General features: G+C 40.2%; 1 protein-coding gene across 1 annotated transcript; it reads left to right on the top strand.

Moving 5' to 3' along the window:
- The first annotated feature begins 37312 nt into the window (after nt 1-37312).
- Nucleotides 37313-57105, top strand: LOC149244853 (uncharacterized). Its single transcript, XM_089436182.1, has 2 exons — nt 37313-37541; nt 56534-57105. The coding sequence occupies exons 1-2, from the start codon at nt 37313-37315 to the stop codon at nt 57103-57105; spliced, it is 801 nt and encodes a 266-aa protein (XP_089292308.1).
- Nucleotides 57106-72089: the final 14984 nt, after the last annotated feature.

The raw sequence follows: 72089 nt of genomic DNA, 5'->3' as shown, positions 1-72089 counted from the left end.
CATTGGTGTAACCATCACAACTCCACACCATCATTAGGGCTAGGGTTTTAGTTCTAGGGTTAAAGTAACCATGAAACTCTCCTAGGGTTTTCAAACAGGTATGAAGAGGTTGAAGCAATGCACTTTGAGGTTGGATCAAGAGCAAAAGGTGTGATAAAGATATTCACAGCACCACAAGTTTGAAAACTTCAGGTTTGTGAAGGCTCATGTAGCGACATGCAACATAGATGAAATTTCTAGGCTAGGTCAAAGGTGAGTGTGTGCCAAGTGAGAAAGAAAGTGTATGATGCAATGCAACAGACTGGGCTAATGACCCAATGTAATTTTATGTGCAAAAGAGATCAAATAATTGCAAATAAAGGACCAATGAAATGCATATGCAAAGATTTCATGAATGCCATGCAACAATAAACAAATGCAAGGACATGAGTGCAGAAATAAACAAGAAGGGAACTAACTACCTATAGTAAAGAAAATGAAGCATGGAAAATTTAAATCACAAAGCAAATTCCAACTAACCAACTAATAAGCAAAACTAAAACCTAACTAGTCTAAATCGTAAATCCTAATTTAACCAAAGGATAGGTTGGGTTATGTGAAATCAAACTTCCAATGTATCCACGACAGCAGTTCCCAACTTACAAAAACATATATGACAACAATTATAATTTGTGGAAAGAGTTGTGCAAAAAATAACATGTTTACCTATAAAGCATGCACAACAAAAAGAACATCTTGTCCACTTACAGTGAAACATGTCAGAGAAGACCTTTCAAGGCAAACTGCAACCCAATGTTATAGGCATATTTGGGCACTACAACCCAAATCACATATGTCCATAAACCAAGGGCTTCTAAACCCATAAAAGTGTTGTTTCATACCCTAAAGGAACAAATTCAGCTGATTACATCATCTCCCAGAAGTTCTCCATGAAAAACTACTCAGAAATGGTCAAAACTAGACGTACTCGATACTAAGCAAAAGACTAAATGATCGTGGGTGATACACTTTACCGTCGCGGTATCGATACAGTTCTGCAAAGGTGCCTCACCCATGAGGAGACCGAAAAAGTCCTGAATGATTGTCATTTAGGCGCATGTGGGGGGCATCAATCTGGTTATGCTATGGCAAAAAATTATATGAGTAGGTTACTTCTGGCCAACAATGTTCAAAGATTGCATAACCGCAGTCAGAAGTTGCCATGCTTGTCAAATCTTTGACCACAAAACCAGAAACCACCCGCACCTTTGCAACCAGTAGTTGCTGTTGGTCCATTCGCCAAATGGGGCATAGATTTCATGACATGTAACCCCACCTCGGCCGGGGGGCATGGGTATATCATAGTCGCAGTTGACTATTTTACGAAATGGGATGAGGCGATGCCTACATTAAACAACATCGGCAAAATGACTGCTCTTTTCTTTTTCATTCATGTAGTCTCTAGGTTCGGTGTTCCACAGGCTATAGTCACAGATCATGGATCGCATTTTCGCAATCACATGATGGTCGAATTAGCTGCCAAACTAGGATTGTCCCATGACAGTTCTACTCCATATTATCCGCAAGCTAACGGACAAGTTGAGGCCATCAACAAAGTCCTAAAGTGCATGCTGCAAAGGATGATTGGAGTCCAAAAATGGAGTTGGCACCTAATCCTGTACTCAGCCTTGTGGGTGTACAGAACCTCGGTAAGAAATGCGACCGAGTTTACACCCTTTCAGCTGGCGTATGGCCTAGAAGCTATCTTACCAATTCAATGTGAGATTTCATATCTCAAGTTCGCAATCAACCTTCTCCCCGGAACTTCAGAGGAAGAGGCTCGTTTCCTGGAACTAATCCAATTGGATGAAACCCGTCATGACGCCGCCTTGGCTAAGGAAGCCCATAAGAAATGAGTTAAGGCGCAGTTTGACACAAATGTCAAACCCCATGTCTTCTCAGAAGGTGACTTGGTCTTGCTTTATGATCAGGAATCCGATAAATTGGGAGTAGGTAAGTTCCAATCTTTGTGGATGGGTCCCTACATTGTTAAATGAGTGTTAGCAAAAGGAACCTATGAGCTAGTAGATTACGATGGAATTCCACTGGCTCAACCCCGAAACGAGTTGTACCTTAAGTGTTACTATGCTTGACTAAGTATAGTAACCTCTTTATATGCTTTTGTTACATTTTTATTTTCGTCAAGAGTGATCATTTTGGTTAGGTAATCCATTCTTTCATTTGTTGCATATGTCAAACCTATTGGAATTATTCGTTGGATATGCCAACGAAGCTAGTCGTAGTACGCGGAACCTATCTTCTGCGGCTTGGGCCATTTTTGATCCAAGCGACGAGTTAGTGAGTTTTAGAGGAGTATGTATTGGTAAATCAACGAACAACATCGCTGAGTATAGCGCATTGATAGAACTTCTCTCTGATGCCATCGCATGTGGCATACGCCGACTTTTTGTCAGGCTAGACTCACAACTTGTCATCCTACAACTTACTGGCATATATTCTGTTCGGAATCCAGCTATCTATCGTATGTTCCTAAGGGTCAAGATTTTTGAAAGGCATTTTGATTCTATTCGATATTAACACATTTCTAGAAACTTAAACACATTAACTGATTCATTAGCAAATTATGTGTTAGATAGGCATTTGCAACATTTATAAAAGAAAGCATTTCAATCAACATTTGCATTAGGATCATACAACTTAACCAAAATAAAGCTCCAAAAATAAAAAATATATGTAACTGTTTATAGTTTGTCAAAATGTTATGTGTCCAAGACAAAATCGGTCACATGACCCAAAAACTCAAAAATGCAGAAAAGCACCCTAGACTAATGGTGCTGGTGATAAAAAGTCACCGCTTGTGTGATCATACGTAAGAGCCTAGTCCATCGACTTGGCACGCCAATAGTATGGTGCTGTAATCTCAGAGGTAACTCGTCGGTCCTCACATCCTGGATACCAAGGGTGAGACCCTTGATCTGATCCTGCAATACTGCAAGGGTCTCGGCTACATCCAGATTGTGAAGGACAACCCCCCCTACAACCTCTCCTACTAGAACGACAGCTGCTACCGTCGGGCACACTTCCGGTCGCACTGGTCCAATATCTGCACGAATATATGATTTTGATTAGTCTTGATAACATTTAAAAGACATAAGAACATTATAAAAACAATAAACAGAGATATGGTGAAATCTTTTACCTATAACACCCCACTGCTTGCCAGTCGGCAACACCAAATCTGGGTCACCCCGAAAATCCATCCCAGCATATGGATACTCAGCAAAGACCATCTCCTGATGGTCGAACCACTCAAATAAGGCATCAGAGAATGAAATTTGCGACTGACCAGCATGTTTGGCCATAAGATCGACCCATCTCTACATCCGTGGTTTCGTCGGTACTGGCGGTCCGAGTGAAATGTACTGTGGTTGCATCAATGGGATCTTCTCCAAGGCGAAAGCGGTCAGAATAGAACCATAACCAAAGTTCTTAGATCTTCCGTTCTTCACCTTGGTGAGCTGTTCTTTTATAACCGAAAGTACTGCATCACACCAGTTAAATACCTTTGGTTCAAGGCATTCCAGAGCATACTTCATATAGGACCTGTTGGCCAAATGAAGAGCCACACTACCATCCAATCTAGAAAAAGTAAATAAGATAGTCCTCAAGGACCGGTCAGTGACATCTCGAATACTGATCTTGCCGTCCCTTCTCGACTGAGATCCATCTCTATAGAATCGGCGAATATAATCCCTCACGGATTCACCTCCATAGGTAGATCCTGATAGTGAGAGAGGGGCACCGCCCCTCGATAAACCGGTCAAGAAGTAGATATCCTCAACTATCAAAGGGATGGATTTACCTTGAATCTGGAACAATTGGTTGGTAGGATCCCATGCATCGAGAAAATATTGCAACAAATTGATTTGTTGCCTCATATTGGATATGCAGAAGAATTTGAGGAAACCACAGTTCCGCAAAGCAGTCACTGTACTCGGATCATGTAAAGCAACCATTTCCTCTTCTTCATGTTCGCGTTCATGCCATGTAACAACCATCTTGATCCAATGAATCTTTGAAAAACAAACAAGAGAAGAATTAGGATCCTGATTCAGGCAAAAACAGGCAAAATTTCCATGAAAAAATAGTGCATAAACTTTCCTTTTTGCGCCCATCGCACCCCAGCTGTGTACTGGGTGAGATCTATCCTGACTGGCCAATGGCCAGCTTAGTATGCATCACACCTTTCGATGTACATTAGGTGCGATGGGGAGAGAATGAATTGTTTAAACCCCAGAGGCCCAGAAGAACATGAAAACATGCTCAAAATCAGAAAAGGAAAGAATGCAAGTGAAGAGCTCAGGGTTAGCTCCTACCTGGTCCAGACGGCACTGAAAATAGTCCACAGTATCTCCCAGAATTAGCTGGTGAAAATCAAGGGGGAAAACACCTCCAGAGCTCCAAAAATCCCAAATTTGAATGAAATGGTAAAAATGAGAGGTAAAAACTATTTTTATGTTACTATTCCCGTAGTTCAAGTAAAATATTGTTGTTTAACTCATTTTTTAAGCATGTATTTACATTTTTAATTGATTTGATGGAGTAATTGAACAGGCAGCACGACTGTCAAAAGAACATAGTTTTAATGGTGAAATCAACATCTCTGACTAATATCACTAGTAGTTTTACGCAAAGTTCAATCTCGTTAAAAAATAAACCTAGCCACAAGCAGTTTTATGCGAAGTTCAAGCTCACTAAAAAAAAAACCTAGCCATGAGCAGTTTTACGTGAAGTTCAAGCTCATTAAAAAATAAACCTAGCAATGAGCAAGTGTTCCCATAGAGTTCAAGCTCATTAAAAAATGAACCCCACCTTCGGTAAATAACCATTGCGATTACATAATTATCAGCTTTTGAACCTTGGTCATGTTCTTACCATCACTTCCACTCTTTTTTAGCCGATCATATGCCTCCATTTGATTGTTTACCCCTTTTGAGGAACAACTGCGACAAGTGATTCTATTAGCCACCTTCTTTACACTGCCGTGATTGAAAAGTTCCAAACCTTAACTGGAACCAGTTGCTATCCAAAAACATCACTCGTTCCTAAAAAAACGAGTCTCCTTTAAGCTCTTTTCATCTGACTCGTAAAATATGAAAATATTGCCGAGCAATTGGCTTCTCCAGCTCGTTAAAGAAACCAGAAGTGCCATCCCTCCTCTAGATTTTAATCTTTTTGGACCCGAGGGATTATTACACAAAAAGATCGAGCGCTTGTCTTGTTTGGCTCGTTAAAACTATCGAAAAGTCATCCCTTTCGTATTATTTTATACTTTTTCAGACTTAAGGGATTACATTACGAAAAAGGACCACCAGATTTGCCTTTATGTCCCTTTTAGACTCTCTAAAATTAAAAAGGACCGAGTTATCGTTGTCGTTAAACTCGTTAAAACAATAGCGACAAACTTGTCCATGCAGACAAGAGCAAGTTTCACTGTCGCCAGGCTCGTTAAATCAATAGCGACAAACTTGTCCATGCAGACAAGAGCGAGTTTCACTGTCGCTAGGATCGTTAAAACATAGTGACAGGTTTGCCTGAAGGGAAAATTATAGAAAATGCATATGTTATCCTCCTCAAGCTTGACAAAAATAAAGAGGTACTGGTCAGCAATGACTGGGGAAAAAGGGAAGAAAACTTGAATAACTTCATTGGTAGCAGGTCGCTCTTGAACATGACACTTTCACTCTGTCACCATGATTGAGTCGGGATGGGTTATTTCGTTCACCGGTCATATCACCATTGGTCCACTGTACCATCCACCTTGGGGTTAACACTACCAATCCAGTTCAGTGTCACCGGTATGTTCAAGAAAAGTCGCTCAGAAAATTCACCAACCTAGCTAACGTTTCATCCGTTGTAATACCTTCACTCTCCATTTTTCATGACCGCCACCCTGAACCTTGTATCATTAGATCGTTTTCACCTCCACAAAATCATTTGCTCCGTTCCATGTCGTAGATGTGGGATTCATTAAGGCCCTCCTACGACAGGTCACTTCTTGTCGACATCAACTCATTATCCAAGAAGTTGACTTAGGGAAAACCCTTTCAGTACTTTGAAGATTGCATGCCTCAATGGCAAGTTTCTCACTTTTGGTGACAGGTTTGCATCAATGGCCTTCGACCGAAAGATTTTACGTGGTGTTTGACATCAACTCATGTATTCACACCACGTGAATTGTACTTCAGTACCTTGAGGGTCATCATCATTATCAATGATTCCTCTCGTGCCTGTTAACAACTTACATCATTGGCTGGTAATCAGGCGATGTCTTTCCTTGTTCGACATCAGAACATCTTTTCACATGGATCGACTTCACTTCGGGTGAAGATTGAACGAGTTTGAAGACCCCGGATCTAGTTTCATCCATCCGGGCTGCGATATATTCAAGAAAATAAAGACATTAAATGTACATCATAGCTGCATAGATAATCATCCAAACTAAAGGATGATGGCTCTACTAGAATCATCAGTCTGCCACACAGGCGATTGTCTGTCTTATGTACATGAATATGAATTTATAAAGCTGAGAATGGGAATGCTCGCCTCAGCTAGATCATGAAAATATTGTGAAGATAATGTATTGTATTGTATCTTGTTACAGGTCACCTTCTAGTTCGAAAAACCTCAGATCCTCATTATAAAGCATTTCACTCGACATCAAAAGATTTACGACCTCATGCTTTAGGGGGAAACTGTTATAGAACATATGTCCATAAAACAAGGGCTTCTAAACCCCTAAAAGTGTTGTTTCATACCCTAAAGGATCAAGGTGAGTTGATTACATCATCTCCTAAAAGTTCTCCATGAAAAACTACTCAAAACTGGTCAAAACTGGACCATACGGACTGCTCCATGCATAGGGTGCGATGCATCTCACCCATTACACACAGGGGGTGCGATGCATACTGGAAAGCCCTTCTGTAGGGTGTGATGAGAGAGAGCAGATAAATGGCAGAAGCAGTTTGCTAGGTGGAAACCCAGAGAATCTTCTAGAAACTGCTCATATGACACTTGCCTCTTTGAATTCGCCCAAGGATGAGTAAGAGATCTGAAATCTCCAAGTGGAACCAAGAACTATCAGTGAAATGACACTAATCAAAATCCAGAAGCTGACTCACTCTCCTGTAAACATCTATATATGGATCCCTCATCCAAGAGATCCAAAGGGCTGGAATTTTGTAATTTGAAAGGAAGTGCAGTTGGTTTCTCTTTGAAGACATCGTTGGGTGATCTTGCTTTTGTATGAGGTGAAGAGGGCTTTCATGTTGGGAGGATGATGCTGGATCAGACAACTTGGTTGTAATCCTCTCTTCTACTACTTCTATCAATAAAGCTATTTGAGTTTTCCTCCATATGCTTGTATATCTCTGAATCTTGTATTTGTATATGCATTTGTATGGTTAATGTACATCTGATCCTACATTGTTTATGGTTGTAGATCTCTATGCTTTGATGGTATTTTGCTGCCTAGACTCTACAGGTGTTCTTTGAAGTGGGACAAGTGAGAAAGGAGTGGCGAAAGCTCTATCAAGGGAGAGAGGAAACGAGCAAGGAGACTAACGAAAGACTAAGGTTGGTACTCTCTGCTTCTCTCTCATCTATATCTCATAAAGGAAAACACAAGTGACTTTAGTTTGTTTGTTTCTAAGATAGCTACCCGTCTTAGTGGGAATAACAGCTCTGAATGGACATTAGTTTTCCCGATAACACCCAATCCTAGTAGACCGAATCACAATTGTGAAATTTATAGTCATCTAGCCATAACATACATCTGTTTATGCTTAACCCTAAATCCAATGCAAGTAAGGCAAGATGTTGCCAACTAGTAAAGGAATCTACCAGATTAATCCGATCAACAACCCTATCATGATGTAGAGGATGATCAACTTGATAACCTTGAAAAGAGGGGCCTCTGTCGGGTGTAACTGAGATCCCTGAGGATTCAAACACAAAAACCCTAATTTCAGAAACCCTAGTTTGAAATTGTTCATAGACTTCGTCAAGGACGTGAGGACCTGACATAACCATCAGCGGAAGCTGAAGTGCCTCATTGTCCTGGCCAATCTCTGAACCTTCAAATGACATGCCATCAAACAATGGTAGCTTCGTAAGGTTTGTAGGTGAGTGCATATGGTTATCATTGGTTGTGACTAGACAATCAATAATCAAAATATTGGGGATTGGATCTGATGTTTGAATATTGATAGATGGGCAGCTCGACAGATCAGATTCTTTAAATTTTCGAAGAATGAAATGAATCAACTGAAAGAGTCTCAAGCAGGAGGGGGGGGGGGTTAGAAGATGGGTGCTTTCCCATATAGGAGATTGTAAGAGATCATTTGATTGTGTACATTGACAGACTGTAGTGGTTAGGGAAAAATAAAAAATATTTGAGACAATGGCAAGGGCACTCCCTTCAGCAAACAAATTAGGGTATAGAGGTTGAAACACATTAGCTGAAAGGTGATGGAAAGATTTTCTCATAGAGAAATCTCTCGAATTAGAGGATTTCCAAGATGGGCTCGCATCCGGCAAGATGATGTTGAGAGGAGCGTGATGTGTAGAAACTCTAATTTGACTTGGTTCAAGGATCTCATCAGGATCGTGAGAACCTGACATAACCATCAGCGGAAGTTGAAGTGCCTCAACTCCCTGATGATTCCCAAAAAATTTGAAAGGTGGACCATCAAATTCTGGTGGCTTCATAGGATCAAAAGATGGATACATAGGATAATCACAAGAGATGTGAGTGAATGTATGTTCAGTATAATGAGAATCACTGCAACCACCAGTTCGATTGAGTTCAGTATCTAACACATAAGGCTCTTCTTGGATTGAGAGTGAAGAGGGATTAATGAGAGAACCCACCTAAGATGCGAGGCCCTCTTCTTCACTTGTTAAATACTGTAGGTTAAAAAGATCAGGCATAAGAGATTCAAGGCCCACCTCCCTTAACTGGGAAACATCGCCCCCATGTACATGATTGCAGTCTACACAAGCAAGGGAGAGATGTGCATGATCTGAAGGGACCACCGGTGTAGTAGACCCATGGACTAAATCATGGTAGAATGGATGCACAGGGTCATATGAAGAGGCACCAATCAGACCCAGGCTTGCGTCCTGCCCATTTATGTTCGCCAAAGGGGGATATAGTTTTGTAGGCTTTATGTGGTTTGTGGATTTGATAAGACAATCAACTTTACTTGAGACAATACCAAATCCATCATCGGAAAGCGAATGAGATCCTGAAATATAGTGAGACGTATGTTGAATGGACTCGATCGGGGTTCCATCAGCAGGAAGAGATGTTATGTAATTTTCAGATTCAAGATCAAAAGGATGTGCGAGGGATTTAGAGCTGAGACCATCAGATACATTTCCCAGAAATCACTGTTCATCGTTTGAATCACTTACGACCAAAATATTATTATGTAACAAGTCAAGAGGAGGATGAGAAACCCCACAATCAATAATCTCTTCCTCCGAGGCTTGAGGTTGTTCCAGATTTAGAGAGATAAGCAAAACAAGATTACTGGTAGAATATGGACACTTTGTAATCTGCAAATTATGATGTTACTCAAGAAAAACAAGACTTGTTTCTAATTGAAAATGTTGTAAAGAAATGAGAATAATCGTTGAAAATTTATATTCAAATACATCCACTTGACATCACTTTCAGGAAATTCAAAACAAAGATGCACAAATCTAAAAGCAAAATACTCTAAAGATTCTTCAGGTTTTCATCCCAAGCTCATTTATCCTCTTTAACACATCTTGAAAATCATACATGTCAAATTCCTGTTGGAGATTACCGATGAGTTGCTCGAATGAATAGATGGACGCCACTCACAACGTGTAGCACCATTGCTTGGCGCGACCTTCAAGGGTGAGGGAAAAGAACACACAAGAAAACTGTTGAGATTTTCTGTTTTATTAAATTTGGGAAAAATCTCGTGTATGTGACAACAATAGGATTAGTTGCTATATTAGCTCCAATATTTTTTGAGGAGGAGTTAATGCATCCTATATTTGTTGTGAGGGAATTTATGATTCAGTTTTATGCTCCAGCTATATAGAAATGTAATCCCGTAGAGGATTGTAAGAGTGTGTAGAGAAAGTAGAGAAAATAGGGGAGAGCTGAGAGTATGTGTGAATTATTAGATTTTTTGTAATCTCCTTTGAATAATAAGTTTTCTGATGCCTCTGTTCTGGTGGACGTAGCCCAGATTGGTTGGGTGAACCACGTTAAATCTCCGTGTTATGGTTTTGTGTGGTTTTTTGTATGTGCTGTGTATGTTTATTTTATTTCAGCTGTGCTTTGTTTAGTCTAGCAAGTGGTATCAGAGCGGTGCAGCGGAGCGTGGAGGGCCCATAACCTAAAAGTCTCTGGTTGTGGAGTTGGTGCGTGTGACAGATCGGCTGAAGGTGGATTTTCGACGATCGGCAGAGACAGTCGCGCTAATTTCTGGTAGTGAACGGGTTGGCGCATTTTATTTTGGAACAGGCGCGCCAATTGGCATGGATTCGAGTCTAATACTCGGGCCAGAGCTCCAATATTCTGATTGGCGCGGAATCGATGGGATTAGGCGCGCCAATTTTGCCACACTTAGACAGATTTTGCTCTGGCACGGTTGATCGGCTGTCAGAGGAGCGCCAGGCAGTGGATTGTGTTTTACGCGCGGTTTTTTCGCTGTCAAGGAGCGCCCGACAGTTTTTCCCTCTGGTGAACCTGCAATTTTTTGTTTTTCTTTTCAAATTGCGTTTACACGGTACGACAGAGGCATTTTTTATTTGGAATTGGAGATTTTTTGATTCAACATGGAAAAAACTCAAAGCGCTCGTTTTGAGATCGAGAAGTTCAATGGCAAAAATAAATTCGAGATCTGGAAAGTGAAGATGCATGATCTGCTTGTGCAACAAGGCGTGGCAAAGGCGCTGTTGGGAAGATCCAAACAACCTTACCCCATGATAGATGATGAATGGAATGAATTGGATGGAAGAGCTTTGAGCGGTATTCGACTTTGTTTGGCGGATGATGTTTTGTTTAACATCGTGTCAGAGAAAACTGCTGCTGGTTTGTGGACAAAGCTGGAGAAGCTGTACATGACAAAATCCTTGACCAATAGGATTCTTCTGAAGTGACAATTGTACAGTCTGTGTATGAAGGAAGGTACAACTATTACCGATCATTTGAATGTCTTTAATACTCTCATGGTGCAATTAGAAAGTATAGAAGTAAAATTTGAATCAGAAGATAAAGCTATAACTTTATTGTGTTCATTGCCCGAATCATGGGATCATTTTGTTACTTCTATCAGTCTAAGTATATCAGAAACCCTTGAATTTGATGATATTGTTGGAGCTTTGTTGTCCAAAGAGACAAGGAAGAGGTCAAATGCCGACACCTCTACATCAGAAGCAATGATGGCTAGAGGTCGTTCGAGAGAAAGACGCTCTGGTAAGCACAACGACTCACGATCAAAATCGAAAGGGAAGAAGAGTAAGGTAAAGTGCTGGTTTTGTGGCAAATCAGGACATTTGAAGAAGGACTGTTGGAAGAGACAACAAGCATCCAAAGAAGACTCTTTGACAGCGAAGCAAGAAGCAAACACGACAGATACAGGTTCGGCATCTGGTTCAGGTATGAGTGATGAAGTGTTATCAGTTAATTTGTCAAATCATGATCAACATTGGCTGTTAGATTCTTGTGCATCAAACCACATGTGTATTCATAGAGAATGGTTTAAGACGTATAGATCAATTAATGATGGAGTCGTGTACATGGGTAATGATGTCACATGTAATATTGTGGGAATAGGGAGTATATAGCTGCAAATGTTTGATGGGACAACCAAAATGTTAACTGATGTAAGACATGTACCAGATTTAAGGAAAAATCTAATTTCACTAGGAGAACTTGACACAAATGGATATAAAACTATAATTCAAGGTGGAGTAATGAAAATTTACAAAGGTATTTTACTAGTAATGAAAGCTAAGAAGGTAGGAAATCTATTTCAGTTAGAAGGAAGAACAGGGTCAGATCATGTGTCTACGGTGTCTGAACATGACAGTAGTTCCATTTGCTTATGGCATCAAAGGTTGGGCCATATGAGTGAAAGAGGGTTAAAATTTTGGCTGATCGCAAGTTACTTCCTAATCTAAAGTCTAGAAAGTTAGATTTCTATAAACATTGTCTGTTTGGAAAACAAAGTAAGAAAAAGTTTAAAACAGGCAAACATACTAGTAAAGGAATACTTGATTATATCCATTCAGATGTTTGGTGTCCAACCCCTACAACTTCATATGGTGGCTCGTCATATTTTTTATCGTTTATTGATGATTTTTCTAGGAAAGTGTGGGTCTACATATTGAAAAGGAAGTCTGATGTTTTTACAATTTTCAAGCAGTTTAGAGCATTGGTAGAAAACATCACTGGTAGAACTATCAAATGTTTAAGAACTGACAATGGTGGAAGTATTTCAAGGATGTAGGGATCGAGAGACATAAGACCACTGTTTATACTCCTCAGCAAAATGGAGTTTCTGAACGCATGAATAGGACTCTTTTAGAGAGAGCAAGGAGTATGTTGAGTAACGAAGTTTGCAGAAGGAATTGTGGATAGAAGCGGTGGCTACAACTTGTTATGTGATAAATCGATCACCATCCACGGCGATAGGTTGCAAGATTCCTCAAGAGGTATGGAAAGGTCACCCTTGTGATTATTCTAAACTCAGAGTGTTTGGTTGTGATGCATATGCTCTAGTGCCTAAACATCAACGAACTAAATTAGATCCAAAGTCAAAATGGTATATCTTTGTTGGATATGGTGATGGAACAAAGGGATATAGATTGTGGGATCCTACTACCCGCAAGATCATCATCAACAGAGATGTAAAGTTTAATGAATCCTCTCTTGTACAATTAGATGTAGATAATAGATTGAAACATGATGATGTATCTGATTTTCAGCACATTCAGTTTGAAAGCACTTCTAATGATAGTCATGATGACCATAGTTCAGATACTAGTCATGAACAGGTTTCAGAATCAGATCATGAACAGGGTTCAGATGTAGATCATGAACAGGTCTCAGATGTTGATCATGAAGAAGTTCCTACAGATGGTAGTCAGCCAATTGTGGAAGCACCAGAAACATCCTTAAGGAGGTCTACAAGAATCAAACGCCCTCCTAAAAGGTATGATGATTATGTTACTTCAGTTGCATTTACCGCTAATGACGATGAACCTCTGTGCTATCAGGAAGCTGTAGAAGGTTCGAAAAGTGACAAGTGGAAAGCAGCCATGAAAGACGAAATGATGGCCTTAGGTAAGAATGGCACATGGGATCTGGTTGAACTTCTGAAAAACAGGAAAACTGTGGGATGTAAATGGGTTTTCAAGTTGAAACGGGGTGTGAATGATACTGAGGACAGGTACAAAGCGAGGCTGGTCACAAAAGGTTTTTCTCAGAAAGCAGGCATTGACTTTCATGAGATTTTTTCACCAGTTGTTAAAATAGTTTCAATTAGAATTGTGTTAGCATTAGTCGGTTTACTTGATTTAGAATTACAGCAACTAGATGTTTAAACTGAATTTTTACATGGAGATTTAGATGAGGAGATTTACATGGAACAACAGGAAGGGTTTGTTCAAGATCGAAACAAGAAATTTGTTTGCAGGCTCAAGAAATCATTATATGGTCTGAAGCAGTCGCCTCGACAATGGTACAAGAAGTTTGATTCTTTCATGTTGAGTCAAAATTATATAAGAAGTGAATATGATCATTATGTTTACTTTAAGAAATTAAGTAATGGCATGTTCATTATCTTAGTGTTGTATGTTGACGATATGCTTTTAGCAAGCAAAAGCATAATAGAGATCAACAGGTTAAAGGCTCAGATGGCTAGGACATTTGATATGAAAGATCTAGGAGCAGCAAGATAGATTTTGGGCATGGAGATTTTTAGAGACAGGAGCAATGGTAAGCTGTGGCTATCACAACAGAAGTATATTGAGAAAATACTCTTGAGGTTTGGTATGAACAATGTGAAGCCTGTTTCAGTCCCTTTAGCTTCCCATTTTAAGCTTTCTTCAAGTTTATGTCCTAGTACAAATGAAGAAAAGGAATATATGTCTCGAATTCCGTATGCCAATGTAGTAGGATGTTTGATGTATGCGATGGTTTGTACTCGACCAGATATTTCACATGCAGTTGGGGTTGTTAGCAGGTATATGGCAAATCCAGATAAAGAACACTGGTCAGCAGTGAAATGGGTGCTTCGGTATTTGAGAGGAACAAGTGATTATTGTATCACTTATAATAAAAGTAGTGAATTTGTTTGTGGATATGTTGATTCTGATTTTGCAGGTGATTTGGATAAGAGAAGGTCAACTTCAGGGTATGTCTTTACTCTTGCAGGTGGACCTATTAGCTGGATGTCAAAGCTACAGAATATTGTTGCTTTATCCACTACTGAAGCAGAATACATAGCTGCTTCACATGCTTGCAAAGAAGCAGTTTGGTTGAAAGGTTTGATTGGTGAATTTGGGAGGTTACAGGACAACATCAAGTTATTTTGTGATAGTCAAAGTGCAATTCACTTGGCTAATAATCCAACCTATCATAGTAAATCAAAGCATATACCAATCAAGTACCATTTTGTAAGACAGGTTATCACTGAAAGGGGTGTTTCTCTTGAAAAGGTGCATACGAAGGAAAACTGTGCAGACATGTTCACGAAACCAGTTTTGTTAGAGAAGATGTGTTGGTGTCTGGCTTCTCTTGGCTTGCAGAAAAGATAAAAATAATAAATGAACAAGGCATCAGGCTAATTGTTGTCAAGGTGGAGATTGTTGAGATTTTCTGTTTTATTAAATTTGGGAAAAATCTCATGTATGTGACAACAATAGGATTAGTTGCTATATTAGCTCCAATATTTTTTGAGGAGGAGTTAATGCATCCTATATTTGTTGTGAGGGAATTTATGATTCAGTTTTATGCTCCAGCTATATAGAAATGTAATCCCGTAGAGGATTGTAAGAGTGTGTAGAGAAAGTAGAGAAAATAGGGGAGAGCTGAGAGTATGTGTGAATTATTAGATTTGTTGTAATCTCCTTTGAATAATAAGTTTTCCGATGCCTCTGTTCTGGTGGACATAGCTCAGATTGGTTGGGTGAACCACGTTAAATCTCTGTGTTATGGTTTTGTGTGGTTTTTTGTATGCGTTGTGTATGTTTATTTTATTTCAGCTGCGCTTTGTTTAGTCTAACAAAAACTATTCATCATCGATCCCAAAAGATTCACAAAATTCGAGGAAATCAGAAATGTGCTTAATTATGGGTGTTCCACCCTCACCGTCAAACTTTAACTGGGACAAGTTATGGAGCTGCTCCTGGGGGATGGAAAATCGAAAAATAGAGCAAGATTTTGGTTGGAGCCATTTACAGATATGAGACTAAATTTCAGGCTCCAAGGGCTCAACTTGTCATCTGGCCCTCCTTCTAGTGCCAATTTTTTTGATGGGTCAAAATGTTCTGCCAACAACTAAGGGGTCTCCTCGATGTGAAGTCCCAATTAGACCTCACACCATTTGGGATAGGAGTCCCATCCGTTATGTGGGCCCGACTGCCACCATGAATATTTTCTGCTCTTGGCTGTTGGTTATCAAATGAGAGGGTATCAGAGTGGGGCAAGAATGAAATTCTAGGGCAGAAAAACAAAATCAGCCCAAGATTGACAGATTGCAGAAAGAGGTGCGAGCAAGTCTTAACAACAATAAGAAGAGATATACGATGAGAGGGATTAATGAGCTAAAACCTCTTCAGACATGATAAATAGAACATGCCAGAAGTCATTTGCAAAGTAGTTCACAATAGGTCACTGACATGGCAAGGAACAAGTAAAGGTAGATTTAGAAGTGAAACATAAATGAAAGCACTATGTATCAATACATAACATTTGCGTGTATGAAAGCTCACATTCAAATATAGTGACATACTAGACAACTAATACAACCACCATGAGTAAGCATGGGAATCAGTGCCAAAGATAAACGAAATCTTATTAATATTGCTACAACTTCAAATACATAACAAGCAATTGGTCAAAACCCAATAGTGGAACATGGGTTGTTCATCCTGTTTCCCTATGCCTAAACCCTAGCCCCACTTCAAGTCCACTCTACTAGCTAGTCCCCTTTGAATGAGGCCTAAGGGAACATTTATAGAGATGAGGTGATTTTTCACTTGCCGTGACCCTTGATCTTCCCTCATGACCTTTCAGATATCCTCATGACTCTTGAGATTATCCACTTCTTTCTTAGGCCAAGAATGATTTTTTACATGCCCACATCAGTCCCAACATAGTGGCTGATATAATGGTTTTTTTGCCTTTACTTTTACTTTGACTTGAGAAACTTTTTCTCTGTTTCTAGTTTTTGCTTGATATGTGTGGGATTGGGTAGTTTTTTAGATCCTGAATTGTTTTTTGTTTTTCACGCTTTTGAAAGAGGATCGCACGTTCTGTTTGTAACACAGTGCGGACATCCCCGCACTGTTGCTTTACTACACAGAGCGGTATCGCCCTTGGGTATACCAGACGGCTGCAGACCCTGTCAAATTTTTGAAAAACCTAAAATCTTTTCATCCAGTTAAGCTTACGATTTGTTTATGTTTTTTAGCCTCTAACTAGATCTGCATGTGTCTTGTTAGAAACTTCTTGTAGGTGAGTTCCATTGGCATTTTGGTTTTAGGTGATTTTCTAGAAGTTTTGCGTGCTTGGTTTGATTTTCGTTTGGTCTTTGTAGTAACTCAGAGATTAGAAGCCTACGAAATCTCAGATTACCCTGGTCTTTGTGGTCTTCTTGATGAGTCTGACCGATTTGTGAAATCTGCCTTTGGTGAGAAATAGATCTCATTTTCTCTTTGCAAAGCTTTGAAAGAACTTGTTTTGAAAGTTTGAATTTCATTTTTAAAAAGAAAACATAAGCTCAGTGTTTTTTGATTAATTTGTTATTCTAAACGAATTAGTCCTTAGTTTGCTGAACAACTAAGTAAAACGTCCTCGAAAAGAAATTTTGTAAGCTTTTACTTTAGTTAGGTTTTTAGAAGTTGTACATCTCAAGATTAGATTTTTCATAGTTTTGGGTGTTTTCTAGAAATTTTAGAATCTCTTTTGAAAGAATTTGTTTTTTGTAGTTTTTGAGTGTTGAAAAGAAAGAGATATTTTTCGTGAGCATAATTAGTAGTCTCGTTTTTGAGTTTATTGAAAAAGACAAAAAAGTTTTTCTTTTCATTTGTTTGTTAAGGAAAGATTTGTTTTTCAAGCATTTGCATTCTCAACTCTTTCTTTAGCTAGAAATTCATTGAAGAAAAAGGATTGTTTATCATCTTAGGTGCATTTTTAGTGTTTTGGAGTCGAGTCTTCACACCATAAAGTTTCATCTCCACACCTTTTGACTTAAGAAACAACCATAAAAATAACGCTTAAAGTAAAATTTATCTAGCAATATTTTTATTTCTAGGGCTCTTTATCACCAACATAGCTTAGGCTAGTATCTTGGAGTAGGGAGTAATTAACTCTCCAAGATAGTTAAAACAAACAAGTAGCTATATCTTGCGGTAGGAGATAAATTCCAATTGTTACATCTATACTCTGGGAAGCTCCTCTTAAAGGAGTCAAGCACGAGATCATATCTGAACCAGTGGGGTAATCAATCCTTCCTCATTGGGACGATAGAAGATATACACGTATTAAAAACGGTAAACCTCAGATTGACCATTGTTGAGGAGCCTGGGGTCACTTGTTGGTAAACCTTGGATTATGTCAAGGAACCTTCAAGGGGATATGTCGAGACAATCATCCATGTTTTTCCAATCACCGGAAACATTTTCGTATGGTGGTCCTTCTGTTCCTTCTGGGTACCAATCACTTACTAGTACTTTTTCAGGAGCATCTACTTAACCCATTGAACATGGGTTATCAACTGGTAATAATGCAACTAAACAATTGAGTGTAGAAGACATTCTTATGATGTCAGGTACCATTCCAAATCTGCAACCTCAAGTTAGTCAGTTACCGCCTGGGGGGCAACCTCAAGGATAGTACATACCTTCGGGACAGTACATTCCTCAAGGTCAACCCCAGACTCAGTACGTACCTCAAGGTCAACCCCAGTATCAATATATGCCTCAAGGTCAACCCCAGTTTTAGTACATGCCTCAAGGTTATCAACCTCAAGGTCAGTACCCAACTCAAGGTTTCCAACCACCTTCAGGTCAATCATTTGTCCAAGGAGCTGGAAATGTACCTTTGAATTATCAACCCTACCCTTAACCCGGTTATGGTCCTCAATATGCTCAACCTTCTATGGGTCCATACCCCGAAATGAACATGGTGTGGGATCCATCTCAATCTCAACAGATCTTGCAACCTAATGTGCAGTTGTCATCTCAATCTGGACAACCTTTGGTTTCTGGTTCAACCCAGCAACCTGTCCAGCCTACTATTCAAACCTCTGCACCTGGTGTAGCTCATTAGTCTGGGCCTAGTTTGCCTCGAACTCCGCCTCAAACGACTGTTGCAACTACTGCAGCATCTGTTCAATCTACCCCACCTACTTCTGGAGTATCGACAGCTCCGGTTTCTACTGTTCCTACATCAACTCCTCAAGCATCTTTACCTCAGTCTGGACCTACAATTCAGACTTCGGTTCAGATGCCTGCAGGACAACCTGGTCCATTTATGGTTGTCACAAGTCAACCTCAATTCAGTTATCAACCATACCAGGGACAATACCAATTCGGTCCTGAAGTGCAGAACCCAGTCTATCAGTATCAACCGTACCCTGGATATACTTATCAGCAACCTCAACAACCCCAGTACGGTCTGGTTAATCTTGGTTTTCTAGGAGGAAATAATATCCCAAATGCAATTCCAATTCCAAGTTATCCTGGATATCCTCCTCCTGGGGCTGGTCTTATGACCCAGGGTTTTCGAGACCCTAATCGTCAGTTACTGTTCATTGCAACTTTGGACTTGCCTGATTTGTCGCGCCTTACGAACGATCCGATTAATTATCTTCCGTTTTGGCCGCCAATGCCGAATAAGTTGCCCAGTGATATCCCAAAGTTTGAAGGTAAATCAAGAGAGGATCCGTCAAACCATGTGATGAATTATCACCTCTGGTGTGCATCTAACTCCATTATAGATGATTCAATTCGTTTACATCTTTTTCAACGCACTCTGATTGGTCTTGCGGCCAAGTGGTACATTGAGTTACCGCGAGCCTCTTTTTATAATTTTAGTTAGTTAGCCACTTCATTCTTAACTCATTTTCAGTTTCCTGTCAGATATGACAATGGCACGAATTATTAACTTCATTAAAATAGTCAACATCCACTTATATTTCAGATCACATTCATGAATGGAGATGTTGACGACGTTTAGTGAAAGTTTTTATTCTGGATCAAATCTTAGCAGAATGGTTTGTTAAATCATTATTACCTAAAATCACTGAGGATGTAGCTAAGGCAGGAGTTGTTACTGAAGAGCAAGTGATTGCTCAAGCTCAACACCTTGACCTCGTTTATACACAGTCGGGTACTTTACACGAGAAAATCCCTGACCTTCCTAAACAAAATCAAATAACTGCAACTCCTTCAGGGTCTCATGCCGCTGACGGTATGATTGGTTCAGTTAACACCAAAAGTAAGAAGAAATCTTCAAAGAATTCTTCTCCTATCATAACTTTACCAGATTCCCCGACAGGAGACTCTTCCGCTGAAATTCTTGCCGATATTCATGTTGTAGAATCATCTACGGCCAAATCAAAATCCGACAGTAAAAAGAAGGGGAAGAAGAAAAATAAGCAAAATTCGAAAGAGAAATAAGATAAAATGGAATCTACTGACGAGAAACGTAAACCTCGTTATCCTTGTCTCATTTGTGACGAAGAGCATTTTACAAGAGACTGCCCTCATCGCGCTGAGGTTGCGAAAATCGTCAAAGGTTCTCAAACACCTGCTGTCTTGAAGGATCCTTTTCCTAGTCAAGATAGTAAGATGATAGGTTCTTCCTCAAATGCCTCGGAAGAACCCATAATGATGATGTCCCATGTTAGGATTGCGACACGATCGCAAGATTATGGAAGTAAAAGTCTTGTTGATGGTAAGGAAGTAGAATCTTCTAATTCAAACCCATCAACTTCAACTCCTGGTTTTGATCCACTACAGATCGAGAAACCTAACCCAGACTTAGTAATCAAACCGCCTGCTAAAGGTATACTTCGAAAGTCAGCTTTCAATCCGCATGCGAGAGCTGCTCAGAATTATAACATTGTTGAAGATTTAGCTATTTCCCCTTCAGCAATGTCGGCTTTGGAGGTGCTGCAATCATGTCCAGCACAACATAAATTGCTATTGTCGGCTATAGGAGCTGTTGATATTCAAGACTCGAACCTTATAATATTTGATTTAGAAAATAGAATACCTCGCTTACCTCTTCAAATGGCTTTCCAGATTCCAGTGTTAGTCAAAAACAGACCTTGCTTTAGGACTGTGATTGATGAGGGAGCTACAATGTGTATTATGTCGATCCAGTGTTGGAGATCGCTTGGTTCTCCTACACTTAATCAATCCTCGACGATTCTAAAGGCTTTTGATGGCCGTGGGTTCCATCCTTTTGGCATTTTACAGGATTTACCTATAGGGGTTGAAGGCAAAACTGTTAATCTAGATGTGGAAGTGGTTGATGCCCCTCTAAATTACAACCTTCTCTTGGGTCGTAGTTGGTCTTATGCTATGGCTGCTGTTGTTTCATCGGTCTTTCGGCTTATAAATTTTCCTCATAATGGAAAGATCGTAACTATAGACTAGCTAACTTACTATTCATCTGACCCAGCCTCTTCTGAAAGTATCCAGCATGTCGGCAAAACAACTATCCCTTACAAGGATGTTGGAGTAGGATTAGTTAAAGATTCTGGTTTACTAGGAAATTTTTCCTTTCCTCCTCCTAAAGTATCACCTTCTACTGCAACCATTCATATGATTTCGTTAGACACTATTGTTTATGATGATCCTTGGATCGTACCTTCCGAATCTGAGATGGATTCATTTGGTGATGCTATGCCTTTGAGTCCCTATGAAATTACGTATCAGGCTGTACAGTCATTTTCCGACCCTTCTTCAACCGAAATTGATCTAATGAATGTGGTCCATGAAGAATCACTTTCAACATCAAACTCAGATTCAACAAATTTTTCCGAACTTGTTCATACTGATGAGCAGATTCGTGAAATTTTGTCTGTTGATGATTTACCATGGGAAGATCTTCATCATAGATCTTCGTTCTTACCTGAGATTGATCATTTTGAAAATGATTTTTCATCTATTTTTACTACTGATTATGTCAAAGAACCACAAAATCCATTGCAAAATCCTGATTATGAGTTAATTTTGGGAAATATTTCTCGAACGGTTCCTATTGACATTTCAGTTAAACCTGGAATTGTTGAAAACATTCATATAGGTGCCTCCTGTATGGAAAATGAACTTCAAACTTATAAGGCCCTATTTCAAGAATTCCGTGACGTGTTTGCTTGGTCATATGAAGAAATGCCAGGAATTGATCCAGCTATTATTGTTCATGAAATCAAAACTTACTCGGATGCTAACCCGTCCAGCAACGTTTGCGTTAGATCCACTCGCGAAAAGCTACTGCTATTAAAGCAAAAGTTGAAAAATTACTTAAAGCAGGTTTCATTTATCCAATTCCCTTAACGGATTGGCTATCGAATATTGTTCCTGTTAACAAAAAGCAAGGAACGATAAGAATATGTATCGATTACAGGGATAATAATCGAGCCTGTCCCAAAGACAATTACCCAACTCCCTATATCGATCAAATCATTGACGATTTTGCTGGCAGTGAAATTTTCTCCTTTATGGATGGTTTTTCAGGTTACAATCAAATTAACGTTCTACCTGCCGATCAACCAAAAACGACTTTCATTTGTCCATGGGGGACATTTGCTTATTGCAAATTACCTTTTGGACTGATGAACGTCGGAGCAACTTTTCAAAGAGCCATGTCTTACACGTTTCATGACATCAAGCACATTGTGCAACCTTATCTCGATGATTTACCTGCTCATTCATTACATAGAGCCGATCATCTCACTCGTTTACAAGCGATCTTTATGAGATGTAGGCATTATCGAATTAGGTTGAATCCACACAAATGTGTTTTCTGTATAGAAACGGGTATTTTACTGGGATTTGTTGTTTCGAAAGCCGACATTCGTGTCGGTCCCTTGAAGGTTGAAGCTATTGTCAAATTGCCTCCTCCTTCGACTCTTCGCCAACTCCAAAGTTTGCAAGGGAAATCAAACTTTTTACGCCAATTCATTCCTAACTACGCCGAGATAACAAAGGGTTTTACCAGGTTGTTGAAATAGAATACTCCATTCTTTTGGGATGAGATAGCTAACAAATCTTTTGATGCACTTAAAAACGCGTTGACCTATGCACTGTTATTGCATCCTCCCAACTACAACTAGGATTACTTCTTGTATCTCGCCGCCTCTCATTCCACCATCGGAATAGTGTTAGTTCAGGAAGATGAATTCGGTAGTGAACATGTGATTTACTACCTTAGTCAAACTTTGAATCCGACTGAGATAAAATATTCACATGTGGCGAAATTGGCCTTGGCAGCTATTCAAGCTATCCAAATATTTCGTCATTACATCTTACTACGCAAAACTACTGTAATTTCCGATTGTAACCCTATGATCTATATTTTGACCAAACAATTGCTAGGGGGCAAATATTCCAAATGGATTGTTATCCTGCAGGAATTTGACTTGGAATTTGAAAAATCTAAGTCAAAGAAATCTTTAGTTTTTGCGGAGTTGATGTGTGACTTCCTGCGTGCTGATACAGAAACTGTGGCGGAAGAGCCCATTGCGGACGAATCCTTGTTTCTGATCAGCACTCTTGATCCATGGTATGGAGATATCATTGTTTATCTCCAAACCCAATCTTTTCGGCTTGATATTTCACGATCTCAGCGACGAAAAATATGTTTCCAATCCCAACAATACAAGATCATTGGAGATACACTCTATCGTCGTGGGGCGGGCTTTGTTTTCCGACGTTGTTTAACGCATGAAGAAGCTGAAAAGGTTTTCAATGACTGTCACTCTGGAGCGTGTGGCGGTCATATGTCTATGTATGCCACAACCCAAAAGATATTGCGCGCTGGCTATTTCTGGCCGTCTTTGTTTAAATATTGTATTTACGCGGTCCGAAAATGCCACAATTGTCAAATTTTTGATCGAAAGATGCGTGCTCCACCTGCTCCTCTCCACCCTATAATTGCCATCGGTCCTTTTGTGAAGTGGGGTATCGACTTTATTACATGTAACCCTCACTCGGCTGGGGGGCATGCGTATATCATCCTTGCGGTAGATTATTTTACCAAGTGGGCCGAGGCGATGCCTACATTTTCGGCAGACGGCAAAACTGTTGCGATTTTCATTTTCAATCATATAATTACTAGGTTCGGTGTTCCACAAACGATTATCACTGATCATGGACGTCATTTTCGAAACATCATGATGACTGAACTAACAGATCAGCTTGGCCTGCGTCACGATAGTTCTACTCCATATTGCCCACAGGCAAATGGTTTGGTTGAAGCCATCAACAAAGTTCTAGTCATTATGATCCAATGAATCATTGGGATTCATAGGTCAAATTGGCATAACATATTATTTTCAGCGCTTTGGGCGTATCGAACCTTAGTAAAAACATCAACTGGTTTCACTCCTTTCCAACTGGTTTACAGTTTGGAAGCTGTGTTACCCATTGAATGCAAAATCCCGTCATTGAAAATAGCCATAGAATTACTCCCAGCCACTTCCGAAGAGGAGAAACGTTTGTTGTACTTAGCTCAGCTAGATGAGAATCGACGTGATGCTGCACTAGCAATCGAAACTCATGCCAAACGAATTAAAGCTCAGTATGATCGAAATGTTACACCTCGTAATTTTTCGGAAGGAGACCTAGTCTTACTATACGATCAAGCAAATGATAAGCTAGGGGCTGGAAAATTCGTACCTATGTGGCATGGTCCTTATGTTGTTAAGCGAAAGCTGGCGAAAGGGGCCTATGAATTGGTAGATTTTGATGGTGTCTCTTTAGGTAAACCCAGAAATGGTCTTTATCTGAAGAGATATTATGCTTAAATCTGGGTGTGGAGATTTTAGTTAGATTAGTTTCTTTCTACCTGGTGTGTTTTATATTAGAAAAGTGTGCTTAGTTTAGAGAGTGTTTTTGTCATTATTACTGCTTATCTTGATTTGACTCTTGATATTGTAGATGTCGATGTCTCTTCAAAGATACATTGGTTTCGCTGATGGTGCTTGTCGTAATACACATAACATTTCTTCCGCAACTTGGGTTATCTATTCACCTTCTGATGAGTTGGTATCTATGCATGGGGTAAGCCTCGGTCAAACAACAAACAACATTGCAGAGTATAGTGCAGTGATTGAGTTATTATCTGAATCTATTTCATTTGGGATTCGGAGTTTGATTGTGAGGTTAGATTCTGAACTCGTTGTATTGCAGCTTAATAGAGTTTATGCCATTAGAAATCCAGTGTTGTTAAGATTATTTTTGAGAGTTCGTCTCTTGGAACGTGAATTTGATTATATTGAATATCAGCATATTCCAAGATATTTAAATACATTAGCAGATGCAATTGCTTCTCGAATGTTAAGTAGACATTTGCAATAATCAACCAGTAAATTTAAAAACATTCCATAACATGTTTTACAAGATAGCCAGTAATAGTGATATAGCATAGCATAGAAGTGTGTCAAATATACATCGTCTTCGATCATAGGTTGAAAAACACCTTATGATCGACAAAAATGATAGTACAAAAAGCAAAAATGTCGTATGAGTCTACAAAAGGCGATCATCCTATCACTGGTGATGATCACGATAAGAAACCACTGCTCGGGCCACCCTACAAAGGAACCTCCTGAAAGGTCCTCGGACCCCAATCACATAGCGCTGTAACCTAAGAGGAATGTCATCTATGCTAGTCTCCGGAATATCTACTGTCAAGCGCTCTAGATGGTTTTCCAATTCGGTCAGGGTCTCTATAGATTCGTCCCGTGGGGCTGGTACTGCTGCAGCTGGGTGTTTCCTCTCATAGGGCCAGAGAGTGGCTGGTCACCGTGGACCCACATCTGCATTTGAAACTTTTTACTATCAGTTTTGGGACGATTTAAAAAAAAAAATAATAAAAAATTAAAACTTAGAAAATGTTGAGAATGATTTTATCTGAGTCATCCCACTGCTCTCCTAGTGGAAGAGCCATGTCTGGGTCACCACGATAATCCATCCCAGCATAAGGAAAATCCTGAATCGTGAAAACTTGGTTCTCCAACCAATGAAAATACTCAGGAAGAAATCAAACAACCTCTGAACCCTCCTCAGGATGATGGGCCATAACTGCAACCCAACGCATCAGCTTGGGCTCTCAAGGAAGTCCATCTCCAACGGAAAGATGCTGTGGGACCAATATCGGGACCCTCTCTAGACCAAAGCTCACAACTAAGAAACCATATCCAAATTTTTTTAGTTTTTCGTTCTTTGTTCTAGTTAGTTGGCCTTTTACATTAGCCAACACAACGTCGCACCCGTTGAAGATGCTGCCTCGATAGCAGTTTTCTGCCATTCGCATTTGGGATCTAATGGCTACATGCAGTGCTACACTTCCGCAGAGTCTGGTGACAGTAAATGCAATCACTTTGAGTTCAGGACGGGAGATGGTTTTGATATCAATCCCTTTGTCCTTTGTTTGGTCGTTACAAAACTCTAGCTGGAGACTATCAATAGACTGGCCACCTGGCCTAGTCCTGAATAGAGTCAATTGTTCACCTCTCTTGGGCAAACTAGTCAAGAAGTAAATGTCCTCTGGCTCCATTTCGAGCTGGTGGCCACCAATAATGAAACACTGGTCCTGTATATTCCATCTGTCCACCAGCCACTACAAAAAGTCTACTTGGGCCCTCATGCCAGGTATGGCCCAGAATTTAAATAACCCGCATGCCTTCAATGCATCTATTGAAGGTTGATGATTAATTGCGGCAAGGTACACATCTTCATGCTCCCGTTCTCGCCAACTGAGCATTGTGTATATCCTACATTGAAAGAAAAGGTCGATTAGAACATTTTAATTCAAAGTTTTTGGTTGGAAATTGAAAAATTTGAAGTTGTAAAACCTATGTCGCGGGGTCCGCACTCTCGAGTTAGTGACAGTGCATAGGTCCGCATTCTGCCAAAACAGAAGGTGCGGGCCCCTGGCTCTTTCCTTTCTAGGAAAAAATCTGCGTCCGTAGGCTTCGCATGCTGTGCCTGCGGACCTCCGCGAGCGGTCTTTAAAACTAAATTTTGCATAAAAATCAAAATAGAAACATAAAAACAAAATTCAAACAGTTGAAATGAAAGATTAAAGTGATGTGGATTACCTGGAGGTGATGGTTTTCGATTCCAACGGATTGATTTTCCGCAATATTCACGGGAAGTTTCTTACCCAAAAGCTCTCTTTTCTCACTCTGAAGTCAAATGGTAAAAATGAATTTACAAAAGCCCTTTTTATAAACTTTTTTGAATAAATGAATTTTTAATTTTTTAATTTTTTACTTTAAAAAGGCAACTTTTTGATGCATTTTTATTTATTTTAAACAGGTATGAGTAATGTTTGAGTTTTTGTGCAGAATATCGGATTTTTCAGGCAAAATTGATCTTTTTCAACAAAAAATATTAGAGTCATCTTTAAGCTCTTTTCTGACTCCTAAAATATGAAAAGATTGCCGAGTTTTTCTTTTTAAGCTCGTTAAAACGGAATTAAAAAGACGGTCCACTTACAGCTCTTTTCTGACCGTATAAACATGAAAAGATTGCCGATTTTTGTCGTTTCAAATTCGATATTGGTTATAAAACGACGTGTCGTTGATCGCTTTTTTACTTTTTCAGATCATAGAGACTAATTATGAAAATACTCCTTGATCGTAATGGTCAAGCGGTTCTCTCAAGTATTATTTTATACTTTTTCGGGCTTGGGAGACACAAATTTACGAAAAAGGACAACCATGGAGTTTTCTTAAGTTTTTCTTCTGACTCCCTAAAATTGAAAAACACCCAGTTTCTCCTATACAGGACACGTTAAAATTTAACAGTAAAGGACCTGTTCAATTACAAATAGGAACGGACCACTCCTTCTTAGGGTTCAAATTTAAACTAAGTTGGACTCATCCGAAGGATGAGCTTATAACAAAGCAAATGTTATCCTCCTCAAGCTTGTCAAAAATAAAGAGGTACTTCCCAGAAATGGTGGGGGAAAAGAGAGAAAAATGAACCTGTTTGTTATACTTTGTGTCTCAGAAAAGCATTCAACCACTCTTGAACACGACACTTTTTGTTCACTTGGGTTGAAAAATCCTTTGCCTAACAGTTAATCAAACCATATTGAAGGTCTTCAGCTGGTTTCTGGGTATTAGCTTTGGGTCAATTATCACCAAACCATCTACAGTGTCGTTATGTGTTCAAGAGGTCAGTACAAATAAACCATTCATCTGCAAAATATTTGTCATCCTTCTTGACCATCCCTGAGTCAGTCCTTGCAAACATATTTCTTCAAACTTGATCTATGATTTCGTGTTGTGGGCTTGCCTACGACGGATCGCTTTCTATTGACTTTAGCTCATTATCTAGAAAGATGATCTAGAAATCGTCAGTGCCTTGGAATATGCATGCCTCAATGGCAAATTTCTCGCCTTCGACGACAGGTTGCATCATTGACCTTCGATCAAAGGATTCCGTGACATGTTCGACATCAACTCATCTATTCACATTTCAGGGATTGTACTGAGTACTTTGAGAGCCATTGACATTACTGGTGGTTTCTCTCACACTTCTTAACAGTTTACATCATTGACTGGTAATCAAGTGGTTTCTACCATGTTCGACTTCGACACATTCATTCACATGGATAGAATAGTACTATTTCGGGAAGTAGAAATCAAGACCCTAGATCTAGTTTCCACCATCCAGGCTGCGAGGAATTTTGTTATTCATTATATAGTGGACTATTCATAAACAGATGACTGCACCCATACTATGTCTACATATGTCTATACTTGTGATGTATTACAAGATCATTCCTATATCAGAGTAGTTTAGTTAGTTTTCTAGTCAGCTTTGATCTGAGTATGGGAATGCCTACCTTAGCGATGATATGATCACATATATATTTTGTATTGAATGTTTTTATAGGTTCCAACCAGGCTCTCCACAGGATGATCCTCGAAATGATAAAGTACTCCACTCTTCTTAGATGACAAATACTATCTATTACAGACTTCGCACTTTAGGGGGCAATCTGTTGCACAAAATATTGTCACCATGACATTCTGCAGTCAGTGTGAGTCTATCACCACTCATACTTTCCTCCTATGCAAGTCTTAAACCTCAGCTCTTCATGTCAAGCCTTGAAAAATGAGAGAAAGTCCTTGAAATCTCTAAAACTCTGGTTCCACACTTTCTCTTAGCATTACCTGCGGTCCCGCACCCCCTGGTCATGTTCCTTGCGGACCTGCCCGCTCTGTTTTTGTGTAAAGGGTGCAGACCCCTGTAAAAGTAAAAAAGGCACAAGTAAGTTCTTAAAAACTCACTTTGGGTTATTTCTGGAAGCTTCTAGAGGGAATCTTGAGGTGGCAAGTTCGCTCCTTTGATGTTCATGCATCCCATAACTAAAGGAGCTAACCCCTTGATGTGAGGAGTTTATCCCTTTGAAGGAGGACTCTATCCCATCATAGGTGGACCTGGTAACTTCCTTCCTCTGCACTATAAAATGAGGCATTGGGCTAGTTACTAGGGAGGTTGAAAGCTGAATATTTTTGAGGGTAAATGCTGTTGTAATTTAGACTTCCTAATTGAGCTTGAGAGGAGAGATTACATACCTTTTGACCTCATTGGGAAGAGTGTGAAGATTGTCAAAGTAGAGGAGATTCTTGCTTGGACCCTGGGAGGAGCTTGTACAACATCAAGGCACCAAGGTTGTAAAGTTCTTCTTTGTTTAAAGTTAATACAATCAAGTTTATTTTTCTCAATAAGCTGTCTCTTATGGTTTATTTCATGGATTCCTTGATCACCATGATGAATATGATTTATTATATTGGCTATGCAGGTGTTATTTGATGTGTGCTTGTTTGTGTTTGTAGGTTCTTTAAAAGGAAACTCATTTGGACGGTCGAAGCATGGCTCCCACAAAATAGCGTTGGACTTAAGGTAGGGTCTAAGACACCTCTTGGTTTTTATTTATAAATCACAATATTTAGAGAAAGGTAGATTTGCTTGTTCTGCTTGTCGCTAGATATCAGTTGATACTAGGGAGATCGGTCTTGTCCGCAAGAATGATTTATCCGGTCGACAATCTCTAAGCATTGTCTCCTGTGGCCTCACGGCCGATCCAGTTAACTTGAAGTTCCAGTCTTGTGTCCATTTGCTTGAAACTTGTCTTTCACGTAGTGCCGCATAGCTTACAGTCAAAACTGCCAATTAAAATCGATGCTATGAATTCAGAATATACAACATGCCTATTTTGTAGACATCCAAATAGGCACAGTGCTTCCCTTCCAGTCATACAACGTACCTGTTCAGAATAATGATGACCCATAATGCTGTGGCTGCGGTCCTTAACGCATCCTGGAACGGGTCGTAGTTTATATGTTTAGAATGTAGCGGTAGGGAACTTCTAAGTCGCATAATTCAGCATGGCTTCAAAAGTGGCCTGCTTAATCTCGTGCCGATAATGTTAGGTACCATTTGGGTGTGAATGTTCCCATGCGGCCTTCTCAAAGGGATACCATCAATGGTGCAGGCCTTATGACTACCAGAAAACAATGTCTAGTGCTATTCACTCATGTTATATCGCGGGGCCTTCTGATGTCTGCATCCTAGGTGTGAAAACCTCAATGCTCTGAGCACAATATCATTTCTAGTGCAAGTCATGAGTGCAATTCAGCACCTTGTTGCGTACCCTGTCAAGGTTGCTGCTTATTTTATGACTATTGAAATGAATTTCCCCAGCGATGCCCACGATAGTGCTTGGTCAAGAAATGGCTACGGGGGATGCTAACTCCGATATTATATACGTGTTATTTCCACTTGGGAAACCAACCACTGTCTTTACAATATGTTGATCACCGAGACTTCAAATTTTTAGGACTCTTTCATTATCATAATTTTATGGGTCGATGTAATGCAATAGAGAAAGTTCACAAAGCTAGAGAGATCCCTTCTTGGCATCGATTGGATTGTATCATGTGATGCATCCCAATTCGAACCGACTGCCTAGTTTGAAGTGATGAACACAACTTTAGCATTGTTAACACAACTCTTTAAATCTTTCGAATTGTGACCTCATTGTTACTTCATAAATATCAATGATCCCCTTCTAGCATGATTGTCCTATCCAATACCTGGAGGAGCCTATTCAAATGTGACTTAAATGAATAAACATGGCTCATTGACCATGAAATAACAGGCATTGCATCGTTTGATGTGAAACCCAGCCACCTTCCCTTAGTCTCCATAGGATCACGATATTTGGGTTTTCCATATCGCTTTGGTGTTGTGAACACACACAGGCTCGAATGATGTATAAACAACGCCACTGTTTGCGCGAGGGATTCATGAACTTGTACTATGTGGGCTTTACATGATTCATCATGTTTTAAATCTTCGTGTGTCCTCATGTCATTCCTTCATGGTGCCACTTACACCTTATGCGTGATTAGAGTGTGGGTTGGTCCATTACGATGACACCATATGTGTTTTGAGAGGGCTTCGATAAAGTTGAGGCCTACATTTTAAGACAGACATAAAGAATGAAAGGTGTTGTCTCTATTTCCCTGTACATCACAATAATACACGTGTTAATTGCCTGATATATATAATAATAATGCTACATCCTAGGGTGCATTAATGCATGCTCAATGCTCTTTTGAAAATGTCATGTTTTGGACTCTGGTCCTTTTATACAAGCTTGTTTAATACCAAACACAGCCATTAACCTAACATCCAGGGTGGTAATAACATCTCAAGGAGTCACTGTAACAATGCAAAGCCAGTGAGACGCGATACTTATGGGAGTGCACGCATGGGGCCATAAGGGCGAGGCTGAAAAATGAAGGTGACTCTCATTTTGACTAGTTAGGGATTCAAAAATGTGCACGGTGAGGACAACAACTCATCAACCCTAATGAATTTGGAAGGGATGAGGTTGACGACGAGGTGAAATCATTGAGGAAAGTGTTCCTATAAACCCTAATGCACATGCTGAGGTGAAGGATCCGCTAAGAACCTGGGGAAAATGCTTTGCAATGACTCTCACCATGATGCTATGCGATGCTGATGAGGATGCACCCTTAGAGGCATGCGAATTAGGTAATAACAAGGAGGGGATCACTCTTTTGAGGAATTAAGGTTTCTCCCAAACCCTAATATTTTCAGTCGTGAGAAAATCTAAATTAAATGCATGCTTGTCTAAATATAGGGCATCTACTAATTGCGATGCATGTCATGAGTTTCAAAATCATTGGAGACTCTTAATCACATCAATGGAGATATGGACCTTCAAAACCCTAATGTGATCCTAAAGCATATGTTTGAGATAAAACATGATGCGAGAATGAAATGCATGAAACATGAGTGGTTGCATCAAAGGGGCTGGATCGGCAAGGTTGCGGGGAGAGCAACCGGTTGGGGATTTTATCAAAACCCTAGTAGCTTGGGGCGAGTGGTGGGGCACCCAAAATTTTGAATATGCCCAAAAATTTGGGTGGTGTTGTAGCGGCTACAACAGAAAGCTAACCAACTATCTAAGGAAGCTCTACAGTGTCACGCAAGTAGTCTTGATATCTATGAATTTGTGGATGGCCATGAGATAGTGGCCATGGATTTTCAACTCTAGAGGCTTAGACCTATATGGTTTATTTTGTTTTTTTTTTTCATATTGATTTTCAATTTAACCGTGAAATCCATTATCTTTGGACAAACTTTATGAACATACTTGATCAAGTCCTCAGAGTGTATATTTTTTTCTAAAACTATAAAGCTCTCTCTCTCTCTCTCTCTTAATGGTAATTAAAGGAAGCATCACTTATAAATTTCACTCTCACACACATAGATATATATGGTTGCATGTTAGAAAGTTTATGGCATTCTCCATTGGTTATCAAATTGTTACAAAAGGACATATAACTCAAAAATTTCACCTTACAACCACTTTTTGATGATATCTTGTTATGATCCTTGCGCCATAAAAATGATAAAAAACCAATAATTACATTCATCTTTGAGGGGGAAACCTCCTTTTACAATGAATACAATGTACAAGACAATATTTGAGGATCCTAAGACTAGGTATCCTTAGTGTGCATATAGGAGATAAAGGGTACAATTATAACAAAATGGGACAATGAAGGGTTCTAGCTTACATAATAATATAAAAATAGAAATGTAATCACTCAATATCTAGGGATTATTAGGGGGTTTTTGAGTTAACATGGGGCTTAAATGGGCCTTAAAATGCCCCTCTATTTCAAAGAAGTGTTTCCAAAAATAATTAACTATCTATGGGTGTTTCTACATGAACAACTCATCTTCCCGCATTACTTCTTCTAGTGGTAGGTTCTTCCATTTGATGAGATACTCAATAATTTCTCAATTTCTCAGCTACTTAGTCCTTGTGTTCTAAAATTGTTGTCGTTTCTAGTATTATTTTCCCTTCTTCATTAATCTTTGGTAGAACAGTTTGGACTGGGATCTTGTCACGATTACCTTCTTTAAGCAAGAAACATGGAAGATTGGATGCACATGTGAAGATGAACACAACTCCAATTTGTAAGTCATACTTCCAATCCTTTGCAATAACTTATGCAGGTCGTAATAACTTAGTGCTAATTTATTTTCCTTTTTTTGTTACTTGAAGGACATCTATTTATATGGTTGTAGTCTCACAAATACCTAATATCCTACTTCATATTTCCTTTTGTTGCAATGTTGTTTTTTTTGTTGTTCCATCTTATTTTGTGAAATAACTAAGTTGTCCTTCAATGGTTTTTGGTGTTATATGTAGTCCTCTATTGCTTGAGCCTTTATAGTCCCTTTCAAGGGTGATGTGATGGATGGAGGATGATATCCATAAAGTTCCAATTCCATAAATAGTGACATTTTTTATGAGCTATGGAAGGATGTGTCGTACCACCATTCTGCCAAGGGAAACCATTTGACCCATTGTGTTCATTTATCAAATGCAAAACAACGTAGATATCCTTCTAAAAATGTATTCACAATATTAGTTTTCCCATCAAATTGAGGATGGTAAGATGAGCTGTGAGCCAATTAAGTACCCAAATAAGAAAATAATTCAGTCCAAAAAATTACAATGAAAATTGAATCTTTGTCACTTATAATAATATTTGGCATTCCATGTAGGTTTTTTATTATTTCCATGAATGCTTCTACTACAGTAATTACTTTAAAAGGATGAGAATGGTAACAAAAATGGGAACACTTTATTAATTGATCCACCACTATCATAATGACACTCTTTCCTTCATATTTGGGTAAACCTGTAATAAAATCTATTGAAAATCGCTCCCAGTGTTGGCTTGGTATGGTTAATGGCTAAAGGTGCCATGGGGTCTTAACAATCTCTTCATTGCTTTGTTGGCATACCACACGTTCCGCTACAAACTCTTGCACATCTTCTTTAAGACCTTCCCAGAAAAATCTTTCTTGATCCTATGGTATGTCTTTAAGAACCTTGGATGTCCTCCTAAGGAGAAGTATGCAATTCCAAAAGGACCTTCTCTATTTGAGTTGAGAATTCTTACATAAATATAAGTGATCTTGAAACCATAGCAAATTATTTTTCCACATAAAAGTTTATACTGCATTGGGATCCTCTTATATGTGTATAATTATCTTGCATCTCTTCCCATCTTGTTTCCCTTCTATCCTTGCTTGTTCCACCTAGTCAGATTGTGGAATGGAAATATCATATAGTAAACCATGTATGTCTTCCTCTTTCCTTGAGAGTGCATCTAGCACAATATTTTGTTTTCCCTTTTTGTAGATAATTTCAAAGTCATAACCCAACATCTTTTTGGCCCATTTTTTTGTGCTTTTGAAGATAGTTTTTCTCCAAAAAGTACTTGAAACTATCATCATCTTTTTACTTTTAAGTGTCTTCCTATTAGGCATGAACGTCATTTCTTAATTACATGTAGTATGACCAACATTTCTTTTTCGTAAAAGGGTCTGAGTAAGTTCTCTCCTTTAAGTTCGCTACTTTCAAAGGTAAGGGGTTGTCGTTATTGCATCAAAACTGCACCAATGTCATGGCCCGAGGTATCACACTCCATAATGGAGATTTTTATGAATTAAGGTGTCACCAAGATGGGAGTTGTACACATAGCCTCTTTAAATCCTTAAAAAGATTTAGTTGCTTATTTAGTCTAAGAAAATGCTTCCTTATTTAATAATTTTGTTAGAGGTGTTGATATTTGGCCATAATTTTTACAAACTTACGATAATATCTTGTTAATCATCATCCTCTAAGGTTATTCAAGGTGTTGGGGATTGGCCATCTGCTCATAGCTTTGATTTTATTAATATCCACTTTGACACCATCATGTGATACAATATGACCCAAACATTCCGCTTCATGAACCCCAAAGGCATACTTGAAAGGCTTTGCATATAGTTATTGCTCTTCCAATTGTGTCAAGACCTCATCAACATGTTGTACATGGTCTTCCCAAGAGTTTTTTAAATTCATATGTCATCAAAAAATACTAACACAAATTTTCTAAGGAAGGCTTGAAAATAGAATTCATCAAGCTTTGAAATGTTGAAGGTATAGTTGCAAATCCAAAGGGCATAACCACAAACTCATAATGACCTTCATGTCTTCTAAAGGTTGTTTTGGGATTGTCTTATTTGCCTTATTCCGATTTGATGATATCTAGAACAAAAAACCCAACTTAGTAAATAAAATTTCTCTATGCAATTCATCAAATAATTCATCAATAACATGAATATGAAACTTATCTTTTATTGTCATTTTGTTGAGTTGTTTGTAATCTTGACACATATGCCATGCACCATGTTTTTTGATAAGCATCACCATTGGTGAAGAGAAAGCACTTTGTCCAGGTTAAATGATGCCTACCTCTAATATTTCTTGAACCATATGCTCAATCCCACTCTTTTGTGCATGTGGATACCTATGAGGCCTAATGTTATATGTTACATTTTTAGGTTGCAATGAATAGATTGGTCATGATCTCGGGTGAGTGGAAGACCCTTAGGTATTTCTTCAAATACCTTATAATTATTGTTGATAACTTTTTGGAGATCACTAGAGCCAAAGATGTAGATGTTTGAACATCTAATGAACACAATTGTGCAACTACACCTTGGTGCCATTTTTTTTTCATGATATTAAAGCTTATCACTTTACTGGGTTTCCCTTGGATACCTCTAAGATCAATTTCCTTTCCTTCTGAGAAAAATCTTACAAAACGGTCTTGAAAATTAAGGGTGAGTGTTCCTAATGATTATAACCATTGGACCCCTAATACAATATCAGAACTACCCATTTGGATTACAATAATGGGACTAACCAATAAATAATCCCAATATTCAGCTTAATACTATGGCACTGCCTTATTTTTTTCTTCATGATGGGATAATATATCATAATGACCTGAACTCATGTAAGACAATGTGCAATATTCATCATATGGGACTTCCCCAACAATGTGAACCCATTGGGGTTGCTGTGAAACAATGGCGATCAGGGCCGAGTGACGCTGCTAGGGTTCTTGTGTAATCTTGCTGTCCTTCCCCTCGTGCTCACTGCTATCCTGAATTTGCGTCTCTGCTGACGCCGTTTTCATGAATCCGCCCTCCGTAGGGGCGGGTATGACCCTCTCTCCCCCCATCGATCCCTTTTCTGACAAGTCGGTAGGCGCAGGAACTCAGGCCAGTCCCGGTTCTTCCCTGCTGGCAGAGCATGACACTGATCCTGCCATTAACAGTGATGGTGACTTTGCTGCAAGACCAACGACTGCCAAAGACAAAGGCCCTGACCAGAATGCCTCGACGTCAAGGCCCAAAGCATTCTCTGCAACATGCATCCACAGATCTACAAAAAGAATCAAAATAGATCTCCCCAGTCAGCGTATCAATAGCTAAATCCAATATATGAGGGATCATGCACTCATAGGCAAGTTTCTTGGATTCTAGCCAACTGAAAAGGCCTTGCAAGGATGGATTGCCTCCAAGTGGAAGCCTAAAGGTCAAATTACCCTGCAGCTTGGACCTAAAGGCTTCTTCACCGCTACTTTCAACTGTCTGGAGGATAAAACTCGTATCTTCGAGGGTGGTCTGTACTTCTTCAACTCTGCAGGCCTGTACCTTCGTGATTGGATAGAAAGGTTCAATCCAGATAAAGAAGACTTCAATGGGCTCCAGTATGGATCCGAATGTACTCTCTTCCCCTGGAATACTGGAACGAGGAAACCCTAAAGGACATAGGTAATAGCCTGCGGGTCTTCATCAAGGTCGCTGAGGAAACAAAATGCTGAAGATATACCTCATATGCCAGGATCCGTGTACACATGCATCTAGCCAAAGCTCTCATGGAATCGGTAAGCTTATTTCATGATGATTTTGAATGGGTCCAAACAATAGACTATGAGCATGTTCCTTTTCGTTGCAAAAAATGCCATGAACATGGCCATCTTTTCAAGGATTTCCCACTGAATATGCAGTCCAAAACCACTGTCACTGAGACAAGAAAAGATGCTGAGGGTTTTACAAAAGTTTCAAGTAGAAGGAAGCATGCCAAGGAATCCCCAGTCAACCCTGATAATCTCAAGAAACCCGTAACTTGGAACAATTTTGAAATTTTGACTTCTCAAAATAACATGGAGGATAACCTTTCAATCCCCCCCCCTCAGATCCATCTCCTTCTTCTCCCCCTCCTCCTCCAAAATCATCCAATCTGGTCTCGGCCTCCGATCCCATCAGCATCCCCGTCTCCACCTCCTCTAAAAACAAAGATAAAGATACAACCCTACTATCTTCCAACATGGAGATAGATGCAGCTCTAGCTCTAAGTATTCATCAACAGTCAAATGAGGAAGAGCAGAATACACCGATACACATGGAGGAGGAACCAGAAAGTGTAGATCTGGAAGGTCTAGATATTCTCACGTTGGAAGCAGCGTGTAAACAGAAAGAATTTAGTGCTATAACCCCTCGGGAAATTGAAAGACTTGAAGTAGTTTTAGCCAGAGCACAGCACAACAAATATCTTGGTATTTAGGCAGGCAGTCCTTGGGATGGGAAAAAAATATTGAAAGAGACGAAGAAACGCGGACGCAAAACGGATCTGCAGAGGACCATTATTATTGGAGAAATGCTGGTGGAATCTGGAAGATTTCCCAAGCTGACTAAGTTTTACAAAACTCTTCCCCACTGTTCCCCATGAAGCTAATCTCATGGAATCTGAGAGGGCTTAATAGCCCTGCAAAACACAGAATGTTAAAAAATATGATCCAACAAGATAAGCCTTCATTAATTTACCTACAAGAAACAAAATGCAATAGTATTGTTCTGGAAAAAATTCTAAATAAAGCCTGGTTGGGATGCCGTTCAGTCTCGGTGGATGCTTTTGGAGCTTCCGAAGGGCTCGCAGTCATATGGAACCCTCAAGTGCTCTCCCTTCATGATTTCCATGCCTCACACTTCTTTATTTAGACAACCTTCCATCTAATCGGGACCAATATCCATGGACATCTGTCTAATGTGTATTTTCCACAAGAATTACAAACAAAATTAGATTTTGTTGATACTCTTTCAGCGCTCAACTCTGACAGGAGCTTTCCCATTTGGATTTGTGGTGGTGAATTCAACATCATCACTGCTTTGGAGAAAAAGTCAGGTGGACGTTCGAGGTTGGATGGAGATAGTATCGGCTTCAAAGACTTCATCCACAAAAATCAGTTAATGGACCTATAGATTTCCAATGGTACATATACATGGACCAATAAAAGAAGGGGATCACAACAGATAGCCTCTAGGCTGGATCGATTCCTCATGTCAGATAATGCCATTCATCTGGGGGGGGACTTTCATGCCTCCATCATGCCTCAAGTGGGCTCTGATCACTGGCCCATAATGTTACAATGGTCGCGACCGGGTGCTAGGTGTAATAGACCCTTTCACTTCGAATATTTTTGGTTCTCACATCCTAACTTCAAAGATGTTGTTATCGATGCATGGAAATCTTTCAGTCCACCAGAAGGAGCCAAGATGTTTCAGTTTCAACAAAAGTTAAAACATCTCAAACAAGCTGTAGAAATTTTGAATAATGAAACACTTATTCACAGAGATTATCCTGATTATACACTATTGCAGAATACATGCATAATACATAACCTCCTCTATGTTGATCATCAATTTAGCAGCATTAAAAACAATGAAACATCAATCGCATGCACACATTAACACAGTATGTAACCCGAGGAAAGCATACAGCTGAAAACCCCACACTATCTGTATATTATAATGATTGAGAACATGTAACAATACATAGTACAATACTCCTCACAAGTACTTAGTATTATCTCCACCTGTTACACACAAAACTAGCTCAGATCCGAACAAGTCACAGGTTCAAATCTCCTCCGTTGCTTTGCTTGCCTCCACTGCACAATGCAAAGTGAAAAATCACGTGAGAACAAGCTACAATTACCTTGGTATTGGCCCACACTGCGCAGTCCTCATTGGCATAACTCAATCCCATTGATTGTGCAAGATTTCATGCACAACTATAGTCACAACTGATAGCAATCTCAACCTCTAACACCTGTCTCCACTGAACTGTACATGCAATGAGTTAACTGATGTATTCTTCAGTTTCTTTATGAGTTAATAACTAGTGAATTAATTAATAATTAATTCACACAACTCATCACTAGTGTATTCTTTAGTTAGACTAAAATACAACTAGTTCAACCAAGTGAAACTGAACACAACTCCATCAACTCCACAATCAACTCCACCAAACTCAACCACATGAGTTCTAACTGATGTCCTGCATGCAATAGCTCAACTGACCCACAAAGAAAGCATATTTCCTTCTGACAGCTACATGTGCCACATCTGTAGCTCAAACTGAAGTGCTCCAAGAGGATAAGATAATGTTTATAGTCTAAATATTATTATGAGACAATAATATTTGACTTTTCTATTTTTAGCCTGGCAGTCTAAAAATAGAAACCTGCCCATATGTCTAAAAATAGAAGTCCATCTATTTTTACCAACATGACCAATCATCCACAAATAACATACTGCAACTCATAGACCATGATCCATATGTCTAAAAATAGACATAGTCTAAAAATAGACTTTGCGCCATAATTTGCTTGCGGGCCCACTTAGTGAAGGCGACTCCTTTCCACTAAGCTCCATCATCTTGTTGCATTCTCAACACTCCCTCTCAACAAGATATGGATTATCAGCAACCCCTATCCTGCCTCGGTGGTATTCGAATTTGCTCTTGGTGAGCGCCTTCGTCAAGATATCAGCATCCCGATCCTCTGTTGGAATGTATGAAAGTAACATGATTCTCCGTTGCACACAATCTCTGATATGATGGTACCTGATGTCAATGTGCTTAGATCTATCATGAAATAAAGGATTAGCCAAGAGTTTAATGCAACTCTGGTTATCACAGTAAATCACAGTAGGCTCCAAGTAAGAACCGAATAACCCGACCAGAATCTTCCTCATCCATATAGCCTCGCATGCAGCCAAACTTGCTGCCATATACTCGGCCTCTGCTGAATTGAGTGCCACGGATCTCTGCTTCCTGCTGTACCAAGAAACTGCTGTCGACCCGATACTGAAGACCCCTCTTGATGTGCTCTTTCTGTCCGTTGGGCTCCCTGCCCAATCTGCATCCGTGAAGCCACATAGCTTCACCTCATCCTCCTGTCTGTACCACAATCCATATCCCGATGTGCCTCTCAAATAACACAATACATGCTTGCCTGCCTTCCAAAAGAGCTTAGTTGGCTTAACCATAGCTTGTGAATGCTGGTTAACAGCATAGCATATATTGGGTCGTGTATTGACCAGATACATAAGCGACCCCACCAACTGTCGATAAACAGTGGCATCCACTTCTTCTGCTGAAGTGGCATCCTCCTTCCTCCAACCTCTAAGAAGAGGAGTATCAACAGGTTTGCAGCCATGCATGTTGAACTTCTCCAGTATCTCCCAAGCATACTTACCCTGAGAAACAAATAGTCCATCACTGTGATTCCAAATTTCCAATCCCAAGAAATAATGAAGGAGGCCCAAGTCCTTCATCTCAAACTCCTTAGCAAGATCATCCTTGGATGAAAGTATCAACAGCTCATCACCCGTTAGAATCAAATCATCTACATAAAGTATGATAAGCAACTTACCATCCACCACAATCTGGTATAGGTTAGGATCTGCCTCACTCTTGGAGAATCCAAGTCCAGTGAAATAACTGTCTATCCATGTACCAAGCACGTGGTGCTTGTTTCAACCCATACAACGCTCTCTTGAGCCTGCACACACGCGACTCGCTGCTGAAGATCTCGAAACCTTCGGGCTACTCAATGTACACCTCCTCCTCAATGAATCTGTTGAGGAACGCAGTCTTCACATCCAACTGACGAATGTGCCACCCCATCTGCACTGAGAGAGCAAGAATTGTCTATATGGAAGAATAACTTGCGACAGGTGCAAAGGTCTCCTCATAATCGATCCCCTCTATCTGTGAAAAGCCTTGGGCAACAAATTTTGCCTTGTACTTCTCCACACTCCCGTCAACTGCCTGCTTAACTTTGTAGATCCATCTCGAACCCACCACTAATTTCCCTTCCGGTCTAGGAACAATCTCCCATGCACTGTTTCTGACAATCGAATCATACTCTTCCACCATGGCGTCTACCCATGCGGGATCCTCCACAGCTTCCTCAAAAGAGGATGGCTCAGTCACAACAAATTTTCTCACAAGAGCCATGTATCTAGTGTACAGATCAGGTGATTGTCTCTACCAGCGTTGGGCTGTAGGTGGTCCTACAACTTTCTTTGCATCTTGAGCCAGTCTCTCAGCTTCTGTCAAGCGCTTTCGCCCTCTGATGGTTGGCGCTGCATGAGTGGTTTCTTCCACTCCATGAACTTCGTCCTGTGGCTGATCCACGTCCTGAAGATCATCCTTAGGAACTAATAGCTCCTCATCTACATGCAAGTGTGGCTCCCTCTCAAGCAAACACTTCATGGATTTCTCCACCTGAAATTTTATATCCCGTCGCACAACAGTCTTGCCACTGTCTGGAAAATAGACACGATAGTTGTGGGGCGTATCAGTGTACCCCACAAATATCCCAACCTCTGCGGTCGGCTCCAACTTCTTCCTGGCATCCTTCATCACATGCATGTAAACGTTAGCACCAAAAATCCTCAAATGAGAAAGATCAGGCTTCTTACCAAAATAAGCCTCCTCGGGTGTACTCATGCCAAGTATCCTGTGAGGACAACGCTTCTGCACATATACTGCTATATTGCATGCTTCTGCCCACAAGTGAAGGGGTAGGCCTTGATCATGCAACATCGCCCGTGCAGAACCCACGATCATTCTGTTCTTCCGCTCAGCAACCCCGTTCTGCTGTGGGTTATGGGGAGCTATGAGCTCTCTTCGAATCCCTTCTGCACTGCAGAAATCTTTGAACTCGCCAGAGATGTATTCACCACCATTGTTGCTCCTAAGAGCCTTCACCTTCTTCCCCGACTCCTTCTCAACTAGTGCTTTGAACTCACAGAACTTTGAGTATGTCTCGCTCTTCTTCTGCATGAAGAAGATCCAGCACTTACGAGAGAAATCATCAACAAAGATCACATAATACCTGTGCTTTGCTGTCGAAGCTACTGAGAAAGGTCCACACACGTCTGTGTGAATTCTCTCAAGGATCGTCATGGCGCGACTATCCTTCTCATGAAAGGTGGCTTTCACAAACTTTCCTAAAGTACACCCCTTGCACTGATCTGACTGCGCAAGAGTGCCTTTAGGAAGCCCAGTAGTGATCTACTACAGTATCTTCAAGGCTCCATGGTGAAGGTGACCCAATCTCCTGTGCCACAGCTCGCCATCATCCTGGCTCACCAATCCTTCTGCCTTGCATGCCATTGCTGCACAGCCATCTACATGCAACTGATAAAGGTTCCTCACTCGAACCCCTATCTTCCGGGTTTCTCCAGTTGTCTTACTATGTAGGAAAGCCTTTCCCTCGCTGAAAACAACATCATATCCCTTGTCTTCTAACATCGCCACAGAGATAAGATTGTTCTTCAATCCTGGAACATGCATCACTTCCTTCAGTACGAAGGGTTTACCAGACTCCCTCTCAAAGGACATGGTACCGATACCGGTTGCACTGTATCTACCATCATCGCCCATCTCGATGTGCACTCCAAGGTCTTTGTCCTCCAGATCAGAAAACAAATCTCGATCTCCTGTCATGTGAAAAGATGCACCACTGTCCAAGAACCATACCAATCCCATCACACTTGAAACCAAACATGCGATCATTGAAAAATCAAGCTCAAACTGCGAGGCTAGAGCCTCTCCTGTTGCAGATCTAGCAGCTTGCTTGTTCTTCTTCTTCTGCGAACAATTAGTGGCATAGTGTCCATGCTGGTGACAGTGAAAGCACTTCACCTTGGACATGTCCTATTTCTTGCCTTTCGCACCAGACTGAGAAGCTTTCTTGCTCTTCCCCTTCTTTGCTTTGGTAGCCAAAGCGCAATTTTCTTCATCAGGTCCTGTTGTGGCCACCAACAACCCCCCTCTTTGTTTGGTATTAGCAATAACACCAAGCAAATGGGGACCCTTAATAAAAAATCCAAAAAACATTTTATGAAAATTTTTGTATTTCAACTCCTGAAAACTGTATCGCATCGCGAGAAGAGAATGAAACATTTTCCTATGAGCATAATAAGCTGCGAAGAAGCGACACGAAATTCATCGCATCGCAGACATTATGAAGCGCTCTTAAATGAAAAAATTTAAGAAATCTCCGACGACCGATATGCGACGTCGCATATCGCAACATCGCGTAAGCAACACACAATGATTGAATGACTAAGCGCGATCTGCGATCTGCGATGAATGCAATTTGCGATAAGTGAAATCATGAATTTCTGCGATGACACATCTTGACGACGCGATCCACGATGCTGCGATGCGAGTCGCAGAAATCACCCATCGCGAATTTTCCTCGGCGCAGTATTCAAGGAAAGTTGTCCGTAAACCAAAATTCAGCGCGCGCCTTAAAAGAAATTAATGAATGTACGCCAAAGTATTCAAGAAGGACAGTTTTGTGTTATTCGAAGAGTCAGTTCGTTATGGGTGTCATGATTATGCATTCATAAGAGCTTAAAGCTTTCATATCAATCTTTATTATCATTACTCTTTTCCTTTGCGTAAACTGTAAGACAGGAAATAACATGAAGCAATGTGCAGGAAACATCTAAGGAAAAGATGAAAGCGTCAATGCTCGGAGAACAGAGAAGAGATCCCTTCATAAACGGATGCCGCATGCAACAGGACCACAGATTCCAGAGTATCACTCAATAGATGCTGATGTCAATAGGCCACCCAAAGCTCAGAGTCAAAGGCGCACAAAAGCAGCATGTTTACAAAAGATCCTAAAGCTTATGCCCGGTAAAGGAAAAAGGGCACTAAAGAAGGAAAATGCACCAGAAAAGCCCGGAACAAAGAATGGAGGCAGTTTTCGATGCAGAAAATTGTTCAGAGAGCAAAGTCCCTAACTTGTTCAGTCATTCGCAAGGCCGGAAACCGAAATAGCAAAAGTAGAATCAGTTTGAGAGAAATTTGGGTTATTGCCAAGTGTACACGCAGTGAATACACCCAACCAGAGGAAGATTCTCGAAAATATCTTCTAGTTTACCAGAAAGTGGTGCCAGCACTTGTTATTTCTATTTTCATAGCTCAAACGAAAGCAGAAGGCAACCAGCCGACTCTTCCCAGGCGAATGTTGCATGCTTGCAACATTAAGGAGCAAATACAGAAATGGTTAGGAATTAGATTCAATTTTTAGAAATAGTTTTGCTTTAGCAGAAGGGCGGTCATTTAAAACCGTATCCTAAATTTATGTAATTAAGTTAATTAGTTAGCAGTATTTAAACCCTTCTCAGGCATTAGGAGAAGGGTCCAGAAATTTTTCAAAAAACTTGTCCTCAGAACATGCACTTTTGCACCCTCGGAGGGGGTTTTGATGAATGGATGGATCAAGGTTTATTAATGTTTGCATTTGATATCTGCTACTGATGTTGCACTTCTGTACTCTTAGTAGATGTTAGAGCAAGGAGAGATAAATCATTGTTGCTTGAAGCTTATGAGTGGAACCAGTCATAAATGGTACTTTTATCTCTTGACCGTTTCTGTTTATATTCTTAAAGTGATATACAATCTTTAGTTGTTTATATGTTACTGCATGAATGTGTGAGTTACCATTTGGCACTTTTGTACGGTGGAGTCATTTGATTATGTTTGATATATGAATAACTTATTATGCGATATGCTGTTCACAACTGTTTTGCCTAACTTTTTATGCAAAGTGGTTTATCTTAATTGATTTCTATTCTTATGATAGCTGAATGATCTTTATTACCAGTTATTGTTTGAAATCTCTTTAGATCGCATAATACAAGAAATACACCCTGGGTTAGCGTAGATTAGATCTGTTGTTTCTCATTAGATTACAATAGCATAGAGTTAGTTTAAAAGTTTGAATTAAATTAGCTTTAAGTACTCTTAGATCAACATCATCCAACTACACACACACACACCCTTAAATTGGGAAACTGGTCCCATTATCCCCAGTCGGACCCGCTATACCAAACGGATAAGGAGCTGCCAACCAAGGTCCGGAACGGGTGGGTATCCCCCTTGTTTTCGACCCGATTTTCGGGACTTCAACATATTTGGCGCTAGAAGGAGGGCCCGAACTATGAATGGCACCTAAATCAAAATCTAAATACCATTCTGAGAGTAAATCGCCCTCATCAACTCCCCCGACTTCCCCAGTACGTTTAAATCCAGAGTCAGAAGTCCCTCGAGTATTAACAACTGCTACATACCCTAATATTTTAGACCAATCTACCATTGAACTCCCTGAAGTTCAAACTCTGATTCGCAAACTCCAAGGATTTTCTATTTCTACACAGAGGTCTGATAAATCTCAAAGCAGCGTGACTTCGCAGTACAATCCTGCTCATCCCCTGACCAGATTAAAGAGTGAAAAATTTGGCATCCAGCCAACTGAATTCCCTCTCCCCACTAGGAAAAGAGCAAGGAAAACACCACAAGAGTCTGACAGTGAGACTCTTTCATCTACATCGTCCATTTCAACTCCCCCACCGTGAAGTCAACCACCCACATCTTCATTCCAAACCACTCATCCATCTTCCACAACCCCTCTTCTTCAATCATCTAAGATCATAATATCTTCATCTTCCCAGCCTCATGGAACATCCTCTGCACTTTCATTTACTAGCAGCTCAACGATGGCCCAGTTTCCATGGAACAATCCTGGGGCGGTTTTAATGCCTCCACCCCTGAGCCAAATACCGGCCCATCCTGAGAAATGGCTACCCAAATTCAATCCAGAAGCAGGCATGCTAGCTGAAGAGCACATTAACAATTTCATGCTTTCTGTCAATCTCAACGGAGTTACCAACGAGGATGCTGTTGTCCGGCTTTTTCCCTATACAATGCAAGGAACAGCCGGGTCATGGTACTTTTCATTACCCTCCGGGTCTATCACAAGTTGGGACATTTTTCAAAGTCAATTCCTTACCAAGTTTGGTGATGACAGATCAACAACAACGTTAATCAATGACCTATCCAATCTTAAAGCCGAGGCTAGAGAACCCATCAAAGATTTCAATTTACGGTTCAATAAAATCCTTAACAAAATTCCTACTGCTTCCCAACCCAGCGAAGAAGTACGATGTGAATGGTATATTACGGCCTTACCATCAAACTTAGCAATCTTCGTGGATAGGACAAATAAAACAACCTTAGTTGAAAACCTGACAGAGGCGATAGCAGTAGAGAAACGCGTAGTAGCCCTGGAAAAGAGATCTGCGATAAAGGAACGCAAATCTAAAAAAGTCACCTTCAAGGAAGACTCCAAGAAGAACAAACGAAAGACCCTTTCGATTTGGAAGGATTGCAAAAATTATTAAAGACCATGTCCAATGAGATGATTGACATAAAAAACAAGTGGCAGAAACTTCTTCAAAAAAGCCCTACAGAGATTTTAAAAGAGGCCCTTCAATGGATGTGAAACCACCCAATGCTATCTCAAATGTCGAATCCGAAGAAGAGGAAGAAGAAAATACCACTGAAGGGCAGACCGATGACGAAGAAGTTGTGGAACTACAAGGAATGTGGGATTTCATCCTCCCACAAGAAGAAGATCAAGAAGCATTTCCGGTTAGCACACGAAGAAAAAATCAACTTGATCCTCCCCAAACTACCCCTAAGCAGAAGGGCGCAAGCCCTGCAGCAAAAGATAAAGTCGCAACAAAGAAAACGACCGCTAAAGCGACTCAATCTAGCCTAGTCCAACCAGATCAAACACCTCCATCAAGAACACTGATAGTGTCGAATGAAATGGAATACAATATTATTGATGACATGAAAAAGACTAGGGCTAATATCACTCTTTATGAATTGAGCAAATTTAAACATCAACAGATGATAATGATGAAATAATTACATGCCGTGCCTACTACAACTTTGCCTACAGCTGTAGCTTCCCACAACATGGGAAGACCTCCAACCAACACGATCAATAAGATTGATCCAAATGACATCGCCTTGATTGGAGGAAGATCAAGGTCTCAAACTCCCCCTTTTCTTCTCACTTATGAAATTTTCAATAAAAATGTGCACAATTGTTTGGTAGATTTTGGTGCTTCAACGAATATTTTACCCAGATCAATATGTGCCAAGTTGAATGTTCAGCCACAAAAATCCGCAGTGCGCATAGTTCAACTTGATCGATCTCAAGTCGAAGTGATTGGTGAACTTAATCAAGTAACCATAAGATTGTCGTCCAACCTGAAGGTATGTCAGGTTATTGACATTCTAGTAGCTGATATCCCAGAATTCTATGGCTTGATTCTTAGCAGGGATTGGTCCGAAAAACTCCATGGATACTTCTCAACCGACTGGTCGCACATGTGGTTACCCTACAATGGTAAACCGAATCAAATAAAGGTTGAACGAGAGTTACACCATAAGTACATAGTAACAGAATTGGAGGGAGAAAATGAAGCAATAGCATATAACAGCAGTATCATAGGCAATTACTCGGTAGATTCTTTCCTCGACAATTTCAATGCTCATACATCACCTTACTTAGAAAATTCAGTTTTGTCCCAAGTCGAAATTTTTTCCCAAACTGATAATTCAAAGTGTGTTAATTTTTTAGATAAACCTGTAAATACATCTTTGTTTTGGAAATTATATTTTGATGGCTCTAAATGTAACGAAGGAGCAGGAGCAGGATGCGTTCTGATTAGTCCAGAAGGAAATAAGACCATGCTTACGTGCAGACTTGAATTCGATTGCACAAACAATACAGCGGAATATGAAACCTTGGTGCAAGGCCTATACAAAGCAATCGGGCTGAACGTCAAGTATCTTCAAGTCTTCGGAGACTCTGAGATTGTCGTCAAACAGGTACGTAACACCATACATTGCCTATCAGGTCATTTGAAACACTATCAATCTTTAGTACAAGATCTGATTGAGCATTTCATAACATTCAATATTTCGTCAATCCCAAGACTCCAAAACGCGAGCGCAGACCTTTTAGCTAACGTAGCCTCTAGACTTATTCCCTCCGAAGATTTTAGTCCAGACAGATTCTCAATAGAATTAATCTTTAAACCGTCCATCCCTGACAACATTACAAATTGGAGAGTATTCAATGATGATCCTGATATTGTAAATTTCCTCACTTCTGAAGGATCCTACTCCAATCAAATAATTGACGAAGACCATCACGATCGACAAATACAACAAGATAGCACTGATAATGCTATACCTAAATCGGTGGTTAAGTTGGAAGACTTATACGATTTGAAAAGTCGGTTTAAAAGGTCTACCAATTCTAAGCTCTACAGTTCAACTCTGAACTACGAATTAGTAAACCTAGGAACCGATGATAAACCACAAAACGTTAATCTAGGCCACGGCCTAGCCCCTGAAGAAAAACTAGCGTATATTCGTCTTTTGAGACAATACAAAAATGTTTTTTCCTGGAATTACGATGAGTTGAAGACATACGACACTTCTATCATTCAACATACTATCCCTATGATTGAAAACGAAAAACCTGTCCAACAGAAACTCAGAAAAATCCACCCCAATTTAGAAAATCAGATAAAAACTGAGCTAAATAAGTTATTAAAAGCCAGAATAATTTTCCCCGTCAGACATTCCAAATGGGTCTCCAATATGGTACCCGTTAGAAAGAAAAATGGAGATATTAGAATCTGCATCGATTTTCGGAATCTCAACAAAGCCTGTCAAAAAGACAATTTTCCCCTCCCACCTATGGAGCAGATATTACAGGCAGTAGCAGGCTCATAACTAATGTCTTTTTTGGATGGATTTTCAGGATACAATCAAGTGCTGGTACATCCCGATGATCAGTTAAAAACCACATTCCGAACTAAATGGGGCGCATACGCATATCGGAAGATGCCATTTGGTTTGATCAATGCCGGCGCTACATTTCAGAGAGCCATGGACATCGCATTCAAGGGTTTAGTCAATAAATCTGTAGTAATTTATTTGGATGATATAACAATATACTCCAAGAAGCGAAGCGACCATCTCAAAGACTTGAAACAAATCTTTCAACGATGTTTAAGGTATGAAATTTCACTTAACCCAAAGAAATCTTTTTTCACATTAAGTGAAGGAAAAGTTCTAGGATTCATAGTGTCAAAATCTGGTATTCACATTGAGCCTGACAGAATCAAAGAAATTTTTGAAATATCCCTACCTCATAATAAAAAAGCCATGCAATCTTTCTTTGGTCAAATCAATTTTGTGAAGAGATTTGTCCCTGATTTTTCACGAATTGTTTCTCCTTTGCAAACCATGATTAAAAAGAATTCAAATTTTAAATGGGGTCAAGATGAGCATGAAGCATTCAACCTGATCAAACAAGCTATCATTAACGCTCCATCTTTAGCAACCCCAAATTTTTCAGAATCTTTTATCTTATACACATCTGCCTCAGAGAAATCATATGCCGCGATTCTAACTCAAGCAAATCAAGAGAAAGCGGAAGCTCCAATCGCATTTTTTAGCTCGAATTTACAAGGTGCTGAACTCAACTATTCAGACGTGGAGAAATAGGCATATGCTGTTTTCAAAGCGGTCAAATATTTCAGACCTTTCTTACTTAAAACCCATACTAAGGTCATAGTACCGTTTCCAGCGGTAAGAAATCTTCTAATACAGAAGGATGTGGGTGAAAAAAGAGAAAATTGGATCACTGCTTTACAAGAATACGACCTTGAGATCAAACCAGCAAGCATTGTAAGAGGTCAAGGCTTCTGCAAAATGTTGGCTGGAGCATCGCAAATTCCTGAAAATTCATCTGAAGAGGTACGAATGTATGAGGTAAGCCTAAACGATGCAGAATCATTATATGCTGACACCATTTATTATCTTAAGAACGGGTATGCTCCATCACACCTGGATCACACCAAGAAAAGAGCTCTGAGATTGAAAGCTAAACAATATCAGCTCATAAATGATGTTCTGTTTAAAAGGAATTACGATTCTGTGCTTCTTAGGTGTCTTGAGAAAACTGAAGCCGAAAAGGTTTTGCAGGAACTCTACGATGGACCAGCAGGCAGACACTATGATGGAGATGCTACTACACATAAAATCTTATGTGCAGGAAATTATTGGCCCACGCTGTTCAAAGACTCACACAGTTACGTGAGGAAATGCCAAGTCTGCCAAACTACTGCAGGGAAACAAAAGAAACCGTCCATGCCACTATAGCCGGTAAACATCGAGCAACCATTCAGTCAGTGGGGCTTGGACATAATAGGTGAGATCGTTCCTCACTCTTCTAAGCAGCATAGATACATCCTCACGGCAACAGATTATTTTACTAAATGGGTAGAAGAAGTTCCTCTCAAGACAGCTAATTCTGAAAACATCATTGAATTCATAGATCAATTTATAATCACTAGGTTTGGATTGCCAACAGATTTAATGTTTGATAATGCCTCATACTTTTCTGGGAATGCAATGACTGAGTTTGCACTTAAAAGAGGGTTCAAACTGAAATATTCGGCCAACTACTATCCGCAAGGTAATGGATTAGCTGAGTCAACAAATAAAAACCTAATCAGGATTATTAAAAGAACAGTTGACCAGAACCAAAAGAATTGGCACAAGACTTTGGTAAATGCTTTATGGGCAGATAGAATAATGAAGAAAGCTTCAATCGGCACTTCTCCCTTTAATTTAGTTTATGGGAAGGAAGTGGTTCTCCCAACTCACTTAGTGATCCCCTCCTTGTCTTTAGTACAATACATCGATGAAGTATCTACTTCCTCCTTACAATTAAGACAAATGGAAATAATTAAGTTAGAAGAACGACGAGAACATGCTAAGAAAACCCATGCTCATCACCAAGCGCTAATAAAATCCTCTTTTGATTCAAGCATAATGGGCAGAAATTTTTTTCAGATGGGAGATCTAGTTTTGAAATGGGATAAGGCTCATGAAGAAAAGGGCAAACATACAAAATTTCAGAAGATGTGGCTTGGTCCTTTTCATATTGTAGAAGTCATAGGCCCATCAACGTTTGTGTTGCAGGATTTAGCAGGTAGAAGGGATTCTTTGCCTGTTAATGGACAAATCCTTAAAATATATTTTCCATAGAAGATTATTCTTCTATTTTGTAGGATAGTTTTAGTTTTTCTTTTATTTCTTATAAATAAAACCAGTTGTAGATGGTTACTACAGGGGTTCACGAAAAAGACACCAATTCTCTATCAGAGTTTGATTTATTATTATTTTTTTTTTTTTTTTTTTTTTTTTTTCGCTTGTACAAATAGTAAAATTTTTCGAAAAATCTGATCGTTATTATTGACAGATAGAGTTAACTTTAGCCTAGATATGATACTAGTTTCAACTTCAATTTTTTTTTTGATGAAAGCAACCTTTGGCAAAAAATTGTTTTATATCAGCACAATGAAAGGTATCAATAATAAAATAAAGATTCTCTGTAAAAATGATGTTTTCAAACTCTATTATTGTCGTCCAGAGCTTTCTTAAGGAAAAACAATGACTTCCTCCCTGCTAAAGGAAATCGCAGCATTCAGAGGAACAATCCGAGAAAACACTATATCTCAAAGAATAAGAGGTCTCATCACGAGCCGACTTATCATGATCACAGATATTATAACTTGCTGACTTTGCCAATACTGTCCACCAAAACAGGGCAACGACTCAAGATTGTTGCAATCAAAAGACAAGGGGTCTCATCACGAGCCAGCTTGTTCAGCAAAAGTGTAAATCAAGTGAATGACTGTGTCATAATTTGGCCACCAAACCAAGACATTGTTCTTTAGAGAATAAAAAAGGAAAAAAGTGTCAAAATGGGTTTTTCTCTGAAAAGTTGTAAATAGTCTTAAGCAGGATAAAGGATCATTGCTGGGTAACAGTAACCCTGTCGAGGCTATGGATGCCTGCTGGCAGCAGAGGCTCTACCTACGACAAATGAGCATATTTTAAAAGCCAGCACACAGAGAAGACCTTATTTTATCTTTAAAAGACCAAGTAATGTCTGATGTAAATACAAGGACAAAGCCTGTGGAAGCAAACAATTGGAATAGAAAAAGGTTGAAACAAAATATCATTGATAGGATAAGGCATAATGTACTCTATCTGTCCATAACAAAATTTAGACTTATGAAAATTTTTCTGCTTTGGAAGTTAAAATTCAATAGAAGAGCAGAGATAACTGGTTCTTCCCAGTGAATCGCCATTGTTGTGGCCACCAACAACCCCCCTCTTTGTTTGGTATTAGCAATAACACCAAGCAAATGGGGACCCTTAATAAAAAATCCAAAAAACATTTTATGAAAATTTTTGTATTTCAACTCTTGAAAACTGTATCGCATCGCGAGAAGAGAATGAAACATTTTCCTATGAGCATAATAAGCTGCGAAGAAGCGACACGAAATTCATCGCATCGCATACATTATGAAGCGCTCTTAAATGAAAAAACTTAAGAAATCTCCGACGGCCGATATGCGACGTCGCATATCGCAACATCGCGTAAGCAGCACACAATGATTGAATGACTAAGCGCGATCTGCGATGAATGCGATTTGCGATAAATGTGATCATGAATTTCTGCGATGACACATCTTGACGACGCGATCCGCAATGCTGCGATGCGAGTCGCAGAAATCACCCATCGCAAATTTTCCTCGGCGCAGTATTCAAGGAAAGCTGTCTGTAAACCAAAATTGGGCGCGTGCCTTAAAAGAAATTAATGAATGTACGCCAAAGTATTCAAGAAGGACAGTTTTGTGTTTTTCGAAGAGTCAGTTCGTTATGGGTGTCATGATTATGCATTCATACGAGCTTAAAGCTTTCATATCAATCTTTATTATCATTACTCTTTTCCTTTCCGTAAACTGTAAGACAAAATAACATGAAGCAATGTGCAGGAAACATCTAAGGAAAAGACGAAAGCGTCAATTCTCGGAGAACAGAGAAGAGATCCTTTCATAAACGGATGCCGCATGCAATAGGACCACAGATTCCAGAGTATCACTCAATAGATGCTGATGTCAATAGGCCACCCAAATCTCAGAGTCAAAGGCGCACAAAAGCAGCATGTTTACAAAAGATCCTGAAGCTTATGCCCGGTAAAGGAAAAAGGGCACCAAAGAAGAAAAACGCACCAGAAAAGCCCGGAACAAAGAACGGAGGCAGTTTTCGATGCAGAAAATTGTAACTTGTTCAGTCATTCGCAAGGCCGGAAACCGAAATAGCAAAAGCAGAATCAGTTTGAGAGAAATTTGGGTTATTACCAAGTGTACACGCAGTGAATACACCCAGCCAGAGGAAGATTCTCGAAAATATCTTCTAGTTTACCAGAAAGTGGTGCCAACGCTTGTTATTTCTATTTTCATAGCTCAAACGAAAGCAGAAGGCGACCAGCTGACTCTTCCCAGGCGAATGTTGCATGCTTGCAGCACTAAGGAGCAAATACAGAAATGGTTAGGAATTAGATTCAATTTTTAGAAATAGTTTTGCTTTAGCAGAAGGGCGGTCATTTAAAACCGTATCCTAAATTTATGTAATTAAGTTAATTAGTTAGCAGTATTTAAACCCTTCTCAGGCATTAGGAGAAGGGTCCAGAAATTTGTCAAAAAACTTGTCCTCAGAACATGCACTTTTGCACCCTCGGAGGGGGTTTTGATGAATGGATGGATCAAGGTTTATTAATGTTTGCATTTGATATCTGCTACTGATGTTGCACTTCTGTACTCTTAGTAGATGTTAGAGCAAGGAGAGATAAATCATTGTTGCTTGAAGCTTATGAGTGGAACCAGTCATAAATGGTACTTTTATCTCTTGATCGTTTCTGTTTATATTCTTAAAGTGATATACAATCTTTAGTTGTTTATATGTTACTGCATGAATGTGTGAGTTACCATTTGGCACTTTTGTACGGTGGAGTCATTTATTTATGTTTGATATATGAATAACTTATTATGCGATATGCTGTTCACAACTGTTTTGCCTAACTTTTTATGAAAAGTGGTTTATCTTAATTGATTTCTATTCTTATGATAGCTGAATGATCTGTATTACCAGTTATTGTTTGAAATCTCTTTAGATCGCATAATAGAAGAAATACACCCCGGGTTAGCGTAGATTAGATCTGTTGTTTCTCATTAGATTACAATAGCATAGAGTTAGTTTAAAAGTTTGAATTAAATTAGCTTTAAGTACTCTTAGATCAGCATCATCCAACTACACACACACACACCCTTAAATTGGGAAACTGGTCCCATTATCCCCAGTCGGACCCGCTATACCAAACGGATAAGGAGATGCCAACCAAGGTCCGGACCGGGTGGGTATCCCCCTTGTTTTCGACCCAATTTTCGGGGCTTCAACAGGTCGCTTTGATGAAGATCCATCCTTGGTATTCCGCCTAATCTCCTCCTGCACAAGATCTAACCAAAGTATCTCCCATCCTGGCAATTTCTCTCGACCATTGACAGAGTCCTTATAGGAATGCCAACTCTTTGGAAGACCAAGAAGAGCCAAGCTCACCAAGTCCTCATCATCGACAGTCACCCCCACACTTCCCAGCTCATCCCGACACTGAGTGAACTTCATGAGATACTTGGGCATACTGTCTCCCTTCTCGCATTTGATGTTTCTGAGTCTATCCTTAAGCACCAGCTTCCTCTGATCACTCTTGCTTTGGAATATATCTGCCAATGCTTTCGACATCAAGTATGGAGAAGCCTTTCCATGCAGGCTGGACACAATGTGATCCGTCACGCCCTCCAACAGAATCCTTCGACACTTTGTTGTCTTCTTTTGCCAAGCATCAACTTGCGCAGTATCAGTAGGCTTTGGGACCTCAGCCTCTATGAACTCCTTCAGCCCATTATCATCCAACACCGCCTCCATCCTGTCCTTCCATGCAATATAGTTTGAGCTGCCCTCAAGAGCATACTCCAATCGCAATCCATTGAAAAACATTGCCACGTTGATACCAAGAAAACACTGCTGCAAATTCGAATTCGACCAGCTCCAAACTAAACCGCCTCTGATCTAAGAATCGTGAGAACAAGGTAGTTCTTGTACAAAGATTGACTGTATGGGCTTTTACCGGATATCTCACCTTCCAAAGGAAGGATGAATCCAGAGGCTACCTGGCCCGATTACAGACTCTACCTGAAGAAATAAGATGTAAACACTTTCTGAATAATAGATATGATGATCAACAACTCTGATACCATGTAGAAATTTTGAATAATGAAACACTTATTCACAGACATTATCCTGATTATACACTATTGCAGAATACATGCATAATACATAACCTCCTCTACGTTGATCATCAATTTAGCATCATTAAAAACAATGAAACATCAATCACATGCACACATTAACACAGTATGTAACCCGGGAAAAGCATACAGCTGAAAACCCCACACTATCTATATATTATAATGATTGAGAACATGTAACAATACATAGTACAATACTCCTCACAAGTACTCAGTACTATCTCCACCTGTTACACACAAAACTGGCTCAGATCCGAACAAGTCACATGTTCAAATCTCCTCCGCTGCTTTGCCGGCCTCCACTGCACAATGCAAAGTGGAAAATCACGTGAGCACAGGCTACAATTGCCTTGGTACTGGCCCACATTGCGCAGTCCTCATTGGCATAACTCAATACCATTGATTGTGCAAGATCTCATGCACAACTATAGTCACAACTGATAGCAATCTCAACCTCTAACACCTGTCTCCACTGAATTGTACATGCACTGAGTTAACTGATGTATTCTTCAGTTGCTTTATGAGTTAATAACCAGTGAATTAATTAATAATTAATTCACACAATTCATCACTAGTGTATTCTTTAGTTAGACCAAAATACAACTAGTTCAACCAAGTCAAACTGAACACAACTCCAACTCCACAATCAACTCCACCAAACTCAACCACATGAGTTCTAACTGATGTCCTGCATGTAATAGCTCAAATGACCCACAAAGAAAGCGTATTTCCTTCTGACAGCTACATGTGCCACATCTATAGCTCAAACTGAAGTGCTCCAAGAGGATAAGATAATGTTTATAGTCTAAATATTATTATGAGACAATAGTATTTGACTTTTCTATTTTTAGCCTGGCAGTCTAAAAATAGAAACATGCCCATATGTCTAAAAATAGAAGTCCATCTATTTTTACCAACATGACCAATCATCCACAAATAACATACTACAACTCATAGACCATGATCCATATGTCTAAAAATAGACATAGTCTAAAAATAGACTTTGCGCCATAATTTGCCTGCGGGCCCACTTAGTGAAGGCGGCTCCTTTCCACTAAGCTCCATCATCTTGTTGCATTCTCAGCACAAGCTCTCAAATCTTGGAACCGCTCTCAGTTTGGAAATATCTTTGACCATCAGAAAGCGCTGGAGAAGCAAATGAACATACTGCAACAACGCATTATCATTGAGGGAAGAACTGAAGATTATGTGCAACAGGAGAGGACCCTCCTAACCAAGATTGAACCACGAAAACAAAAAGAAGAGACATTGTGGCGTCAAAAATCCAGGGTCAGATGGCTCAAGGATGGAGAGAAAAATACCAAATGCTTTCACAGGACCACAATTCAAAGGAGAATGCACAATTACATTGCCTTTATCAATAATAGGCAAGGAGAGCGTTTGGAGGTGCATGGAGAAATGGAACAAGAATTCAAAGAGTACTTTCAGGATATTCTTCGAGAGCCTCCAGGTTGCAGAACTCAGGCAATACGTTCTATCAAGCAACATATTCCAAAGATCATCACGGAGGACCATAACAAAATTATACCCCAGCCAATCTCAATTCAGGAAGTGGAGGACACGTTGGCCCAACTTAAGGATGGCAAAGTGCCAGGACCTGATGGCTTCACAGCCAATTTTTTCCATGCCTTCTAGGAGCACATTAAAACAGAGGTTTGGGAACTGGTGGAAGAAGCGAGATCGATGCACTGGATCCTCCCCTCCCTCAATACGACCTTCATAGCGCCAGTACCTAAGGTGGAAGAATCCAGCACTCCGGACAAATATAGGCCCATCGCTCTCTGTAACGTAATCTACAAACTCATCTCTAAAGTCTTGGCGAACAGGCTCAAACCTCTTCTCCCTCTCCTTATCTCTCCTAAGCAAACAGGCTATGTAGAAGGGTGCCAGATTCTGGATGGTATCATTCTTTCACATGAAGTGATCTATTCTCTCAAGGTTCTTAAAAATCCAGGTATGATTCTTAAGTTAGATCTTTCTAAAGCTTTTGATAAAAGTAGCTGGACCTATATCAATCAAATGCTATTAGATTTTGGCTTCAGTGCTACTTGGACGCGGTGGCTCATGAATCTTATTACCTCCCCCTGTTTCTCCATCCTTCTGAATGGCTCTCCTTCCTCGCCTTTTCGACCTTCCCGGGGCATTCGTCAAGGTGACCCTCTCTCTCCGTTCCTTTTTGTTCTCATGGCCGAAGGTCTCAGTCGCCTCCTTCATTCTGCCATCTCTTCTCGCTCTTTAAAAGGCATTTCTCTTCATGGTCAACCTCCCATCTCTCACCAACAATTTGTTGATGACAATATGCTTTTTGGCCACCCTTCAGTTCAAGAGGCCTCTGCCTTCCTATCCCTGCTCAATCTCTTCTCAGAAGCTTCAGGCACCACCATCAATGCCTCTAAATCCTAGCTCTTCTTCTTCCACACCCCCATCCTCACTCAGAGAAATATAGCTAGGATCTTGGGCTTTCCAATAGCTGTACTTTCGTCGAAATATCTCGGAGCTCCCCTAGTAGACTCAGTCATCAAACATGCTTCCTGGAGAACCCTCCTTGACAATTTAGAAACCTGACTCTCCTCCTGGACCTTCCGCTCGCTCAACATTGCCAACAGGCTCATTCTAATCAAATCCATTCTCCAAGCCATGCCTCTGCATTTATTCTCCATATTGGCAGCTCCCAAATGGGTTCTTAAGAAAATTTGCAATCTTCAAAGAAATTTCCTATGGGGTTCCTTGGGCCTCAACAGAAAATGGGCTCTTGTCAAATGGACTGAAGTCTGTCTTTCGAAGTCAGCTGGTGGGCTTGGTCTAAGGGATCCCCTCCACAACAATAACACCATGTGCGCCCATATCTGGTGGAATTGGGTCTCCAAACCGCATTCTCTTTGGGCTCGTATTTGGCAAGCCAAATATGCTCCAGGAAGTCCCCCGGAGGAGCTCATCTGTATAAGCACTACCACCGCTGGCTCATTAATTTGGAATGTAGCTAGGCAACACAATGCCTTTATTCAAGCGCACAGTTTTTGGGAAATTCATTCGGGCACCACAGCAAGATTTTGGGAAGACTCCTGGCAGCGGCTTCCTAAACTCGCTGCTCTCTTCCACAAACCCAAATGGCAACCTACTATGCAACACAATGATCAAATCCATGTTCATCAATTTTGGCAGTAGCAATCCCCTCGAGGCTTTCAACTATGGAGATCAGTCGATACCTGACAGGAGGAAACTTATGCAGAGATCGATCAAGAGCTCAAACTAAGGAAAATTAAGTTCTTGGATCAGAGGGACAAAGTTCGATGGGGATATACTCCCAAAGGGACATTCACTACCAAGGAAGCATACCAACTTCTCTATCATCCAACGCAGATAATCAAGGATCAACTATGGGATAAGGTTTGGAAAACAAGCATCTGGCCTAAAGTCTCTAATTTCCTTTGGCTTTTAAGCAAACAGTAGATCCTCACTTGGGACAATATTCAAAAGCAAGGATTTATTGGGCCTTCCAGATGTCCCAATTGCAATCACCACACAGAGACCATCCTGCATCTTTTAGATACCTTTCCATTGGCAGCAGAACTCTGGGAGAGAATAGCACAGTGCAACAGGAGAACAAGCAGGCGTGTGGGAGACATTATAAATACCATTAGGAATTGGCCTCGACATCGTTTCCAAAGTCTTGTACTCAACTCCCTCTGGAACCTTTTACCGGGCTTCGTCTATTAGATCATCTGGAAGGAGAGAAATAACAGGATCTTTAAAAATCTCCATTCACCCCTGGACTCCCTTTGGCTTCTTCTCATACAGAACCTTCAAGAAACACTAGCCCTGAAACATTGGCAAAATTCAGACTTACCTGCCTCACCCCAGGAATGCCTCATTCTGGAAAATTGGGACTTGAACCTCAATTTCTCAGCTCCCGTCAATCACAATCCCTCCATCCATTTGGATTCCCCCCAATTCTGGTCTCCTCCCGCCGCTCAGACTTTTAAGTTGAACTTCGACGGTGCTGCCAAGGGCAATCTGGGGCCGGCTGGTTATGGTGGTATTTTCAGAAATGCTGAAGGCTCGGCTCTGCATATATATCATGGTTCGCTTGGAAGAGACACCAACAATGCTGCCGAACTTGAAGGCTTATGGAAGGGCATCTGCATAGTAGATAATGAAATTTTTTTCCCTCTAGTGGTAGAAGGGGACTCACAAATCTTAATAGAGGCAGCTATTCAGATCCATTCAAGCACATTAGCAGGAAAGATCGCTTCGAGCTGGCAGCTTCTAAGTAGACTGGAGCAAATTGAAGAATGGCTCAAGGCTCCCTGTAGCATTACCTTCCAGCACATTCGACGATTAGCCAATAAGGTAGCAGATAGATTAGTAAATCAAGGATCTAATCAGCAATCCCCTTTCTTCTCCGGTCCTCTGAGCAGTTCTAATGATGAGCAACTTAAACAAGACTGCACTCTTCTGGTGCAACAAGATCTATCCCTCCCAGATGCGGGTGTGTAGTACAGAGCAGGGTACAAAGACGGCTGGATGGGCTGGCGCGTGGTTCACACCCAACGCCATCTGGCTTCACTCGCTGCCAGCCTTCATTCTCCCTGAAAGCTCATTCAATGCTGCGTTAATGCAGCTTGACATCCCATACTGGCATTTTTTCTCTTATGTCATGGCGCTCCTCCAGTTCTTCACTGTTCCTCCCCTGCGAATGTTTTTCTTCCTCGTTGTTGCAGCGCTCTGCTCTCGGGTCAGTCTAGGAAATCGCTGCGCTTAGGAATGCAGTGTTGACTCTCAGCTGGGACTTCTGGCTTTCCAAAGTCCTTCCTGCAACTGTAATTGCCACTTGTCCTCCGTCATTCTCTACATTCCATCATGCGAGGTTGCTCTCCCCCTTTCAGTCTCTCCCAGCCGGCAAAGATTTGCTGCTTGTTCCACTCCTTTGGTTCTATTCAACATGCCTAAACTGCGCCAAAGAATGGGCTATAGAAGGGGAAGCTCCCGTGGGCGACCCATCCGCTAGCCCTCCTCCTCAACCATGGACCCCTCTTCTTGCTCATCAGGCTTCGACTCTGATCGCCATCCAGCTACTAGGAGCGGTCATGGACGAGGGCAGGGGCAGCACGCTTTACTGTCGAGCTCTCACAATTCTCACGCTCATACGACCCGTTTTCAAATCCCCTGCACTCTCAGTAATCACTCTTTCATTGCTTCTATTACTATTCAGCTGAGCGAGGGCACAGTTGGTTTGGTGGCTGCTTCTCCAGGTGCGACAATGGAGGCGAGGGTGGAAGAGTCGCCAGGCACTTCTCAGTTTCATAGCCAGCAAAATAAGGTTCCAAGTGGTACTGCCTCCTAGGATATGCAAACTCAGGCGCATCCGAGTGGTCCAATTGAAGGTGGTTCTCCAAGCGAAGAGGGCCATCCCTCAGATGATGATGATCCCTTCAGTTTTGGATGTCGAATCGTGGAAGAAGCGCCTTCCACCGCTCATGATGCATAATCAGGTCTTCGCCCTTTGGTTGCAGTCTCCCTGTTTGTTCAATGTTAAGGGTTCAATGCTTGTTTATGACTTAGATTGCAGTTCTGACCTGGGCAACACTCCCTTGATCATATGTATAAGCTCAGACAAGTCGTTTTGGTCCTCTGGTCAGTCTACAGTTTTGACAATGTTGTATTCAGTCTCTATGTACTAGTCATGGTCCTGGTTCTAGTCAGTCATCAGCTAGTCTTTTTGGGTCAATTTTCAGCAATGTAATATGAGTAAGCCGCCTTTTTGGGCTAGAAATTTCGAGGCCGCAACCTCTATGTAAAAATATTTTGTATCAATATAGGAGTAGACTTATTCAAAAAAAAAAATAAAAAAATATGGCACTTCCTTGAAAAATTTATGGTACCTCCATCTATAATCATCACTTAAAATATTGGTGTTGGACATACAAAGCAATTGAGAAGTTTTGATAATTTGTAATTAATAAAGTTACGGGTACTACTTTGTGAGGTCCCTATAATATCAATGTCGCCCCTATATTTTTATTTTTTTGCCCCATAGAAGCCCACTATTTTTATTGTTGTGCACTTACATTATTATTGTTATGTAGGCCCTAATTTTGATTTTACCCTTTAAACTCCTATATATACCAAAGAGGTCTTTCCATTTGAATCATCCAAGATTTTTTCATCGTATTATTTGTAAAAGGAGTTTTTCCCCTTGAAGTGGATTGTAATTATTTGTTTCTTATAATTTTTAAGTCACAAAGATCATAACATTTGGCATTAGAGCTCTTGATCATAAGGTTTTGCTGCTTCATCTAGGTAATCTTGGATTTTTCTTTATAACCTTTTTTTCTATGAGGATTCAAAAGGTGAAACTTCGATCAGGTGGATTAGAAATATTGATGAACATTGTCACAAGTTTCAGATCTTGGTTTGCTATATCTTCGGAGATATGGTCCAAGGAAGTTAGGGTTTTTGAATGCTCCTAAATTTTGTCACAAATAGATGTCCCTGGGAAGATCATCCTAACTTTCTCTTCAAGAATCCAATTTGAATTTTATAAAAAGCGACTAAAAGTGCATGGATTTTAGTTTTTTGTGTAATTTGTTTGGGATTGGGGGTTGAAATGGTGACACGTGGAATCCCATACAAGTTTGCTATACTAAACTAGTCCATAATTAGGTCATCATTGGATATTTGTCATAACTTTACCTTGAAGAATCCAATCTCAGTCTAGCTCATGGGGTTGGAAAGAAGGCACAACAAGATACCTCAAGATGAAGTTTCAGACCTTGGGAGGCCTAAATCACAAAGATACAATAGTTGCAAGGTCGACCAAATCAACAAGCTCAAAATATAGCAAAAAAAGGGTGTGTATTTTTAATTGCATAAATTTTATTTGAAAAATCAGTTTGAGGTGATTCAAAGGGCATAATGAAGAGTATATATCATTATTTGGTTCTAAAATGTTTCCAAAAAGAAAAAAAATTCTACACCCGTTAGCTCTTAGAAAGCTCTATTATGACCTAAAATAAGAGGATGAAATGCAACATCATATATCAAAATTATGGGACTAAGTGCCACAAATTTTTCTCTCACAAAGAGCAACAAAAAATGGATTGAAAGCGATGATGAATGTTAAGATTGATGTTTTAAAAGAAGAAATAAAAGGGGAAATGGAAGGTTTGAAGGAAGGTTAGAGAAAGTTGCTACAAGAAATGCTTCCTAGTGGTAATAAGGTGCTCCATGAAACTCACAATGAGAACAAAAGAAATGTGAATCATGATTTTAGAGACTCCAAATATGAGTTGAATACCAACCACATTCCAAAGATCGATATGAGGAAGTTTGATGGAAAGGATCTAGTAACATGGATACTACAGATGAAGCAATTATTTGATCTACACGATGTGCAACACACACAAAAGGTACACATTGTGTCTTTATATTTAGAACCCAATTAGTTTGTGTGGTATCAATGTATTTTTTCTCGTAAATCACTTATCACTTGGACAATTTTTACATAGGAATTGATAGCACATTATGAGTATACAAAGATAGATACCTTCTTTAGCCAATTGATAAATCTCAAATAAAGGGCTTTAGTTGTGGAGCACAGTGAGAACTTCCAAATATTGAATATCAAGGTAACTAATATTTCAAATGAGCATCTAACCGATGTCTTCACAGGGACTTTAAGGGATAACATCCAACATGGGGTTCACCTTTGGGAACCTAAGTCAATGTAGAAGTCATTCAGGGTAGTAAGAAATTTTGTAAACAAAATTATGGTAGTAAGGAGGTATACCACTCACAACTATAAAGATGGAAATGTTGTCACTCCTCACCTCCCATGACCTACAAGGTTGACACCACAAAAACTAGAGGAAAAAAAGGCAAAAGGGATTTCTTATAGTTGTGATAGCAAATACAGTAAAGGCCATAAGTGTGTTGAGAAGAAATTATTTTACATAGGTTGTGAAGAGGAGGAAGAAAAGGAACAAGAAACATCTAAAGAAGGAGATCTACACTAGGAACCAACTCCAGGGGTTGAAATAGAAGAAATAAATCTGACCATATATTATAATAAATTGGCTGGAATTACCACTCTTCTAACTCTCAAGATAGAAGGATATATCAAGAAGAAAAAGATAATAATGTTGATTGGTTTGAGTAAAACCCATAATTTTTTTATTGTAAGATAACCATGGATTTGAATTGCTTTGTATATCCAACACCAGAGTTTCAAGTGATGGTTGCAGATGGAGGAACTATAAATTGCTCAAAAAAGTTGCATAATATTAATCTAACAATGGGGAAATATGTATTGAATAGTGCAATGATTTTCATTCCAGTGGATGGTGTTTATGTTATATTAGGAGTCTAATGGTTAAAATCGTTGAGGGAGATAACTTTTAGTTTTCAAGAACCTTTCTTGAATTTTTTTTGCGAAGGAAAGGAATTTGAATTAAGGGGTATTGTAGGGAGAAATAGTAAGATAGTCATCTCTAATGGCATGACAAATCTTTTAAATAAGGAACAATGAGGTGTAATTGCACAATCATGCTCACTAGATGTTCAAACATCTAAGTCATCCATTTCTCTATATCTCCAAAGAGTCCTTGAAAATCATTCTGTTGAGGGTGCTGGACACGCCAACATGTAAGGGGATCTCCCCGGTAAGAAGTCCAAATTAGACCTTAGACCGTTTGGTGTAGGAGTCCCAACAGTGGGTTGTACGGTAATGCCTTGACTGCGATTTCGCACAGAGGCAAGTAAGATGTCCCTGTTGGTACCAAGGTTGTGACAGCTGTAGCAAGCCAAGGAAGGTACATGAGAGGTTCAAACACATGGGGGTTGAGATGAGTGCACCCCTTGAAAACCTGTGGTAGCACGGAGTTAAGAAGGGAACACAAGAGCAAAGATGCATCACAACATGGAAGGCAAGTTAGCCAGCAATCCAAAGTGATGGTTAAACCAACAACACGTTTCAGAAAGGTTCATACATACATACATAGAATAGTCCATACATGCATGCCTAAGTAAACAAATACATATATCATTTAGAGTAAACTAGATAGCATATAATACAATACAACATATGCATGAAACGTGCTGGCTCTATTATATTAATAAGTGTAAGTTCTAGTCATACAATACATCCATGTCTAACCACTAGTTCCGACAGCGGAACGTTACAGCCACAATCGCCTGCTCCTCCAAAGAGATATACTAGCTCTGCGCAGTGGAGAAGCCAAGGCTCATTACAATACTATCCAAGATCTCTCCAAGATAGTCTTATCGGAAGCTTGGCTGACCAAAAGCCTTTACAATGAGTTATGAGGTTCTATTTATAGCAAAGGGTGGGGTGACCCTTGACATTCCCCTTTGTGATAGTTCATCTACCCTCATGACTCTTCATATACTCTATGAATGTTACATCCAACTATCGACACTTGAAATTCCACTTGACAAGATGTTACATTACAATGCACATCTGCCCATGTGAGAAAAAATGGCTTGAGAAATCCATGCAAGACATCACTAACACTCGGTCTGTTGTGGTGAGACCAACTCTTTGACATGCTTGTGATGGTGAAGGTGGTGAGCTTATGCCAATATTGGTCATCCATGATGGTGTGCATGCGCTCCATGGTGACATCTTGCTGAAGCGAACTCTTGCCTCCGTTGCATCCCGGTGCATTGGTGTGGCTCCTCCATCCAACTCGTCTGCTAACATGCACATGGTCTTCTTGGGTGCAGACAAACTGACAACACACTAATGCATAGTGTTCGTGCTGATCTTCCATTGTGTGCTGGTGGTCATGCACATCAACTGTCAACTACATGTTCATCTCTAGTTGGACTTGCTTCTTGTCTTTGCCTCAGTGAGTGTGCTGAATGGGTGGGATCACATGCATGCTGTTGAATTCCCTTGCATGCGATCAACAACAATACTCACCGTGTCTACTCCGTGCTAGCTGCTGGGATGGATCTTTAACTTGTATGGGCACAGTTTCATCCGTGAGTGCATGTTGCGCTTGCTGTTGTACCTATTCCTGCTGAAACTTATTATCTCGTCTATGCAGCTCATGTTCTTCCTTGAGTTGCTGCTTGCGCACATGCAACTCCTTATCTATTCCGTTCTCTGTCTTCACGCGATCTTCATGTCGCGTCGTCACCTCATAGCCCCAGTCTCCAAAGTTGCTTTCATCACAAGTGGATCTGCTTGAGCTTGCAACTTTGTTCCACCTCTGTGTTGTCAACAAACTTCCCCTTGCATTCGTGGCATTCAGTATGCTTCCTTTAATTGTTGTTGATGGTGTTGCTTGCTGTGATGCTGCTGCCATCATATATTGATGTCCTTGTCTACGAATAGCTTAATGTCTTCGTGGGCATGTAAGTTCATAGACACTTGATCGACTACATCCCCAAGCATGCTCTGAACGGTGTCTTCGACTCTGATTTCTTAGAAACCATTGTATTTGTGCTGCTGAGAGGCAGATGAACACCTGCAATACCTGGAGACAAGGCAACACTCATGGCAAGCAATCTGTAAGTCGAAAACCAAAATGAACTTGATAATTGACTTGAAACATAATTGTGTGACTGATCATGAAGGTTGCATAACTTCTGCTGGGAGGTCGGAAGACTGACTGCCAAGACTGCGCAAGGCACAGTCTGGGCTGTTAGGAGGCTGACTGACTGCTAGAACTGCGCAGTGCATAGTCTAGCCTGGCTACTAACTACTGGAATTGCGCAATGCGCAAACGCAGCTGGCAATGGTTGCAGGCTCAGTGACTGCATTGCGCAATGCAAGACTGGAGGATAGTCAATGGGCAAAAATGGGCATTTCCTGAGAGGAAGGTAGAGCCTTCCCTCTCAGGATTGCGCAATGTTTTCTTGGTGAGTGTTGTGGCCGGAAACAACCCCCCCCCCCCTTTTTCTTTGTTCATTTAAGTGTTAACCAAAATACTAAATGAATGAGGACCCTTAGTTAACGTTTAGGAAGAGCAAGAGTTCCCTTTCCTCAAAATAAGGTTACCATCATAAGCCTAGGTAGGTCTTTTGAATATTTTAAACCTAAGTCTATGATAAGGAGAAAATCTTTAAAGTCGCGTTGCAAAAAAGATAGGAAATGCCTCCATTTCTCTTTAAATATCAGTATGCGCAAGACCCCCGTGTTAAGTATAACATCGCGTCGCAGCAAAGTAATACTCATAAGGAAAAACTTAAAAATTTACCGATCTGTGATAACACCGATCGCAAGATCGCATATCGCAGAAATGAGCCGGCAAGATTTGGCAAACATCAAACTTCTGCGATCTGCGATGTTGCGATCGCTGCGATAGTGCGTTCTCGCGATCTGCGATGGTGCGATCTGCGATGGCGCGATATGCGAGGTTACGTAAGAAAATCATAAATCACTTCATTACGAATCCTTCGGGCACGCCATTCAAGGAAAAAGCCACTTACCATAATCTGACTCGAAATCATGCACTTTTAATGATAGTAAATGAATTAGTTGTCAGTTATTAAATGAGCTAAAGACGCGTGCCTTTGTAGAGAATTACTTCACGTAAGGTGGCATATTTGATACATCTGTTGCATTTAAAACTCTCCCATCACCTTTCTGGATCAGTCATTTCCATTTCACTCGTAATCTGCAGGAACGAAGAGCCAAGACGATTCAAACCCAAATGCAGGAAGAAATGGGAAAGAAAAATAAAGCTCAAAGCTCTGAAGCGAAGGAAAAGACGAAGGAGATGGCGCCTTTGTATACAGACACAGCCTATAACAGAGACACACAAATATCGACATGGGAAAGCATGTACAGGCTGCTTGAAGAGGAAAATCCTAGAATAATGAAGGTTGCTGCTGTCGCGGGCTCACAACGCTCTTCCGAGGCATCCTTAGAGGAGCTGGCATGTTCATTTCTTCACAGGATAGCAGCAAGACCCAAAATTCTACCATATACGGATATGATCAAGTGGATACTTGATAATGCAGACATGAACAACAGACAATTCAAAGTTCAAGGACACGGGCTCATCGGATCATTCGCTGCGCAAGATTTGAAGCTTATGTATCATCTTCCTGAACCGCAGGCGACTTACAATGCACAATTCGTCAAGAAATTTGCGGCCAAGAACCTAGACCTATCAGAGACCACCAAAGATTGGTCCAGAAAAGAGGAGCCGCTCAAAAAGGACAAAAATGGTATGTACAGCACAGGTTCCCTCACCTCTCCGTATTGTTTTGCTGCGGCAATGCTTTGTAGGTTATTTGGGATGCCGGATATCAATAAGTTTTCATCTGAATGGCTACCATTAATTGATGCTGCCACAAATGCCGATATTATGGATTGGGCCAAGATCCTTTCTGATAATCTATACACGACTGTTATCAATTACCGGTCTAAAAGATCCTTGTCTCAAAGGATCTATCCTCCTTTTTATCTGTCTGCATATATTATGGATTCTATTTGTTATGTGTCTAAATTTCCCATTACGGGTTGGAAATGGACTACCCAGGACCCATTACCTATCCATGTTTATTATAAGGTGTTATGGGATTCTCAGTTCATCCCTCACTTCTACCAGATTTGCCACGGGCTTATTTTGCCCTTGTATAGAATAATGTATGATGAAGACCCCCCGAGGTTCTCACCCGAGGCACAAATAGACATCATCCCCATCACAAGATGGTTCGGGGAAGAATGGTTTACCTATATTAGAGTGTTTGGAAGCACTGTACCTCCACATGTCCTACCTCTATATATTCCTGATAAACTTTTGGCTCGAGAAATTGCTTATCAAACCTGTTCAGAAGGCGGCCTGACCAAAGACCTAAAGGACAAGAAGAAGGCCATATGGCCTCAATTTCCTGTAGCTTGTGGGGCCTTCTCATTGTTTGATGTAGGACACGCTTTCACCGAAGTGGAGAATGTGATGTGTCTACAATTATTTAAATTCCCAGCAAGGCCATTTGACCCAAATGATGTTGCCCAAGATTTCACAACGAACGTCAAAATAAAAGTATTCGTTGGAAAGAAAGATTTGTTTGATGATTTGTTTCAGAGTAGAAGCTCACTCCAAGAAATTTTGCGCGAAGCTCGGTCGAGGTTGTCTCCAGATGACCTCCAAAGATTCATGTTATACAGGGAAAGAAGGCTGGCCAGTGTTCCTCTAGAGAAGCTGCGACTGCCTGCCAGAGAACCAACTCCAAGCATTAGCCTCAGTGGAAACTCTAGCACTTCCAGATCTAAATCCAACGCTGCGCAAGGAGTACCAGAACATCCTAAAGAGTCTGGATGCGACCAAGGAAAAAACGAAGAAACAACTAAAGATACAGCTCAGTCAAGTGCAATGTTGCAACAGCAAGTTATCGCCTCCCCGCCAAGAGATGTCCCCCCTCCTGTCATCGAAGCACCACTCGTCACAACAGAACTAGACAAAGAATGGGAAACCTTCAATGAACTGATCAATCTTGAAGGGAAAACCCCCAAAACACCTGTGAGCAACACACAGGTAGTGCAAGAAGTGGTTTCGACCATAGTCAGCAGTGTCATAGAAACGGAGCACATTCCTGTCGCTCCACCTTCTGAGCTTCTACTTAATGTAGAAGAAATTCCCCCACTGGATGTATTCTATAGTCCCCAACACAAAGCAGTTGTAAGGAGACAGAGGAAGAAAAGAAAACTAGAAAATACATTGTCACAAGATGCTGAACATTTGGACGTCTTATGGAAAGACCCCAACAATAACCCGACTGAAAATCTCACTAAGCTGTTGTTTGGTCAATTTAGTGTTGTCTAAATTGCTATCATTAATTGTCAACCCGGGGCTCGTAAGCTGATGAAGTGAGATGTACAGTATGTACTTAAGCAACCTTTCCTAGTTCTTTTTGTCGTTTTTAGATGATGTTTGTGGTTGACTTAGCTTCCTAAGATGGAGTGATGGATTTATAAACAAATGAGTGCTTGTGTGTGCATATGGTGGTTTTTAAATGCTTCTAGAACTTTTTAAAGAGAAAGCTTGAAAAGTGACTTGCAATGAAATTGAAAATTCAAATGAAAGCAAAGCATTAAACAAAGTGACTAATGGCACTAGTCCACTATCTATGCTGCTGATAAGAACAAAAATAGCATCTATGTTAACTCAATGGAAAGTGAAAAACACTACTTTAACTGCAAAACTTAAATGACAAATCATAACACTTCATTCTTTCTTAACACTCTGCCTCTAGCTGAAATTGTTCATGTGAAAAACAGTTAAGAAGGAATCAGTAATATGAGTCAAAAAGCTAATCAAACCAAGCTGCCACTCAATAATATTTTGGTCTAATAAAGGTTAGTCAATTATGATGATAAGACCATCAAAAGGTTAGTAAGCAACTTGTCAAAAACTTGATAAAGTAAACTAGCAATGAAACTAAGTAAGCAAGGTAAAGATCAGCAGCTAAGACAAGACAACTTCAAATACCATCAGTGATAAAAAGAAATAAAAACACACTATCCCGGGCTCCTAACACATCTGCATAAACAAACTGATCAGTTCTGAAAAGTGCTGGAAATGTAAAGGCATGAAATCAAACTGTACATTATTATACATGTTCAAAGAAATGAAAAACTACAGAAATCAAACTATACATTATTGTACATGTGAAAATGAAAACAAAGAAAGGCAGGAAAATAAAGTTAAATGCTACTGTACATAGGTTGTGGTAGATGGGGGCCCTCCATCCACTCAACCAGCTAAAGATCAGCTACGCAGAGATGAGCAGAAACAGTCTTCTTATATTAATTCAACATGTCAAAATACAGTGAAAAAGTGCTGTAACAGCAGTCTTTAAAACAGAGTTTTACAACCAAAATGATTACAGCAATTACAATAACAAAAAGCTAATCTCTAAGCGTTGGCAAACGCTTTATTTATAGGCACAGGGACAAACTGTCCTCTGCGTAAACTAAGCAACTACAGTCTTAACTAATTAACTATGCAGCAACACGCAGGCAACTCCGTGCACGTTTGGAGGAAACGATCATCATGGGGAGTAAATCTATGGTTAGATCCTGTCCCTTGCTGTCTTCGTGGCGTGGAGGAAGTGCCAGCTGTGGTTCCGTGTCTCAGTTGCTCACGCAGAGCCGTGCCACCGTCTGGAACTTAACTGTTTGACCGTGGGTACTCCTGCGTTGACCGGGGGCATACGTGACTGATTTGGCCCAACCAATAGCATACGAACCATGTATACATCCATACCAACGTGCCCATGTGGCCCGTTCCTTGAGAAGACACGTGGAGTATAGCAAACAACAAAAAGGCTGCGGAATCTCTGAACAACTGCGGAATTGCTGAGTAGCTGCGGAATTGCAGAACAGCTGCGGAATTGCTGAACATGTACCAAAATTCTAAACAAACAGTCAATCATTAGCACAGTCAACAAATCATGTTAAAAAGACATATAATGCAATGAATTGAACAAGTTGATGGAGGAAATGATGTCAGAAGAGAGAAGTGAATAGGGAAAAGCTGTTGGGAGGACAGGTAAATGAGTGCAAGGTTGAGGCTCAACATACCCCCACTGCGAGGGTGTTGCATGTCCTCATGCAACCAAAACTTTGTCATAATCTTTCAGTTCACATGTTCAGATGCCTCTGCCAAGACATCCAACCTTCTCCTTTTCCTTCCTGTTGCCAAATTTGTTCTTGGTTTCCTAACCAAGCACCTGAATTTCAAGTTGACCAAGGCCCTGGTTAATTTCTTGCATTTCCTCTTCAATTTCCTGTTCTTTCTTTGCCAAAGACCCAAATGAAGCATAGTGTTATCATGGATCATTTTGTCCACGTTGCCCTGTTCCTTCAATTTTTCGTTTTCCTGTTTGATGTGGCGATTTAGGACCTCTAGCTCAAATACTTCTTGCTTCAGAGATTGAACCTGCTGTTCAAGGGGCAAGACAGTACTAGGGCCAGCAACAGATTGTTCTAATGTTTCCAAATAATCATATGCCTCTTGCTGGACAGGATCAATGTCAGGTGTTTGTCTTGGCTTAAATTCAAATCCTTGAAAACTGCTTTCTCTCTCTTGCTGGAAAGGACTTTCCTCTCTTGGAGGACTTAGCTCAATATCTAGCTGCATTGGAGTCTTCTCAGGTGTGCCCAAATCAATGAAATGGGACTGTTTCTCTTTAGTCACACTCTTCTTCCCTATAAGTCTACTACTTCTTCTTACTTGCAGGCTAGTACTCTTTGGTTCTTGCTGTTTTTGCTTTTGTTTCTTTTTGAAGATGGCAGTTTCATGAAGCTGAGCAAGCCTATGAGCTAATGTTTGGGTATCTTCTTCACTTGAGGGTTCAGGTGAAGGGTATGACTCTTGTAAAATGGCTTTCCCTTTATCCCCCTTTTGTCTTTTTGTTTTGCTTCCCTTTTTCTTTTCCTTTTGAACAGTTTCTTGGGCAATTTCTTGAAGAGTTTCTGCAACAATTTCTTGGGCCGTTTTTTCAACTTCTACAGCAGTGTCTTGGGCAGCAGTTTCTTCTTGGGTAACCATTTCTTTCCCTTTTCTTCTACTTCTTTTTGGCACCCTAGGAGAGCTACTAGAGGCTTCTGCTGCCTCTTGAAAATGATTTCTAACAAGGAA

The sequence above is a fragment of the Pinus tabuliformis genome, chromosome 7 (assembly GCF_031772625.1).
Source record: "Pinus tabuliformis cultivar Carrire ecotype Pingquan chromosome 7, CPIR1, whole genome shotgun sequence".
NCBI lineage: Eukaryota > Viridiplantae > Streptophyta > Pinopsida > Pinales > Pinaceae > Pinus > Pinus tabuliformis.
The sequence above is the reverse complement of the archived record's forward strand: the minus strand, read 5'-3'. Positions and strand labels throughout refer to the sequence as shown.

Excerpts from the sequence above, each read along its gene's own strand:
- LOC149244853 (XM_089436182.1), top strand. The coding sequence starts at position 37,313 with ATGGAGATAGATGCAGCTCTAGCTCTAAGTATTCATCAACAGTCAAAT. Across the intron at positions 37,542-56,533 it reads ACAGCACAACAAATATCTTG|CACAAGCTCTCAAATCTTGG; the intron begins GTATTTAGGCAG and ends TTGCATTCTCAG.